Source organism: Puntigrus tetrazona, unplaced genomic scaffold (assembly GCF_018831695.1).
Source record: "Puntigrus tetrazona isolate hp1 unplaced genomic scaffold, ASM1883169v1 S000000002, whole genome shotgun sequence".
NCBI classification, from domain to species: domain Eukaryota; kingdom Metazoa; phylum Chordata; class Actinopteri; order Cypriniformes; family Cyprinidae; genus Puntigrus; species Puntigrus tetrazona.
Window position 1 is genome coordinate 86,090 of NW_025047682.1, and position 62,170 is coordinate 148,259.

General features: G+C 38.8%; 2 protein-coding genes and 7 pseudogenes across 2 annotated transcripts; 8 read left to right on the forward strand and 1 right to left on the reverse strand.

Moving 5' to 3' along the window:
• Positions 1 to 4,077: 4,077 nt before the first annotated feature.
• Positions 4,078 to 12,347, forward strand: LOC122331763 (annotated as a pseudogene).
• A 5,440-nt stretch (positions 12,348 to 17,787) lies between these two features.
• On the forward strand, positions 17,788 to 18,747 carry LOC122331764 (annotated as a pseudogene).
• A 4,878-nt stretch (positions 18,748 to 23,625) lies between these two features.
• On the forward strand, positions 23,626 to 24,603 carry LOC122331818 (olfactory receptor 6N1-like). The gene has a single exon (XM_043229342.1). It carries the CDS (start codon positions 23,626 to 23,628, stop codon positions 24,601 to 24,603), a length of 978 nt encoding a protein of 325 aa, XP_043085277.1.
• Positions 24,604 to 29,276: 4,673 nt separating this feature from the next.
• Positions 29,277 to 30,224, forward strand: LOC122331765 (annotated as a pseudogene).
• Positions 30,225 to 34,652: 4,428 nt separating this feature from the next.
• LOC122331766 lies at positions 34,653 to 38,056 on the forward strand (annotated as a pseudogene).
• Positions 38,057 to 39,007: 951 nt separating this feature from the next.
• Positions 39,008 to 39,981, forward strand: LOC122331817 (annotated as a pseudogene).
• A 1,492-nt stretch (positions 39,982 to 41,473) lies between these two features.
• LOC122331767 lies at positions 41,474 to 42,906 on the forward strand (annotated as a pseudogene).
• Positions 42,907 to 44,952: 2,046 nt separating this feature from the next.
• Positions 44,953 to 48,138, forward strand: LOC122331769 (annotated as a pseudogene).
• LOC122331841 (ubiquitin-like protein 3) lies at positions 48,040 to 53,002 on the reverse strand. The gene is made up of 4 exons (XM_043229377.1): positions 52,847 to 53,002; positions 51,281 to 51,367; positions 50,060 to 50,137; positions 48,040 to 48,904 (listed from the first exon to the last, which is right to left on the reverse strand). The coding sequence occupies exons 1-4, from the start codon at positions 52,977 to 52,979 to the stop codon at positions 48,855 to 48,857; spliced, it is 348 nt and encodes a 115-aa protein (XP_043085312.1). The 5' UTR covers positions 52,980 to 53,002; the 3' UTR covers positions 48,040 to 48,854.
• Positions 53,003 to 62,170: the final 9,168 nt, after the last annotated feature.

Genomic DNA, 62,170 nt, shown 5'->3' on the forward strand with positions numbered 1-62,170 from the left:
CTGCTGTAGTAAAATAATTTCATCAAGCTGGGATTACCTAAGTCCATTTATTATAATTGGGAATTTTTAATGAGGATATAATTCCATCTAATTAAAATGGTGAATTACTGCAAATACTAAAATAAAAAATTTACTATGCCTAAAATGTTTATTTTCTGTGTGAACTAATATCTCATCAGCTTGAAGTTGTCACAATTGAAACACAAGCTAGTGTATTTCATATTCTATGTTATTTGTTTTTATCTTAATTGAAATATTTTACATTTAGAAAACATGAATGGCTGAAATGGTTTATATGGCACTGGTAACATATGAGCAGATACAGAAACAGAAAATATCATATCTATTAGTATGCATTGCATATCATCAAGAGATTAATAAGATTAATTAGATCTTTTTCTGTGTGTGGTTGTGTGTGTCTGTGCTGTATCTTCAGACACTTTCTCACGTTGTTGTAGATACTCAATCACAGCTGCTAGGAGATAACGACTACGTATCAGTCATATATTAAAATATAACAAAAGGCAGGTTTTCAGTCATGTGTATTTCTGATGAGAGGAACATCCTCAGACAGTTATTGTTGTGCTATTTTAAAGTGCTCTAGTTGAAATTTCAACTATAAAGTCAAAGGACAATTACATTAAACAATTTTATTAAGAAGTACATGAAACTCTTTTTTCATACAGTAAAGCTATATTTCTTCAGACTTTTCATCATCCTGCAGCTAGACTATGCATCTGCATCTTTGTGCCATTTTCCTTCATAGGGCTGTTTGCTATATTGCATGTGAATATAGAATCTAGTTGACTTCATCTTTTTATCTCCATCCTAACTGTATTTTAAAATGTTTGTATGTGAGGAAGTGACTGATTAAAATAGCAGAGTAAATTTCCACTTTACACCTTATAATCACTGGATTTGATCCTGGAACCAAAAGCTCCTCGGATTCTCATCTTAATAACCTCATGCTCATCTTGTGCTGCGGCATCCAATCTGTGTGTGTGTGCTGACTGACAGACATTTTAAACCAAGTGTATATAATCAATCTAGCAATCTGCTGTGACTGACATAATATATTCTATAGCTGCTTTGACCATGATCTCAGTGCTGCTGGCTGAGATTAAAACTATTTCATGCACTACTCTCCTTATCTCCCAAGTATGTTTCTTTTATCATCTTGGTGATGTTACGATTTGTGGCTCACGGCCATTAATGGCAATAGATGGAGCTCATTTGCTATCAGGCTTCCGTTGAATACAACATTGTAATAAATTCACGAACATGTCTGTATTTTAACTCATGGCTCTCTGGTTTTGCTCAATATAAGTTTATATAGCATCATTGGTAGACAGTGTTCCATGTGTATATCTGTCATTAAATATGTGTTCTGTGATCATCCTTCCCCCTTATCAGAGCTGCTTGTATTGATCCTGAATTCATATTTTTAACCTGTAATTATAAGTATGTGGTTGTTGTGTGGACAGTTTTCCTTTGTTGTATATTATATATGCTGTCTATTACAGTGTGACCGCTCTCCAACAACTCAAGCAAAAACAAATTGATCCTTTATGCTCCAGTCACACCTCATTGTCTTGTATTTAGTTTTTGTCACTCAAAGCTGGTCTCTGTTACTAACCTCGAATAGGAGTTGTGCTCAATTTAACCAGCAGGAAATGCAGTTTTGATTGTAGCCTCTCCCTAATTTACTCTGTCGCCCACTATTTACTGCCCAGAACTAAAGAGATCAGAGCAGATAGCAGTGTGTTTTGCACAAAAATAGTACACATAATTTTAAAGGTAATTTCAATTCTTTGTGTGTCCAATTCTGGATTTGTGTTTATGTGCCTTTTCTATGTGTCTGTGATGCTCCTGCTCATTTGAAACTACAGAAGCCAGAAGCATAGACAGAGAGTTCAATTTAAACAAGAAAATAGAGAACAATATTTAAGAGCTCTGCATATTTTACATTAACTGAATTGGCAAATGTGAAATGTTAAACAAAAAGTCCTTCATACATTGACAAAACCTACCTGTGAAATATAACTGTTTCATAGATGTGCTGTATGTATTTAATAATATCTGTATGTAGAATTTGAATCATACTGTGTGTATGAAACTATAACTAATATTAATCATATAAGGTAAAATTAAAGCCTGTTGTCCCTCAGGCAAACAACAGCATCAGTTACTGATTCTATTAAAACATTTGTGCACACTGGGATCTTAAGCATGTCTCACTCAGCTAATAATGGATCATTAAGAGGACCATCAGCATGTACGGTGAAAGCTGTTAATAGCTCTATCTGTCGGTGCAAAATATAAATAATAGCTAAAATATAATCTACGAACTACATGGAAATTACTTTTAAGGTAAGAGTGGGGCAGCCGTTTGAAACTTAAATGTTCTTACAAAACTATAGTGACATTTGCTACTAGTTATATTTTAAGCTACCGAATAGACATACCTGTACAAAACATGATCTAATATTTCTTTATATCACACAATGGTATTTTGTTCAAGATTCTTTCTATTATCATTATCATAACCTAACTGGTTTGTAGTGCAAACCAGCTGTTATTCTTCTTGTTGCTTTATAGTGGATAATGAATCACAAGTCCTAACATGCACTGAAAATCTTACTTCTGTTACCAAGGAACATGGGTGCTATGTGAAATATCACATAAGTAGCCATGACTGTGCTTTATGTTCCAGCTGCCAGGCATAAGATCATTAGGCCAAATGAATGCCATGGGTAATCATAAAGCCATGATAATATACAGCTTTATTTTGATTACAGTCCGAGTAAACATGCAAGGCAGACCAGTTAAACTGATCTGTTGTAATCACGCTTACAACTTCTTCTATATCTTATGCATGCAAATATAAAGCGCCTCCCACACTGCTCTTAATGCACAGCACTCAGGTACAAACTTAAACTTTACCAAAAAAATGGTAAACTATGCATTTTCCTTCATTCAACTGTCTGCCTTCAGTTTTAAAAGGCATTTGTTACTCTATTATGGTCTGTTCCATTGGGCAAGCCAAGTTCAACAGATTGACCATGATTGATTTATAATGAAGCCAATTCTATGATGTTGCTTCAAACAAAGAATAGAATTAGTATAAAATTTAATAAGTCAAACTGAAAGTATTAATACATTACATTGTGTATAATAAAGCAATTCAACATAAAATACTATATATTTGATCCCCATTGCACCAGCAGTTACTGAATTCTATTAAAACATTTGTGTAATCAGGATCTAAAACACCTAAAGGGAACATTGTTAGCTCAGCATATACCTGAACATTAAGAAGTCATGTGTATGTTAATAATAGTATATACCATTACTAATTATAAGTTTTGTAAGCCATAATCTCATTCACTCTAGAATCTACTATTTTTGAGTATTGCTCATTTTAACAATCATTATATTCATGATTTAGATGACTTTGGTTGAAGTTAAAGTGCCATTACACTAAAGTATTACACAAGGCCAGACAAATCTCCTCTTTTATCACTTGTGAGACAATTACCCTATCTCCCTCATGTCCAATTAAATAATAAGTTAAGAGGCATTGCAAAATTGTCAGATATTTTTGTCAGATGTATATTTTTAACTCATACACTATACTTGAGAGACTTTCTAAATTTATCAGTCAAGGCTGCTAGGAAACCATGAGCGTATCTGTCACTAGTAAAATATAAATGTCAGGACTTCCTTGCATTTATCTGGATGGGAGGAACATCTCAGACAGTTTATGCTTTCAAGTACTCTGACTGGAAGTAGAGAGGAAGAAAAGAAAGAAAAGGACAAATTATAGTATAACAGCTTTTTTTTTCCATCCCATCAGATGAAACCTTCACTGTATTTCTGATAAAACTATATTTAAGCCTTTCAGAGTTTTCATCACCTTGCAGTTACAGACTCTGTCTGCATCTTTCTTCCATTTTCTTTCATAGGGACTTTTGCCTATGTGTATATGAGTACATTGAGAATCTCAATTGAAACTATATCATCTGTACTAAATGTGTTTAAATATTGAAAATGTAAATGAAGAATTATACTGTCAGAATGGGGTAACCTCAGTCACTGGATTTGATCACTTATGAACCAAAGCTCCTGAGTCCTCGTCTGCTCTTCTGTATATATTGCTTGAAATGGCATCAATCTGTTTATCACATCTTCTGACTGACAACATTTACAAACCTATGCCATATATTAATCTATCATCTGTGTTATTGACATAATGTTTCTCTTCTATATAGCACAACCCATGATCTCAGTGTGCTAGCTGCAGAGATAAAACTGTTTTCATACTACTCTTGTGTATCTCAAGAACAGTACTTCCTATCATCTTGGTGATTTCACAGGGTGCATGGCTCCTGACATTAGCTAATGAACCCGACTCATCACAATCAGGCTTCCATTGAGATACAGCATTGTTAACAAATTCACTGGCAATTCTGCTCATTTCTCTGACCTGTTTAGCTGGTTTGCTATTCTAGGTTATGTAATTATCAATAATGAATGATGTCCCATACTATCCCAGCCTGTCATTAGATATGTTTCATAGATATGCTTCTCTATGAGTCAGAGCTTCCTCAGTCAGTCCACAGACCATATTTTTCATACCTGTTATAATAAGTCTGTATGTGGCAATGTGTGGTTAATTTCCTTTATAATGTGTACCTATATTTGTCCACAACATAGTGTGACTAAACTCTCCAACTCAACTCAAGCAAAAAGCAAATGATCAACACTTGCTTGAGTCACCTCGTGTTCTGCTCAGTTTTTATGCAAAGCTGGTCTCTGGAATGCTAACTCGAATGGGTGTTGTGCTAAATTTAGTAGGCAAAATGCAATTCTGATTTCAACTGTCTGTTTCTCCATTCAATAAGCCCTGCTGTTTGTGCACCAGAACTAAGAGATCCAGTTACGTTTTGTAAATGTTTTTGAACAAAAAATAGTACCAAATAATTTGAAGTCAATTTCAAAAGCTGTATCATCTTAATTCTGAATGTATTGATTATTTTTTCATAAGTCACTTTTATATTTTGTTCATGTTCTAAAATATAATACAAACATATAGATATGCTAATGTTGAATTAATGTTATTTTCAAATGAAATTAAAAATTAGGAAAAATATTTGGTTATTTTATATTTTAAATTTTTCAAGTATTAGTAGAAATTGATTGTATGTTAAGTCTTTGTATGTAGTCATGTGAATAAAGATTTAAAAAAAATTAATTATAATATATATAATACACTTTAAATATTAATCATGTTTAAACCAAAAGTGTCCCTCAAATTCAACCAACTAATATTGTATCTTTATTTATCTGTATAATGGTACATTTTTATTAAATAATATCACCCATATTTTTCTAATAACAGCATAACTAGCAAAAATACTATATAATTACATCTGTAATTACTTTTATAGTGTTAATGATCCCAATGACCAGTGTTGACACCTTAACTCAACTTATATACTCCATTGTTCATACCATAGTATACCACAAACCTGTCACCTAAGCTTGTTTTTGCAAGGCAGAAAGTGTTTACAAACACAATATAATTACAATACGTACATTGCACTTATAATTTTCATGCAAGTATATAGTAGTTAAGACCTACCTAATATATAAATTGCAATTGCACGCCTCTAAAATATTATCACACCTCAATAACATTGAAGCAAGTTACTATTAAAGTTCTTAAGCATCTCAAGCCTCCATTACTAATTTAAAAACATTATTTTAAAGCTGGTTACATAGCTTACACCACTGATGATATATATGTAAATGCAGTCTAATGCACAGTTATTGGACCAAATGAAACTGAGAGATTAAGGTAGCCAAGTGAGCAGCGATCCATGGGAAGGATAAAGGTGGTAGGGGACAATACTAGATGAAACATATGGTGAGCAACAATGCTGAGGGGCAGGCATGTGGAGCAAGTGAGGCTCAGTATATCCTTAAGGCCGTAATAGAACATTGGGCTGTTTGCCCGGGGGCCAGGGGGCAAATACTCCAGGTCAGATAGTCTGCACTTCAGGGCAAGTGTCACCACACCAATGAAGGCCACCTCAATTCAGATCACACCTCCAGGGCAGTTAACTTTACAGGTTTACCACCTGGTCTCTAAAAAGAAAGTGGTGGGAACCTTGGGCACATAACTAGTCGGAGGTCTCAGAGATAAATGTGTGAGAGCTGAGTGGGATACAAAGGCAAAGATTCCCCATTCACTGGGGAGTGCATGCAGAAGTCCCTGTCACTCGTGGAAGTGACATAATCAGGGATGAAATGTTATGGTCTTCAGGTAGAATTACCTTAGAGAATGGATTAGACCTCTCAACATCGATGATGAGGATCTGCATGCCTGTCCTCGGCCCGGGCCACAGACAACCTCAATTTCGATGTGGCGACATTCCAGGACTGAGCTTATGCATAGCGGTAGGTGGGCGAAGGTCTCGGGTGAAGCTCCACCACCACTGCCAGGGCATAGGAGTTGGATTCGGCCAGCAATGTGACATAGTGTTGAACAACTTTCTGTAGATGAAGTGCTTTGTCCCCAAACGTTCGCTCAGCCACGGCTAGTCATTCACGGATGGGAAGTCCAGTGGGTTCGTATGCAAAGGTGTCATGCCTGAGAGCGGAATTGGACAAATTCTGTGCATATTCCCACTCAAAAAGAAAATGAACTCCTCCGTGGGTGTAGTGAAACAGCATGAGCAGAGGAAGTGGAAGCGGTCCTGATTCAGTGCTGCATACAGCCACTGGACTGAGAGATGGTAGCTGATTTGAGCTAATGTTTGTTGGGCTCTGGAGAGCGTTTGACCACACTCAAGAAGTAGATTAGGCCCCCTGTAGACTTCAATGTTGTTAGGCCAGTCCGTAAGCCATGAAGAGAGCGTGTTCAGACAGCAGACCTGCTGTGATCTCTGGGGCGTTGGGGACAGTTTGGGGAGGCGGGATAGGATTTACGGAGCCTTGGAAGCGGTCCAACCACAGAGGATGTAGGTGTTCACTCCAAGGTTGGATAGATCATGGCGCAAATCTGGCGATGTGTGACCAGGATAGGCAAAGGAAGAGGCAGAGAGCTGAAAGAGGCCAGCCTGATGATTGATGAGGAGCGTTTGTGGATTTGTCTGAAGGGCACAATTGGCGGATGAATGCGACGTCAGTATGTATCCAGTATAGTGTCTGGGCTGCAACGTCAAAGGCTGCTGGATTGGAACCCTGAGAATTACTGAAGCTCCTTGGTGACTAGGGTTGTGTGATCAGAGAGTAGGCCACCAGAACAGATGCCGAGACTAACTGCTTGGGTGGCCTGGCCGCCGGGATGCCCAGGCGAGGGTGTGAAAGGGTCTTAGTTTCTGTGGTCTCTCATTTCTCTCTGATTGCCAGAGAGGGCTTCCTGCCTCCAGGAATTTACTTAGGGCAAGCTATAGTAGGTGACTGCAATTAGATCATGTAAAAATCATCCACATTGAGCAGGTGAGGATTAAGTCTCTTGGCAGATCACAGATATTCCAGGTTTTTATGGTCCATCAGAACTGTGAAAGGATCACGCTGACCCCTCCAGAGTCAGTGCTGCCATCAGACCAGTTTCAGGACAGCAGTTCATAGTTCCCACATTATAGTTCCATTCCAGTAAGGATAGTGCCAGAAGGCCAGTATGGCATCTGGGCTCAGACAAGGCTGCTGGATTAGAACCCGAAATTACTGAAGCTCTTTATTATGACTAGGGTTGTTGACCAATCAATGTGACCTGACTTTCCTCTCGGTATATAAGCATTAATCATTCAGTGTTTACACAGCCTCCACCATCTTTCTATTTCTCAGAGCTAAGAGGCGGCAAGGGTGGTCAACTAAAACCTTTGGCACTTGTCCCCCTCGATATATGCCTTTATGGTCTCAGACTCGAGCTGCTTGACAACGGAGCAGCTACCAGCCTCAAAATGTACAATCTATTCAGTCAATATGAGGTCACTGGGAGCCTTGGGTGCTGAATGCCTTACGCCAGTTCAGAGTACTCTCAGCTGAGAGAGTCTCCTCCTTGAGACAGCCTTTGCTTAGAGGGGTGATGGTGTGGGCATGACTTTTTAGCTAGCAGTAATTCATGTGCTTTCCTTATTTAGCATCAGAAACTTCCATATGAGGAATCACTGAGGGTCGTGTGTGCATAATCAGAAGGTACAGTCAAGTTTTATGGTATAGAACTGAAGAGTAGGAGCTATGAAAGTATGGAGCTACTTACATGAAAACCTCAGTTCCTCTGTCACTTCCCTTTCATTACCCTCACAAATCCAAATGAGATCAAACTATTCCGATCCAGCACAGAAAAACAAGCCTCTACATTAGCCTGTTCCCGTACCACTTTGAGATGAGAATTCTTTCAACCTATTAGTTGTGCATGACCTCTGTACTCTTTGCTTACATCGATATGCTCTCTATACAATATTTGGCCCTTCTGTATTCAAGAGATGGACAAAGATTAATGGCACTTCACAGCACTGCCCTGCCAAGCAGCATAAGATAGCATAGACCTCATGTTGTGGAATTGGAACAGAGAGAACACAGTCTTCTGGGAAATAGTATCTACTCCATTCTATGATCTCAGATTGGCATAATATTATTGATATGTTCTAGCAACAAAATATCTGTCCATGTCATGGAATATTGAAACTGGTATTTTTTATCATCATTACAATATTATTAAGTGATCTATAAACGCACTAGGCTGTACTACAAAATAATTGTACAATTTATTAATATGTGCATGAATTCTTTTCTAGTTATTTCCTTATAGCTGAAGTTACGCCCATGTTGCAAAACATGGTAGATAGATATAATAGGCCCATACACCCAGATATATTATATAGCTCTCGGAGCCTGCTGGCATTCCAGCAACATTTTACTTACTTTCCAAACACAATATGTTAGAAGAAATAATAATTGATTAGTAATTTATATAACTGGAAAGACTCTCTGAATGTTTAATATCTCAGCAGCCCAGTTTGCTGTGAACAATGAGTGTAACTCTTGTAGAGACAATGAAAAAATATAAAAAGGTATAACATCATACACAAGTCTCTTGAACAAGAATGAGAGGAAGCATCTTTGATAGGTTAATATATACCAAATTCTAATCTACTTCAGTTTAGGATTCAAATATTTATAAGTTTGAGAGTATAAAAGAAAAATATATGACAGTATATTTGATTTTCTTTATACTTCTTTATTTCCAGAATGAGTTGAAACTCTTTTTGTACTTCAAAGCAAAAATATTTCTAAATTTCATACAGTTTTTGCTAACCATCTGGCTGTTATAGATAATTTGTTTGTATACTTTATACATTTCTTTCTTTCATAAGGGTTTTATCTCAGCATATGTGAGTAAGACATTAGCAGGCTCTAAGTGATTTATATCTCTTTCATCTTGTATCAACTGAATCATTTCAAATATTTGTATCTTTATTTCCTAGGGTTATTGATTAGAAAATGGCAAATGAAACAGTACACTTGACCAATGTAGACAGGTGCGCTTTATAATGATTGGATAAGGATCACCTGCAGAACCAAAAAGCTCCTTAGATTCCTGTCTTATTAGTCATGCCTGCTTATATTGTTTGGGAACTGCGAACAATCTGTGTACCATCTTGTCTAACAGACCTTTACACAAACCAATGTCTTATATATATTAATCTGTAATTCAGCTGCTGCTGACACTAATGTTCTCTTCTACTATGCAGTACAAACGCGATCCTAATTCTGCTTTGGCTGAGAATTAAAACAGTTCTCATACTACCTTGCATCTCAAGAACATACTTCTATCATCTTGGTGATATTATGGAGTGCATGGTCTTGATAATAATGTGCAAATAGACTGACTGGCTGGCAATTAGATTTCCTTTGAGATACCACAGCATTGCAACAAATTCACGAATATTCTGTTCATTTCTTTCTAGTTAAGGGCTTTGCCTTCACTGTTATGGGTTATGTATGATATCGTATAGTATAGTGTCCCCTACTGTCAGCCTGTCATCTATAATGCCATTCTGTAATTATCCCGTGCATGACTGTAAGAGCTTCAGCACATGTATGTGCTGAATCAGCATTTTTTCACAGTTACTGTTGATAAGCTCTGGGGCTGCTTGTCTGGACAGTTTCTTTTATTCTGTGTGCACTCATGCTGTCCCCTGCACGTGAGTGTGTGTAACTAAACTCCAGTAACTCAAACAAAAAGACAGACTAGATCAGCACGTGGCTTGGAGTCTACCTCATTGCTCCTGTCTAGTTTTTTTTCTTACCAAAGCTGGTCTCATTTTCCTACCTCGAGTTATAGTTGATCTAATTTTTGACCAGAGCCAAAATACAACTCTTACTAGCCCTCTCTAATTTCTCCTCTGTAAATGCGGCCTACATGTTTACTGCACTTAGAAACCAAAGAGATCAGAGACCGTTATGCAGATGTATTGTTATACAAAAAATATTCCACCAAACCATGTAAAAGTCATTCTCTGGCTATAGCTGTATAATTTGTACAATTCTAATTTTTATAGATAAACTACTTGTTTTGATAATATGTTTTGATGGTCCTGCCTATTTTAGAAAACTTCCAAACCAAAGTATAGACATTTGTTTGTTTCAAGGACTCAAAATCAATAAAAGTATGAAAAATATTTGGATTTCTGTTGTTTTTAAGCTGATATATGGCGAGAAATCTTAAAATGGATAATAAAATGTCTTTCTATGCTTTGACAAATAGCCTACTACCTGTCTAAATAGAACTGTATTTAATCATCATATACTGTCATGAATCATACTGTGTATGAGAAAAGCATTGTAAGATTATTAGATTATCATAATAAACTCCTTAGAGATTCTAAGGATTAGTTCACATAAAAATTAAAGTTCTGTCATCATTTCTACCCTAAATTGTTCCAAGCCTGTATGAATTTCTAGAATAATATTTTGAAAAAGTTTGTAATCTAGTGTAAGGCTGTTTTGGGACACCATTGATTCCTATTGTATTTTTTTCCCCTTTACTTGGAATCAGAGAGGATATTTTTTCAAGGGATATATCAAAAGAAATGTAATTTGAGCCTGCGACATTTTTTGGAGACTATATGTAACTGGCATGTAGATTGAGGCCAATGACCCTTATAAAGAAGAACAGTAGTCCAATCAAGAACAGATTAGTGCATGAATCACTATTTGAGGTCCTTGCTGAGGAGGAGGTGTTTACCTTGGCTACTGATCTGAGATTAAAAAGCCACTTTTAAAACTGTGTTCATGTGCTTATCAAATTGGAGAGAAGAGGGTCAAAAATGACTCAAGAATTCTTTGCATAGTGTGTAGGTCAGTGGTTTTCAACCTGAGCTATGCTTGCCCCAGTGGCCGTAACTGTAATGCAGAGGGGCCGCCAGTTATTATCAATAGAAATAATAATATTGCTAATAATACATAAAAGTAACAGTAATAATTAAATATCATAATTAATTAAATAATAAAAAATAATAATAAACTGTTACTATACTGTTCACCAGGTCGATTTGATTGGTTTAAAAACAACTCGCTGGAGATTAGGCTATTTAACATATTTTTGCTGCATACATGCCAACAGATGTAAACATGGATAAATGGTTGACAACGGGATCGCTGAAAAGAGAGAAAATACTTCATCTACAAGTAAGCAGGACACAGAAAAGACTCAAAAATAAACCTAAAAGAAGAAAATATAGCAGCGAGTACTGCGCGTAGGTTTCACATGTGTGGGAGCTGGAGAAACGAGCAGCCACTGCGACTCTGTGTTGTATGCTCAGAAGTCCTGTCAAATGAAGCTTTCAAAACCAGAACAATTACTAAGGAGAAAGCACTTGGAAACAAAACATAGTGAATATGCGTCCAAGCCAATTGAATTTTTGAGAACAAACTTCAAGAATATCAAAGCAAGAAAAACTATTGAATCTGCGTTCTCTGAAACGACAACAGTAGAGAGCCGCTTTACTTAAATTTGTACTTGTAGTTAATATACATTGCAATTAAAAAATGAAAAAGGTCAGGGAGCGGGATCACGGTCTCAGTTTCCTTTGGGTCTTTTTTTTTGCTTTTTCTTTATTTCGCTCAATGGTTTCTCTCCCTTAAATGCGTTCGCTCTATATCTGCTCTCGATTTGCGCTTCTCTCGAGCTTCTCACCTCAGAGCTGACTCTAGTCTTGATTTGTCCAGTGTTCCAGTTCTCTGATGTTTTGACTGCTCGTCTCAACCCTGGTCTCTGCCAGTTCCTTCTGACTGATGGCTCGATGACGGGTCTACGCAAGGCCGACCTCTGAATGGATTAGGTTTTCCTGCTGTTTACTTAAGAATTGTTAACCCAGAGTGTCTCAGGCTTGGGTGACCTATTATGCACATTTTCTGGTTATTCAACATTACCCGTTTATTCAATAAAAGACAGTTAAAAGTCATGCTCTGAGTACTCAGTTACTAACCCGACACAAATAACAGGTTCATTTAAATTTTTGCAGTGGGCAGCGGAAACATATGTGCTGTTGTGTGGGCTGTAAAAAAAGGTTGGGAACCACTGGTGTAGGTTATTGTTTAGAATGCCTAGCTTTGAGTTGGTAGTAGCAGCAGGGCCTAGTAGAAACAGGACTGAGATTAAAACAGTTTCATACTACTCTTGTATCTCAAGGACATACTTCTATCATCTTGGTGATTTCACAGAGTGCATAGCTCTGACGTTAATGGCAATAGATCGACTTATTATGTTAATCCTGAACCATATTTTTCATACCTATAATACATCTGTGGCCAGTGTGTGGACAGATTCCTTTTTATTATGTATACCTATGTTGTCCTGGCATATAGTGTGACTAAACTCTCCAACAATTTAAACAAAAAGCAAATGATCAACACTTGCTTGAGTCACCTCATTGTTCTGCTCAGTTTTTATGCACCAAAGCTGGTCTCTGGAATGCTAACTCGAGATAGGTGTTAGTTAAATTTAACAGAGCGAAATGCAATTCTGATTTTAGCTTCTCTAGTTTCTCCATTAATAAACCCTGCTGTTTACTGCACCAGAACTAAAGAGATCAGAACACGTCTAGCAAATGTTTTTTTGCACAAAAAAAGTAGCAAATAATTTGAAGTCAATTTCTGAAGGCTGTATCATCTTAATTTTGATTGTGTTGATTGTTTTGATAATGCTTTTACGCTTTTGTTCATGTTATAAAATATAAGACAAACATATAGATATGCTAATGTTGAATTAATTGTTTTCAAATTAAGTAAAAGGAATTAGGGAAAAAATTGAGTTTTGCTTCATTTTAAAATGACAGTATTGGCAGAAATTTGAAATGCTGAAGAAAATATTTTCTATTAATTTGAAAATAGCCTAAATGTTGAACAGTACTGTTTGTAGATTTATTGTATATTAAATCTTTTGTATGAAAAGCTCATACATGAATAAGCATTAATCATATTAAAATAATACTATATATAATATTTTAAATATTAATCATAATTAAACCAAAAATTAAGTCTACTGTCCCTTAGTTCCAACCATCATATTGTATCAGTACTCTTATTATTTTACCTGTATAATGGTACATTTTTTTATTAGTACCCATATTTTTATAATGACAACATAGCCTGAGTAAATTATTCAGTCCCAATGCAATACAATGGTACAATGCACTTTTTGTGTACATACATGTTCTTACATTGTCCTTACATTTTTAAAAATACCTATATATAATTACATCTGTAATTACTTTTTTATTTGACAAATACAATACGAACACAGTAAGTACAGTGTACTTATGTTCTAATGCAAGTACATAGTAGTTAAGGCCACCTAATATATAAATGCAATTATTATCACACATAAATACATTGAACATTGTTCTTAAAAGTTCTTATACATCTCAAGCCTTCATTGCTAATTCCAAAATCATTATTTTAAATCTGGTTATATAAACTTACACCATTGATAATGCTGTTAATAATGCAGTTATTGGAGAGAGCAGGCGAGAGATTAATTATAGCTGTATGACTGAAGGGTATGTGTGTCAACAATCTGAGAGGAGAATCTATGGATGTGCAGTGTGATGTTTATAAACAACAGACGACAGCCCAAACAATGGGGCAGCACAACTGGAGAATAGGCTGATTGGAGGTGTTCAAGACTCAACAGCAAACAGCAATGGCTCCAGGAGCAAAAAGTTTGGTACAGAGAGTTGTCATTGAAGTACCAGAGCTGGCAGATCAAAGTTGATGAGCCAGCGATCAGGAAGGAATACAGGAATTAGACCAGGAACCAATACTAGACAAAACATGTAATTGAGCAGCAATGCTGAGAGCGAGCATGTCAGAGCAAGTGAAACTCAATGCATAACCTTCCTACTGGCACCATAAGCCAGAATAGTGGACCCATCAAGTTGCCAGTTTTGTATGAAGCAATCATTGGAGGTGGAGCACAATGACTCATTTTGTCATGTGGAACGTTTTAGAAAAGCTAGAAAAAAGAAAACACAATAATGTCTGAAGAGGGCGGGATGAAAGCCCATTGTCAGACACAGCTCAAACTACTAGCCTGAACTTCGAGATAACAGAGGTCCCAGTGTTCACCAAGGGGAGACAACTGGGAAAAAGTGCACGGATCCATGGGAAATGGCGCTGCAAGCGGGCAACACACCAGTCTCCTGCAATAACCTGATGTGGAGTAAGGCTTCACTTCAAGGGGGCCAGGCTCACCTTGAGGGTGGTACACCAAGGTGATGGTGTCCACCACCCAATGAAGCCATTTCTTTTTGGAGTCAGCATTCCCCTTCTGCTGTCCCCCAAAGCAGATAAAAAGCTGCTCATATTTTCTGAATCTCCAGGCGCATTCCAAGTAAATGCGTAAAGTGTGAATGGGACACAGAAACACATTGGTCGGGTCTGCCATCTCCGGGGCAGTGCTTGCAGGATTTTACCACCTGATCTCAAAAAGGATGGGATGGGAACCTTGGGCACATAACTGGTCCAGGGTCTCAAGATAATGTGAGAGTTACTTGGACCAAAGGCAAGATTTGTTGACTGAGAATGCATGCAACGTCCCCCATCCTCTTGATGGAAGTGAGCACAATCAGGAGTGAAATATTGTAGTCTTGAGTCGAGTAACTGGAACCGCTAGACCTCCTCAACGTCGATGATGAAGGTCTGTAGGGCCTGTCCTCAGCAGGTCCCCTGGGCAGCTCCCAGATCACCAGCAGGTTTGATAGAGAAGCATGAAATGTGGGCAAAATAATTTGTCAGGCAGATGCAAACTAAATGATTATTTGTCTAATAATTTTGAATGGGGCGACATACTAGGGGCTGAGATTATGCCATGGTAGGTGGAGATGAGATGAAGGTCTCAGGTGGAAAACCACACCCACTGCCCCAGGGCATAGCCTGAGTTCGGCTGGCAATGTTGATTGGCTTGGTGGACCTAGTGGTAGACAACTTTCTGTAGATGAGTGTGCGCTCTGTCCCAAAATTGTTTGCTCAGCTGCAGCCAGTCAATCACGGATGGGAGATCAGTGGGTTCAGTGTACCTGAAAGGTGTCATACCTGTGGCAGGTTTTTAGACAGAAATCTGTGCGTTTTCCTCCCAAAACAGAAATTGGCTCCACTTGTGAGGTTGGCGATGACAGCATGAGCAGACGAAGCAAAAGCGGTCCTCATTCCAATTTTCTGTCTGACCACTGGACTGAGGATGGTAGCCCGATTTGAGGCTGATGTTTACATTGAGGCTCTGAAAGAAGTTTGACCACACTCGAGAAGTGAATTAGCCCCCCTATCGGACACAATGTCATTGGGCAGTCCGTAGAGCCTGATAACATGTTCATACAGCAATTTGGCAGTCTCTAGGGCGTTGGACATCAGCGATGAGTTTGCAGGCCTTGAAGAAGCGGGACATTAGCGGGATGAGTTTGCAGGCCTTGAAGAAGCGGTCAACCACAGAGAGGATGGTAGTGTTCCTCCAAGAGTTCGATAGGTCCGTAACAAAATCCAGCGCAATGTGGGACCAGGGATGGCAAGGAAGAGGCAGAGGCTGAAAGAGGCCAGCTGGTAGTTGATGAGGCGTTTTGGTAGTTTGGCACAAGGCACACAATATGGCGCTCTGGGCTCCAGACAAGGCTGCTGGATTGGAACCCTGAGAATTACTGAAGCTGACTGACTATGTTGTGACTAGGGTTGTGGCCAATCCAGTACGGCCCTGACTTTCCTCTCGTCCCATTGCAACTCCCTCCTGTTCAATGACGTAGCCAAGGAAAAGATGTGCTGGTGGGATGGAACTCACACTTTTCCACTTTGGTCAAACGATGGTGTTGAATGAGCGTGAGAGAATGGCTCTAATGTGGTCAACGTGGTGCTCAAGAGGTGGATAGCCCTCGCATGGCAAAGGAGCACACCTAGCTTTGACCAGAAGAAGCAGTGCCAGATTAAAAAGACAGACCAGCAGAACCCAAAAGTTTTTAAGACTGTCAGAACGTAGTCCTACTCTAGATAGAGAGTCATACCTGTCAACTCTCCTGTTTTTCCAGGGATTCTCCTGTATTTTTTATGTGGTACATCGTCCACCCTATCGACTTCCAGATTTGACAGTCGGCAGAAGTGAGACAAAAGTGTTTATTAAGTTTGAAATAAGGAAATGTATCTTACAAAACACATGGATTCACTACAGGATGTCTTTATTCACCCGAGCAATGTGAGGGACGCCTTCTAACCAGTTAAAATGTAACAGCCACTGTGGAAGGCTTGAAAGATCAAAACATTGTTTAATATAACATTGACTGGATTGGCTGGAATTATGACATATTGTAATGCTAGGTTGGTGCATTTAGAGAACAATGAGGGTGGGCGTCAGGGGAGCAAGTTATTGAAACATTGCACGCTCAAAGGGAAGTCTGCACAAATCAAAAACGTATTTTAAATGCTAAAAAAATTATTTTTGTGTGCTCAAAATACTTTCTTCTTTGCGATACAAACATTTTATCCACAGAGCTCAATTTGTGCATGTTCAAAGCACACTTTGGTGCTCAAAATATGACCTTTTTTGTGGTAGAGATATAATTCCATGCTCATTTTTAAGCTGTGGTAACTGTAATGACCTTTGTAAGAACTAAAATTGTTTGACAAAGTGATTCTGATTGATTATAGAATTCAGCATTATTTGCTATGGCCCACAGCAGATGAAAAATGTCATATTTAGAGTGACAAAATTAGAGGTTAAATTATTATTTTAGAGAAAATAAGTGCTTTTGCATTTCTATAATTAGAAAGGCATTCTGTTTTTGTCTTAACCACGGTTGCTATGAAACCATGATGTATCTTTCGCACAACTAGCGTATAAAAGGTCTATAAACATCACACAAAGTCTTTTGAACAGGATGAGAGAAACATCTTCAATATGTAATTCCAATCTACTTTGTTTTCAATTAAAATATTTTTAAAACAAAAACAAAAGAGGATTGATTTACATAGCATTTGTATTTTATTTGCAGTATTCTTAATAATGACTGAAACTCTTTTTGTACTACTGTTAAAACTATACTTTAATCTTTACAGTGTTCATCATCTGGCTGTTACAGACATTGTTTGCATCTTTCTGCCATTTTCCTTCATAGGAGCTTTTTCTGTGCATATGTGAGTACATTGAGACTCTAAGTGACTTTATCTTTCCATCTGTATTAATTGTATTTTTTTAAGTTTATGTATCTTTATGTTAAGCAGTAAGTGACTAAAATGGTTAATGAAAATTATACCGTGAAAAATGTAGACAGCTTTATATTTACTGGATTTGATCACCTGCAGAACCAAAAGCTCCTTGGATTCCTCGTCTTATTAGCCTACATGCTCATATTGCTTGGGAACGCCATCAATCTGTGTATCATCTTATCTAATAGAAATTTACATAAACCTATGTTCATATATTAATCTGTAATCTTGCTGTTGTTGACATAATGTTCTCTTCTACCTGCAGCACAACCATGATCTCAGTGCTGCTGGCTGAGATTAAAAATGTTTCATACTACTCTTGTATCTCAAGGATGTTCTTCTATCATCTTGGTGATATTACAGAGTGCATGGCTCTGACATTAATGGCAATAGATCGACTTATTGCAATTAGACTTCTTTGAGATACCACAGCATTGTAACAAATTCACGAATATTTCTGTTCATTTTTCTAACATGGCTTTTGGTTTCGCTGTTATGGGTTATGTGATATCAATAGTAGATAGTGTCCCCTACTGTCAGCCTGTCATCAAGTATGCATTCTGTAATTATCCTGCCATGATCAGAGCTTCTTGTGTTAATAATTCTGAACCATATTTTTTCACAGTTACAATGATAAGTTTGGGGCCATTGTTTGGACAGTTTCCTTTTATTCTGTGTACCTATGCTGTCCTTGCACGTAGTGTAACTAAACTCTCCAATAACTCAAACAAAAAGCAAATGATCAGCACGTGCTTGAGTCACCTCATTGTCCTGTTCAGTTTTTTTGTACCAAAGATGATCTCTATTTTCCTAACACGATTAATAGTTGGGCTAAATTTGACAGAGCGAAATACAATTTTCATTGTGCCCTCTCTAATTTCTCCTCTAGTAAACCCTACTGTTTACTGCACCAGGACTAAAGAGATCAGGAACCGGTTAAAAGACGTATTGTTACTCAAAAAAATATTACCAAATCATGTAAAGTAATTGTCAGTAGCTCCATAATTTTATTCTGATTTTTATTCTGTTACTGGTTTTGATCAAGTTTTGTAAAAACTAAATGTAAAACATGTCTTTCTATGCTTTGACGAATAGCCTACCTGTTAAACAAGAACTGTTTTTAGAGTATTTAATCAATGTATGTCTTGAATCATACTGTGTATGAAAAGCATTAATAATATTATCATAATAAAAATTAAATTTAAGGAATACTTCACCCAAAAAGGAAAATTCTGTCAACATTTACTCACCCCTAAGTTGTTCCAAACCTGTATGAATTTCTGAGGATGATATTTTGAAAAAAAGTCTGTTTTAGTTCACCATTGACTCCCCATTGTAGTTTTTTCCTACTTGGAGGTTTAGTCAACTTAACATTAAGTAACTTAAATTGACTATACTAAAAAAATAGGCAGTGAGGTAAATGTTATTCCAAGGTGAAACAAATTCTTTTTTTTTTTTTTTTTTTTTACAATGTACAACCAAGCGCCTAGGACATTAACTAGGTTTTGGCCTGTCACCTAGGGGCTACTGCTTGCTCTGCATTAGCTAGCAGAAGGAATTGTCTCAACAGACCCTTGATAGCAATACCTGTTCAAGTCAATATCACTAAGAATACAAAGGCACAGTAGGGGCCCAAAGTAAAACCAGGGCCTGACCAACTCAAAGAAAGGGCACAAAGCAGCAGCACATAACCCCTACAATACCGAATTCTAGAAAGACCACAAAATGTTTGATGTGCGTCCGCACTCACAGCATGTATTTTAGAAAGTGCACAGAAAACTTGTCTGCAAACTTTACATAACATGGACTATCGTTAGAGGCCTAGAGACCCCATGTTAGTCGCTCAGTTTATGAGAGGGGTGTGCTCATAGGTGATCCTCTATGGTGAGGGGACCACTGCTGAACTCGACCAACAAGGACAGCAACCTAACAGGAGAGAAGGCACTTTTTATTTATAAAGCACAAATTTAAACACAACTGTAGTTGATCCAAAGTGCTTTATAATATACAAAAATCTAAATAAGATAGAAAATAATAACAGACAATAGAAAATTAAATAAAATAAAACAAATTTGAAAATATTTCATTCAAATGCTAAAGAGTATAAATAAGTCTTCAAACTAGATTTAGAAACATCCACAAAAGTAAAAACTCTAATGTTCACAGTGAGACTGTTCCACAGCTCCAGGGCAACTACTAAAAACACTTTATAACTAAAGAACAGATAACAAAACTGATTGCCTGATCTTAGTGACATAGAGGTTGAAAATGGTCTGAGATCACAGAAATAAGCCGATGCAGAATTGTGCAATGCCTTGTATGCAAAAAGGATCTTAAAATCAAATCTAAATTTTATAGGAGCCAGTGCAATGTGTCAGGTCTTTGGACTTTTTGTTGTTGTTTTGATTGTCCTACATGCTCTGTATGCCCTACTTTTCATTTTAGTTAATTGTCTTAGTGTGTTCACCCATGTCTAGTTAATTTAGTTATTTCCTGTGTGTATTTAAGTTCAAGCGTGTTGTCGTTTATATGTGTGGTTATTTTTTGTCTGCCTGCCTGCCTATTTGTAACGATATTGTTTATTTTGTTTTTGGAAAATGTATGTTTGTAGCATTCTCGTCTAGCACTCCTTCTCGCCAACCACACCCTGACAGAACGCCGGACCTGTAAAAGTTTAATAGCGGCATGTTTTCACCTTTTGTTTTTCATTTTTTCCCCTTATGTTTTCTCCATTCGTCAACCCTAATTTCCTCATAGCTCTCTTGGGGGCTACATGGAGGAGTTCATCGAACGACTCGCGATACCCAGACAGCTTTCTCTGCTCAATCTACTTTTATGGAACTCAACCCCATCACATGAGTGAGGCTGTCTGGGGACGCCCTCGAGAGAGCCTAGCCACTTATATTGAGCGAGTGCTGGTGTCGTGCAATTCGTCAGTGACCGTCCAAATCGAAGACAACGTCACCAGCCCCACTCCCGATCCAGAGCCCAGCCCATCACTTCACTGCGACCTACAGCCTGTGCCCATCGATGACGAGGGGTCCAAGTCTGCCGCGACCACAGAGCCATCGCCAGAGAGAGCGACAGAGCCGTGGGGCGCCACGAGATCCGAGTCGACTTCGTCAGACCAGGTGCGCGAGCCAGCAACAGAGCACGCCACGGTGGAGAATGCCTGGTACAGCTAGACCATGGAGTAGAGCTCCGCCCACTGCACCACAGCTAAGGATGAACTGATTATCCACCTAGGGCTGCTGGATTTACAGGAAGAGCTGGAGGACTGGGATCTGGAGTTCAACCTGGCACCACCCCTGTATCCTGAATGCCCGCTGGTTCCATCCAGCCGTCCTGAGTCCCTGCCTCAAGGGCGCCCCCTAGAGACTGTTCCCCAAGAGCCCTCCAGTGCCCACACCACAAGCACTCCTCCAGTGCCCATGCAGCCAGCACCGCCTCCAGTGTCTACGCTCCAAGTTTTCCCACCCTCCCAACCTTACCATCCGCGTCGCCGATGTTTCCCACCAGCCCCTGCGCTCATCCTCAGCTCATCATCTGGTACTCTCTGAAGAGTCTGCCGGTCACCATCACCGTCTTGTGTGAAGGATCCCTCGCCTCATCATTCGGCCTCCGAGTCCTGGACTCCACCTCTGCTTGTAGATCCATCAGCTCCCCCTTGGCTCCTAGCTCCCTCCTCTCCACCTGTCTGTCGTCGACCATCCGTCACCTCAGGATTCCTCTGCTCCAGCTTAGCCTCGTCTCTCCATCCCTCCGGCTCCACCTCAGTCCTCTGTCGCTCTGGCTTCGTGGCATCCTTCTCATCCCGTCACCATATCGGTCGCCTAGGTCCTCCAGCACCTTGGTGTCACCCTGGCCCTTCGGCTCTCCACCTCTGCCACAGTCTCCTCCACCACCTGTTCCACCACCATCAGTTGGCCCCATGGATTCGACGACCATTTCTCCTCCATGGCTCCTCTCTCCATCGGCTCCACCGTGGACCATCATGGCTGGGTTCTGGGTCCTCTGGATCTCCTCCTGCTCCGGACTCCTTCTGTGTTTTCCTGGCTCCTCCCTCCAACTGCACCTCCCTGGACTCCATTTGCCTACCCCCTCCTGGGGCCCGCCCACCACCAGAGCATCCTCCCAAGATCCGTTATCCCCATTCTAAGTTTTGTGTTTTTGTTACTTTAGGTGCGAGGACGTAGCTTCCGGGAGGAGGGAGTAATGTCACATTTTTGAACTCTTTGTTGTTGTTTTGATTGTCCCACGTGCTCTGTATGCCCTACTTTTAATTTCAGTTAATTGTCTTAGTGTGTTCACCTGTGTCTAGTTAATTTTGTGATTTCCTGTGTGTATTTAAGTCCAGCGTGTTTGTAATCAGTTTGTCCGACATCGTTGTTCATATGTGTGGTTATTTTCTGTCTGCCTGCCCGCCTGCCTATTTGTAACAATATTGTTTATTTCGTTTTGGAAGATTAAAAGATTTTTGTTTGTAGCATTCTCGTCTAACGCTCTTTCTCTCGCAAACCACACCCTGACACAATGAGGCAAGGACAGGCCTAATAACTCAGACTGAGGCAGTCCCTACAACGCAAACTGGGAACGAGAGGTGGATAGCCAGCCCTTGCAACGAAGGAGCAGAAGGCAGTGCCAGATTAAAAAAGATTTTTTAGACTGTCAACTACTAGTAGCAGAATGTAGTCCTACTCTAGATAGAGAGCCATACCTGTCTGTTGTTTCGACTGTTCTTGTTTTGAATTGGTAAACTGTTGGAAAAAGTATGAATATCAACTTATCTTGGCACTGTATTTTTTAAAGCAGGGAGTGTTGTGATTGGTTGTAAAATTCAGCCAATCAAAATTTAGCAGCCATGTCTCTGATTGGCTGGAATTATGGCATATTGTAATGCTAGGTTGGTGCATTTAGAGAACAATGAGGGTGAGTGTCAGGGGAGAAAGCTAGTGAAACATTGCGTGCACAAAAGGGAAGTCTGCGCACACCAAAAAAATTATTTTAAAAGCAAAATTGATTTTTCTGTGCTCAAAATACTTTCCTCTTTGCGATACTAACATTTTATGCGCAAAGCTCAATTTGTGCATGCTCAAAGCACACTTTTGGCGCTCAAAATATGACCTTTTTTGTTCAAAATTGTGGCAGAGATATAATTCCATGCTCATTTTTAAGCCGTTGTAGGCTGTAAAGACCTTGGAAAAAAACTGAAATTGTTTCACAAAGTGATTCTGTTTAATTATAGAATTCAGCATTATTTGCTATGGGCCCACAGCAGATGAAAAATGTCAAATTTAGAGTGACAAAATTAGATTAGATATTACTTAAAATATGTAAAATTAGATATTACTTTTGGTAAAATAATTGCTTATGCATTTCTATAATTAGAAAGGTTTTCTGTTTTTGTCTTAACCACGGTTGCTATGAAACCATGATGTATCTTTCACACAACGAAAGTATAAAAGGTGTAACATCACACAAGTTTTTTGAACAGTATGAGAGAAACATCTTCAATGTTTTTTTATATGCAATTCCAATCTACTTTGTTTTAAATTAGAATATTTTTTAAAACAAAAAAAGAGGGGATTGATTTACCTAACATTTGTATTTTACTTACAGTATTCTTAATAATGACTAAAACTCTTTTTGTACTACTGTTAAAACTATACTTTAATCTTTACAGTTTTCATCATCTGGCTGTTACAGACATTGTTTGCATCTTTCTGCCATTTTCCTTCATAGGAGCTTTTTTTCTGTGCATATGTGAGTACATTGAGACTCTAAGTGACTTTATCTTTTCATCTGTATTAACTTTATTTTTTTAAATGTTTATGTACTTTTATGTTAAGCAGTGAGTGACTAAAAATGGCTATTGAAAATTATACTGTAAAAAAGGTAGACTTTATAATCACTGGATTTGATCACCTGCAGAACCAAAAGCTCCTCGGATTCCTCGTCTTATTAGCCTACATGCTTATATTGCTTGGGAACGGCATCAATTTGTGTATCATCTCGTCTAACAGACATTTACACAAACCTATGTACATATTAATCTGTAATCTTGCTGTTGTTGACATAATGTTCTCTTCTACCTGCAGCACAACCATGATCTCAGTGCTGCTGGCTGAGATAAAAAATGTTTCATACTACTCTTGTATCTCAAGGATGTTCTTCTATCATCTTGGTGATATTACAGAGTGCATGGCTCTGACATTAATGGCAATAGATCGACTTATTGCAATTAGACTTCCTTTGAGATACCACAGCATTATAACAAATTCAAGACTTTTTCTGTTCATTTTTCTAACATGGCTTTTTGGTTTCGCTGTTATGGCTTATATGATATCAATAGTAGACAGTGTCCCATACTGTCAGCCTTTCATTAGATATGTGTTTTGTAATTATGCTTCTTTGATCAGAGCTGCTTGTGTTGATCCTGAACCATATTTTTTCATAAGTACAATAATAGGTGTGGGGCCAATATGTGGGCAGTTTCCTTTTATTCTGTGTACCTATGCTGTGCTGGCATATAGTGTGACCAAACTTTCCAATAACTCAAACAAAAAGCAAATGATCAGCACGTGCTTGAGTCACCTCATTGTCCTGTTCAGTTTTTTTGTACCAAAGATGATCTCTATTTTCCTAACACGATTAATAGTTGGGCTAAATTTGACAGAGCGAAATACAATTTTCATTGTACCCTCTCTAATTTCTCCTCTAATAAACCCTGCTGTTTACTGCACCAGAACTAAAGAGATCAGGAACCAATTAAAAGATGTATTTTTGCGCAAAAAAATAGTACCAAATAATTTAAGATCATTTTCAATAGCTTTATCATCTTAATTCTGATTGTTATTATGTTACTCAATTTGATATGTTTTGTGAAGCTCCTGCTCATGTTAGAAACTACAAGCCAAAGCATAGACATGCTAATGCTGATTTGTTTGTTTACAAATAAAGTCAAATAAAATGTTTGGATCTCTGCTTAGTTTTCACAGTGACAATTATAATGTCAGAAATCTGAAATGTAAAACAAGAAAGTCTTTCTTTGAATTGACAAATAGCCTGCCTGTTTTTAGATGCATTGTGTAAAGTTTTTGTATGCCAAGCTTGAATCATACTGTGTATGCAAAGCATTAATAACAATAATTATCATAATAAACATTATTTGTGCACTGTAATCTTACAAACTTCTCTGTTTGGTAATAAGGATTTATTAAGAGGACCCTTGTGTAATGTAAAAGCATTGTGGCTCTGTCCCAGTCAGTATTGGGGAGCTACTAAAAAGGTAACTAGCTAAGCTAGTTACAGTTAGCTTCAGCTAAGCTACTCTGCAGCCTACATTGAAATTATTTAAAGGTAAGCCCAAAACCAAAAGTTCAATACTTGTATACAAGTTTATTTTATTACGCACACTTAAGTAAAGTGCAAGTATATTTTAATATACTTTATTTTACAAGTATACAAATATCAGTGTACCAGTAGTCAGGGCCAGAGTGGAATACATTTTCAGCTCAGGAGTTTCATGCATTTGTTGTTTTCTGTATTATGTTTCTATTTTCACAGCATGACTGTAAGCTTGAGCAAATTTGGGACTGAAGTACCCATTTAAAAATATATATGTAACATACATACACACTGAAAGTGGCGTTTTTCAGCAATGACCTGCTGTGTAAAAGGAAGCAGACAAGACGACTGTAATATCACACAGAGCAAATTTGTTAACCAATGTCATGTTCCATTTACAAATGTTATGTGACAAATGTAAGCTTTACCTGTCGCGATAACTCACGGCGATGGATTTTGGTGAGAGTGATTCAGTGTCCGTGGATTCAGAACCATGATACATCAGACGTGTGCAGTTTAAACTGTCTAATCATTAATGGCAGGGAAAGCCTCTCATACTCAAGACTGAGCACTTTATATTGCATTAAAGTATGCTCATATGACACCTTGTGTGAGCGTAAAAAAAAACTTTTGCGACATTTAAGAGTTTTTGCAGATTTTGATGTGTTTCCATTAGGCGTATGTATCAAATTCGGTTTTAATTTGAAGGATAATGGAAACATGGCTAATGATGAGCACAGCATTTTCCAAAAGTGACAGGCAGAAGAAGTTGGTGGCATGCATTTTCTTCTATTTATGGCTGCGTCACCTAAACATTCTTTGGCATAAAGATTACTGCTGTGTGTCTACACTAGCACAAGTGTTATCATATTGATGTCATCATTTTGCAGATTCAAGTTCAACTTAAAAGGGAACCAGGATGTTTAAACAAATAAAAAATATGTAGTATATGTAAATCATGTTATCCATCAAGTTTATACACATTTAGCTTTTTGATGTCCATGTTGACCGTGTAGCATACAAAAACTATTCTTTTAAGATGCCTCTCTTTATAAAAGAAAGGTCAACAGAGGTCAAAATATTATTAAGGGAGACATAATAATTATTCAGCAGAGATTGTGGATGCATCAGTGCGATACTCTGTCTTAGTATCAGCTGCATTACTGGTCTTAGACGAGACTGATCCAAACATTATAAAGCACCATAAAGTTTTCGTGCCCTATATTTCAAGCAAAGTAAAGTATTATATAGATATAATACACTATGCATCAATATCTCTTCCTTTCATGCTTGGAAATGTTTATGTGGAGCGTAGCTCACTGTGACTAGAATTTTCCATGCACAGGATGTGCATTTGTGTATGCTTTTACAATATGATGATTAGTATTTAAATTTTCTACAAATATTCAATTTTGATATTTTTTATTTATCTGTGTTTAAAATGTTTTAATTATGGCTACTAGGAAGCTTTGATGCACAGACTATAGCATATAATATTATATCTCTATAATAATTATAAAATAAAGGTAAACATATTATTATTATTATTACGTGATACTATTTATTTACCATCTAGGGAATGTATTTTGTGTGATCTGCTATAACAGTTGACCTTTGACCTTTTTTTGCATCACTCATGTTTGATAATTCTCTCAGGGTTGGTTCCCATCAGTACAATCTTCAGGATATGTCTTGTCTCCAGAGAGCAAATTAAAAACATGTAGCAAATATGTTGACACTCTTCAGAGAAACAAGAGTGACTGTGTTAATAGCATTGTGTTACATGAGGGGCCCTGTTTTAACGATCTAAACACACAATCTAAAGTGCAAGGTGCAGGTGCAATCAGGGCATGTCCAAATGGCAGAATTTGTTGGCAGAAAAGCTGAACACTTTTCAAGATCCTCTGCCTCCTCCATCTTTTAATACTTTGACCGAGCAGGTTCTTCATTTGGCCGAACAATCTGAAAATACGTAACTTTAAAAAATACACTGACTTGTTAAATATACTATAAGTGATGTTTTATTGAAATAATGTTAAGTGGCCAAACTTTCAGTCATCTGCATTGGATGCAGGCTTTCAAATAGCTCTGACTGATGAGTCAGTCTATATATACATATATGTGTGTATATACATACACAAACACACACACACATTTTCTACTAACATGGTCTTTAAATAACAAAAAATACTGCGGCATTGACTTTAGACTTTAGACCAGGTTTGAGTTGGTCTATGGCGCAGTCTATTTTCAGTTCCTCAAAATAGCAAAGAAATCTTTCTCACAACAGATATAATAATCAAACTGTATTAAAAAGAAAGATAGATAAAGAATACTCATAGATAAATTATGTAAGAATACAAACTACTAACTCCAAAAATCTTAGCAGGCATTTACAAAAGCTTTTGCTTATGGTTAAATTTTGTGTTTAATGTACCAATATTTGTGAAAATGTTAAAATAAAGTTGCTCCGCTCATCTGATGGCTTCACTATGTTAATAAAACAGTTAATTAAAATACACAAGGGCCTTCTTAATTATCCATTAATAGAGAGATTATGTTCCCTATAGTATTTTTTAGAACTCTCATTACACAAATTTTAATAGAATCAGTATCACTTTTGGGACTGAGGACCGGCAGATCAACATTTTTACGCTTAATACCATCATTAGTAATATTCATTATTCAGATACAAATGCAAAAATATACTACAATAAGTTTTGTTTAACCTTCTGTCACATAATGATTTTTTAACCATTCAGGATGTAGTGTTACATTGTCAACAATCTAGTTTGCATATTACTACGCACACTGGTTTATGTAAACATCTGATAGTTAAGAATAGCATATGTACTAGCCAGGGCCACTCTCTTTTAGAATGACAAAAAGGTTTAAAAGTTATATTTTTAGGCTGGTCTGCCTCGGCTATCTAAAAGCACTTGTTGATGTTATAATAACTCACAATTTATATTTTACACGTTTAAGCATTTTTAAGCAATGCCGTTTCTGAGCACTGTCTGAGTTATTTTGCCACATTATACACCTTGAGCGCTTAAATACACACTTGTATTTGTCAAAAAGCCCATCTTCACAAGTATACTCGTAAAGACAGTTTAAGTGAAAGCAAACAGCTGAGAAAGCAAGCATATATACTGGATCCTTTATTCTGGAACATTTCTGACTTTGGCAGCTTTTGACAAAAGTTAAAAAATCTGCTGAAGCTGGTTAGCGTGAACTTTTTAGGTTTTCTGATTTTTGTATTCAGTTTATACAACAAAAGGTTGAGAAAACTCTCCTACAAAAAAAGCTGAGAAAACTCAAAAATCTGGTTCCTTTGACTTTTAAGTTTTTCAGGATTAATGTAAATAATAATTTAATCATTTAAAAAAAAAATTAGAAATATTGTAGAAATTACACAAAGCTCTCAATGAAATTGACTTCATGTCTGCTTTTTGTTCTTTTGTCAGAGATGGTGGAACAGTAGCTATTACCAAGTAATGTAAAATACATTGCTTAGTAATAGCTACTGTTCCACCACCTTCTGTTTTCAGATGCCTGTTTAATAATGAGCCCTTCAGTGTCTACGCAAACATACAGAAGCATCCTACTGCTGATTAATAATGACATCAAGTTGTAATTGTTGTAATTCTGAAACTATTTATATTTGCAAAATGAACATTTCTTTATAGATGTTCTATGACATTTTGAACCAACTCTCTATAGCTTCACGCTGCTAGGAAACCACGAGATACAAGCTCTCATGCAATAAAATATAAAAGGCAGAACATCAGTTGTGCATCTGATTGACTAAATGAACATCTCAGAATCTCTTGTATGCTATTTTAAATACTTGCTAATTAGAAATTCTAGCTTTTTCATAGATTCAAGGAGGAAAGAATAAGTTTAGAAAATGTTTTGCATATTATTTATATTTATTCTTTATAATGACTGAAACGCTTTTGTATTCCTTCTTAAACTATACTTCAATTTTCTGAGTTTTCATCACCTTGTCATTACAGACACTGTCTGCATCTTTCTTCCATCTTCCTTCACAGGAGCTTTTTCTGTGCATATACGAGTACATCAAGGCTTTGATTGATTTTGACTTGTTACCTGTACATAGTGTATTTTAATGTACTTGTGCTTGTTTGTTTAGCAGTGGACTGAAAATGGCATTTGAAAATTATACTGTAAACAATGTAGACAGCTTTATAATCACTGGATTTGATCACTTGCGAACCAAAAGCTCCTCGGATTCTCATCTTAATAACCTACATGCTTATATTGCTTGGGAACGGCATCAATCTGTTTATCATCTTGACTGACCGACATTTACACAAACCTATGTACATATTAATCTGTAATCTAGCTGTTGTTGACATAATGTTCTCTTCTACCTGCAGCACAACCATGATCTCAGTGCTGCTGGCTGAGATTAAAAATGTTTCATACTACTCTTTGTATCTCAAGGATGTTCTTCTATCATCTTGGTGACTTCACAATATGCATGGCTCTGACATTAATGGCAATAGATCGACTCATTGCAATCAGGCTTCCTTTGAGATACCACAGCATTGTAACAAATTCACGAACATTTCTGTTCATTTTTCTGACTTGGCTCATTACTATCGGCTTTAATGATTGTTTTAACATCTGTGGTAGACAATGTCCCATACTGTCAGCCTGTCATCAAATATGTGTTCTGTGATTATCCTTCTATGATCAGAGCTGCTTGTGTTAATCCTGAACCTTATTTTTCTTGCCTGCAATGATCAATCTGTGGTGGTTCTGTGGACTCTTCCTTTGTTATGTGTACCTATGCTGTCCTGGCCTATAGTGTGACCAAACTCTCCAACAAATCCAGCAAAAAGCAAATGATCAACACTTGCTTGAGTCACCTCATTGTTCTGCTCAGTTTTTATGCACCAAAGCTGGTCTCTAACATGCTAACCCGAATAGGAGTTGTTCTAACTTTAACAGAGAGAAATGCAATATTGATTATTGCTTCTCTAATTCCTCCCTTAATAAATCCTGCTGTTTATTGCACCAGGACTAAAGAGATCAGAAAACGATTGTCAGATGTATTTTTGCACAAAAAGTTGTACCAAATCATTTAAAGGTTTTATCATAATGGATTATTGTGTTCATCATTCTTTCAACAAATTATGACAATGTTTTGTTTAATAATATTCGATTATTCTCTTGATCTTGTTAGAGACTGTTTATTTTGTTTTTAAAATGAAAAAAAAATAAGGGTGTCAATATTGTACAAAGCCTACCAAACACTGTTTGTTCACAAGTGTTGAAATCATTTACCTAATATTTCCAAATGCTGAACAATTGATTTAGTTCAGTCAATATTTACTTTGTGTGGTCTTTTATTGATCTTTATAATTAATGATGAGTGTTAAAAGTTACCGATAACCTGGTTTGACAGATTTTGATTGTCATTGTGAACATTAATGGATAATGACACTTTTTGCATCACTCATGTTTGATAATTCTCTCAGGTTGGTTCCCATCTGTACAATCTTCAGGATATGTCTTGTCTCCAGAGAGCAAATTAAAAACATGTAGCAAATATGTTGACACTCTTCAGAGCAACAAGAGTGACTGTGTTAATAGCACTATGTCACATGAAAACCCTTGACATGTCTTCCCCAACGAGAACCTTTTTCACAACAGATATAATAAGCAAACTGTATTAAAAAGAAATATAAAATTAAGCAAAAATTAAATAGATAAAGTATGTAAGAATATACTATTTCCAGAAATCTAGGGAGGCATGTACAAATGGCTGGTTATGGTTTAATGATTTGCATGTTTTTGTGTTTAATATACTGTACAAACATACAAAAATTATGTTAAAATGAACAATGCTGTATATTAAAATTGCTGGAATACTGAAAATATTCAATACTGAAACTAAATGAGTTGCTCCTGCTCATATGATTGCTTCACTATCTTAATAAAATAGGCCATGATGCTTCTTAATATACATGGGCCTCTTAATTATCCACTAATAGTATAGTAGAGATAATGTTCCCTGTAGTGCTTGAGATCCCATTACACAAATGTTTTAATAGAATCAGTATCTAATGTTACTTTTGGGACTAACACCACCACTATTCATAATATTCATGCTTTAAATACAAAGGCAGAAATACACTATATATCAGTTTTGTTTCACCTTCTGACATAATGATTTTTAATCATTCAGGATGTAGTGTTAGTTTAAAGTTAGATTTTTAGGGTGGTCTAAAATCGATTTTAGGCCTCAGATGTCTAAAAGTGCTTGTCAATAATAAAATGACTGAGGATTAGGGTAAGCGATATACAGACATATTGAACTGGCAGAGATTTCTATTGATTAACTATTGTTTCTATCATGTTTACATGCTCACCATGATGTTGCTGTAAGCACGTGGTCATGAAAATGTATCATTTACATGTTTTAAGCTTTGCCCCTAAAACTCAAGTGTCCCCTTTCCAGTCATTTTAAGAAGAAAAGGCCAATGAAAATTGGCAAGAGCATTTGTATCTTCTTTCTTCAGTGCTCCCCATGTGTGGGCGTGCATGCTGCGGTGTATTTATGCCCTCAAAACGCCACCATCTGGAGTGAATCGCCCAAAGCTGGTAGGCTGTTGTCGCTCGCTGCCAAAGCTTACAGTGCTGTGGAGCCAGGCCTCCCCGCCCCTGCACCCATGGCTATCCTGCAAGTCCACAGAGCCAAGGCACTCCAAGCAGCCGCATGAGGGTAGTTCTGATCTGAAGTTAATGCAGGAACTGTGCCCAGTGACTGACTTTTGCTCTGACGCACGGAAGTCGCAGCGCGTCCCCTCAGTCAGGTGATGTCCTTTATGGTGGCCATCTCTGAATAAACCTGGCGCAGATGGTAACCGTTCCGTTGTTCCATCTTGTCATCATTGGCTAGCACTGCCCAATCCATCTCGCTGGCTGATCCAGACAGTTTGATTTTCGCCAGGTGTCCACCCAGGCTATCGACCTCTCGCCAACGACTCCTGTTACCCGGATGGCTTTCAAAGCGGAACGCGCTCATAGACTAAAGACATCTCCAATCAGGCGCAGCTGTCTGGGGCGGTCTCGAGAGCATCGCGCTTACGTTCAGTGTGGGTTCCTGTCCGAAGTCGAGCGCGACCATGGACCCATCGTGCGCTCTGTACCCGTGCCAGCGCCACGTGTGCTCCCTCCAGTGCCCTGCGCGCCTGCACGCGCTCATAGCGTGCCCGCGCCGCGTGCGCTCCTCCAGTGCCTGCGCCTGCGTGCGCTTCCAGTTTACCACCTCTCCTACCCTTGTCATACACCGTTGATAGATCCCAGCAGCCCTGCGCGCTCATCCTCAGCTCACCAGCAGCCAGTGCTCGCCACGGGTCTGCGGTCTCCCATCACCGTCGTGGGTGGAGGATCCCTCGCCTCACCGTCCCCGCCTCCGAGTCCCGGACTCCACCTCGGCTCAGAGTAGACTACATACGTCTCTCCCTAGGCTACTAGCTCCCTCCTCTTCACACCGTGGTCCGTCAGTCCACCAGCTCCATTAAGGCTCCATCATCCCTCCGGCTCTGTCAGGCTCCTCCGGCTCCACCTCAGTCCTCTGTCGCTCTGGCTCCCATAGCGTCCTTCCCGTCCCCCTGTCTCTCCGCATTGGTTGCCGAAGCCTGCGGTGTGCGCCTAGGACCTCCAGCACCTCGGCGTCACCCTGGCTCTTCGGCTTTCACTGCTCAGTCTCCCTCCACCACCTGCTCCGCCGCCATCGATTCGGCCCCATGGAGTCGATGGCCACTCCTCCTCCATGGCTCCTCCTCCGTTGGCTCCACCGTGGACCACCATGGCTGGGCTCTGGATCTCCTCCTGCTCCGGACTCCTCTTGTCTCCTCCTGGCTCTTCCCTCCGTCTGTTCCTACCTGGACTATCTGCCTACCCCCTCCTGGGACCGTCCTCCACAGAACCTCCTCCCAAGATCCGGTATCCCCAATTCCTATTTGTTTTGTTTTTGATGTTACACCTTCCGGGTTCAATAATATCACATTCTCTGGACTTTGTTATTGTTTTTAATCCATTGTGCCATGTGTTCCATGTATGACCTACACTAGTTAATTGTCTTAGAGTTTTCAACTGTGTGTAGTTAATATTTAGTGTTTACCTGGTGTATTTAAGTCCTGTAATTTTCAGTTCTGTTGGTCCTATCTCATCTATGTAAAGTGTGATTTTCGTCCTATCTGCTGCTGCCTGTATTTATATTGTTTGTTTTTCATCTCTGAGTAGATTAAAACATTTTAGTTCCCTTTATGCTGCTGTGTGCTCTCCTGCTAACCACCAGCGTGACAGGCATGCATCAGGGCACTCTCCAGGTCAGCATTACCACAGAATGTCTCAGTCTCTTTTTAGCCTGTGGTCTAACCCAGCATTACAACGAGCAGGGTGCCTGCAGGACAGTGTATATGCTGTATGTAATGAGGCACCAGCTTCAGGCTCTCCTGGATGGGACGTCGACTGCAGTGGCACATCAATGAGTGGCAGAAGTACTGAACGACAGAGATATTTTTTACCATCTTTAACAGTTAAATACACATTTGTATGATTCAAGTTTTTACCACACACATTATTTTTGTCCCATCTGTTTATGCTGAGACAACACTCGTTCAACTAAATGAAAAAGTCAGAAAAATGTACACCTTGCAATGTCAAGGTTTTTTTTACTTTGGGCGGATGGAAGGTGTGGGTAAGGCCAGGAGTGGTGTTATAATGTGAAATTAGGTAAATGTATTTTATTCATTGTGATGGCACTAAATGCAATTAATAATAATCATTAACTAAATACAATGATATCAACGTATCAGTTCCAAGATATCATCGATATTTATGAACCTACAAGCATTTGTAAACCTTTTAAACATGCTTTTAACAGCTTAACAACAGTTTAAGTTAATAACATATAAAACATAGGATGTGTAGACCCTATATGAGAACACATAAAACATTTATGGGGTTTATTTTTCATAGATTAGAGCACTTGTCAAACACAGGTTTATGCATTATGTATCACCAGCTATTAAAATGTTATGCATTATGATGTTCTGAACAAACAAGTTTCTTACGGCTGCTAAGTAACTGTGACGTAACTGTCGCATCATATAAAATATAAAAGGCAGGACATCAGGCAAACATCTGTTAGATGAGAAAAAATTTTTCTGGATGAGAAAAACATTTTTATTTTCCATGAAAACACATTTTTGGGTTCTAAGGAGGAATGCCTAAGAAGAAAGAAAGAAAGAAAAATGCACATATTTACATTTATTCTTTAAAATGATTGAAACTCTTTTTCTATTTTTTGATAAAATATACTTCAACTTTTACAGTTTTCGACACCTAGCCATTAATGACACTGTCTGCATATTTTTGCCATTTTCCTTCACAGGGCTTTTTCTCTGCATATATGAGTACATAAGAATCTAATTGATTTTGACTTGTTACCTGTATACAGTGCATTTTAATGCACTTGCGTCTCATTTAGCAGTGGACTGAAAATGGCAAACTACACTGTAAGCAATGTAGACAACTTTATAATCACTGGATTTGATCACCTGCAGAACAAAAGCTCTCTCGGTTCTCGTCTTAATAACCTACATGCTTATATTGCTTGGGAGCAGCATCAATCTGTGTATCATCTCGTCTAACAGACATTTACATAAACCTATGTACATAGTTAATCTGTAATCTAGCTGTTGTTGACATAATGTTCTCTCTTCTACCTGCAGCTTTAACCATGATCTCCAGTGCTGCTGGCTGAGATAAAAATGTTTCCATACTACTCTTGTATCTCAAGGATGTTCTTCTATCATCTTGGTGATTTCACAGAGTGCATGGCTCTGACATTAATGGCAATAGATCGACTTATTGCAATCAGGCTTCCTTGAGATACCACAGCATTGTAACAAATTCACGAACATTTCTGTTCATTTTTTCTGACATGGCTCATTACTATCACTTTAATGGGTGTTTTGACATCTGTGGTAGACAATGTCCCATACTGTCAGCCTGTCATCAAATATGTGTTCTGTGATTATCCTTCTATGATCAGAGCTGCTTGTGTTAATCCTGAACCTTATTTTCTTTCTTGCCTGCAATGATCAATCTGTGGTGGTTCTGCGGTCAGTTTCCTTTTATTATGTGTACATATGCTGTCCTGGCCTATAGTGTGACCAAACTGTCCAACAATGCAAGCAAAGGCAAATGATCAACACTTGCAGAGTCTCACCTCATTGTCTTGTTAGCTTATTATGCACAAAAATGGTCCATACATTATTAACCGAATAGGAGTTGTTCTAACTTTAACAGAGAGAAATGCAATTTTGATTGTCGCTTCTCTAATTCCGCCCTTAGTAAACCCACTGTTTATTGCACCAGGACTAAAGAGATCAGAAACGATTAGCAGATATATTTTTGCGCATAAAAGTTTCACCAAATAATGTAAAAGGTTTTATCATAATAGTTTATTTTATTAAATCTCATGATTACGTTTTGTTGCATTCATTCATGTATTTTCTTGCACTCTTGCTCATTTTAGAAATCAAGCTTATGCATAGATGTGTTAATATTTTGAGGTGTACATGCTTTGATGCATATAACACAAATGCACATAAAAATATATCTACACATAAATACTATTAATCCATCTACCAATCCATCTAACATTTCTCTCCATATAAGGTAACTCTGAGTCTCCATTTAAGGTACTATTTGAAAACTCATTTCTAACAAAAAAGGTAGCCATACTGTGGCCCAGTTTGCCAAAAACCTTACTACAAATGAACATACCATTTTAAAAGCTAGAATCTCTAAAACATAAGCAAAGATGATGCATTTCAATATATTTTTAAACACCTGATTAGTTTATAAACTGCAGCTTATAGCTCTACATTTTTACACCATTTTCATGTTTTCTTACTTAACAGACATTAATGTTTGTGTTTTTGCTCATCAAGAAACTCATTAGAGGTTTTCATGTCATGGGTTTTCACGTAAGCATGTGCAGAATCCCTGTCACCGTTGTTTGTCTGAAAAGTGTCAACATATTTGCTACATGCCATAATTTGTTCTCTGGAGACACTAGACAGACCCTGAAGACTTTACAGATGGAAACCACTGGGTGATGTAGATTTTATGTAGATATTGACATTCAAACCAAGTTCTCTTAGAGGTGTCTGTGACCTTTAACCTTCTTTGTGAATTATTAAGAACAAAATATAACTGTGGCTTAAGTCTGGATTTTAATGTAATTTAAACTGAATTAAAGATGTGGTACAAAAAAATACAACTAAATGTAACAGGTTTTTTTGTTTTGGTGAAATTGAGGTATTTTACGCCACCCAGTGGACATTTTACATTAATGCAGTCAAACATTGATATGACTAAATGATTAAATTTGTGCAAAAATGTATTTATTTATTTATTGTTTGTTTGTTACATTTACAGGTTACAGGTTTTATTATTCTTAACATGTCAGGCTCTAAAAATATAAAATCCCCAAAAATAAAAGACATTTTATTAATAATAAAAACACATTAATAAAAACAACATTTCATACTTAATATTATTATTAATTGACATTAATATTATTATTATTATTATTATCATTATTGTATTAAATTAAAATTCAATGGCTAATTAACTCAAAAAGGAAAATACTATGAATCAATCTTTGTTTATTTGACCTTTTGACCTATTTTCATGAGTCTGAACAACAACAACATGCATACTTCTTTTTATACCAGAGGTTGCAGGTGTGTTCGCTTAGACTAATAAGTTTATCTGCCAAAAATAAATACATTTAATGTCTATTTAGTACTAAGGTATCAGTCATAACTATGGAATATAAATAATAAACTTAGACAGCTGATAAGAAGGATATCGGACAAATAAATTAAAATAACACTTGTGTCTGAAAAATAGACCACAGGTACTGCTGTATTTAGCATAGAGCAGAGGCAAAACACTGATGCTGTGGAAATACCATCAATTTGCTGACTTGTCTCAAGGAGTGTATTAGGGGTGTTAATAAAAAGGACACAAACAATGTCTTGTTTTTCCCAACAGAGTCAATAATCTTATTCATTTATATCATCATTGTATTAGTGGCTTGGAACCTCAGAGCATTTGAGGCCGAAGGGGGTTTATAATTCAATAAATATACTATATGATGCTTTGGACTACTGATTAAAGTTTAACAGACTTCAAATATCATATACCGTTTCAGCAGATTGATCACAGTACATTAAGAAAATTGGTCTGTATCATAAGTCTTGCAAAATTATGTTTAAATATGCATTGTCTAATTAAATATGCAGTCATTTACACACATTCCAGAATAGAAAATCTGAACAATAGATAAAGCAACGTTATATTTTTTCCTAAATCAGAAATGTGTTTTTGAATAATGTTATATAAATCAGGTGAATTATATGAACAAATACATATTGTATATATAAAACTAAAAGTCTGTAAAGTCTGTTAAGTAAAGAAAAAAAATTATATTTAAAATCTACAGATGCAAATAAAACACTATTCTGAAAAAATGTTATAGAAGCAAAATAGCTTCAAATATAGCCTCTTTTATATATCACTATATATAAGTCACTATATATATTACTACCTCATTTGAGCCCATTTTTGTTTTACTGTTCAGGAAATATAGTAATATTACATGCTTAGCATGCATAAATGTTAGTCTTAGTCTAAAATAATTTAATGTATTTAGCTATTATTTTAATATTTGATACAGTTTCATGCATTTTTGAAAGGGAGATCACTGATGGAGCGTTAGAGACCAAGGGTTTCCAAGTAACATCCCGTAAACATCGTCACTGTTGTTTGTCAGAAGAGTGTCAACATATTTGCTACATGCTCTTAATTTGCTTTCTAGAGACACTAGACAGGCCCTGAAGGTTATAGACTGATGGGAAACAGACCTGAGAGAAATTTACACTGAGAATCCAGCAGATGGTGACAACACCAATTAATGTAGATGCTGACACTCAAAACAATCAAAACCCCATGAGATCTGATGACAGGCAGGAAAAGTTTGTTATGACACCAAACTTTAAAACAGAAGATTTACTGATATTTACTAATTACTTATATACTTCACATCACGTTATAGTTCAGCTTTATAAAACATGTTAAAGCAATGACATTTTAGTTAGATTCTATTGATAATTCACAACACTAAGCACGGTGTGCAGTGATTAAAATCAATAAAAACATTTCTGGACAGCCTATATACTCACAGAGGCAACAAGTGAAAAATATTATTAGCTGAAAATAATATAATTGAAAAAATATCTTGCGTTTTTTTATTTTTCGTGTGACTGACTGAAACGAACTTGAAGTGGTATGAGGCCTGTTTTGAGGTTTTTTCCACCCGTTTAAGTTTATGTGCTATGAGTGACATTTAGTCCCTAAAGCCACCTTGACCCTGTCATCATTTGAAAAAAAAAAGCCCGATCACACTGTACATAACAGCAAACACTATATAAGTGATGCGCAATAATGTATTTCTCTTAATTTAGAGTCAACATAACAGGTGCATCTTCACAGTCGTATAGCTGTTTATTGATAATGAATTATTATCATGCTGTGTATTTTATTTTTATATTGTATTTTATGCCATTTTACTTTCTTGAAAGATTCTTTAATGCTTTTGAAATACCGCATTTTCACACGGTTGCCATTTTAATAATATTTAATACTATATGTAACAGTTTACAAATAATATTATTATATTGTACTATCTTTAACATTTTGTTCAAAATACATAAAACTTTAGGCAGTCGTCTTAATCATCTGTGACCTATAATCCTATAATCTCTGCAGATCTGGCAACATGTTACCGAAAAACTGGACTACTATCACCGAGTTTATCATTGTGGCTTCCCTGGACTCCATCCAGACTACCTGCGGCCTGGTCTCTGCCATTTTCTTCATCGTCTACACGACCACAGTGGCGGAAACACCGTCTTCCTGGTACTGTTTATCACCTCGGAGAGCCTCAGGAAGCCCATGTACATCATCCTCGCGAGCCTGGCGATGTCTGACATGTGTTTCTCACTGTTGCCTTACCTAAAGTCATATCCAGGTACTGGTTCAATGCGGGAGCGAGCCCTTTCCACGCTTGCTTCTTCCAAATGGAGCTAATTCACTATTTCGGGACATTAAACTACCGCTTAATAATGATGATCATGGCCTCGATCGCTGCGTGGCTATTTGTTTTTCCCTGCGATACCAGACTGTTATGACTAACGCATCATGTACCACGCTAAACATAGCGGCAGGTAACTGCCTTCATCGCTCACAATAGCCACCCTATACACTCAACAGCTTCCTTACTGCGGCCCTCAACTGATCGTTCAATGCTACTGTGACCACATCTCTATTACCAGCCTAGCCTGTGCTGAAAACAGCAAGCAGGTGTTGGTGGCCCTGTGCGTGGCCCTGCTCGTGCTCCTTCTCCCTCTGGCCTTCATCATTTACTCTTACTGTCACATCATAGCGTCTTTGATGAGGCTGTCCAGCTCTCAGAGCCGCTGGAAAAGCTTCGCCACCTGCAGCACGCAGCTGTCCATCATCGCTCTGTTTCTGGCGCCTCGCTGTGCCGTGTATATAGCCAATTTCCTGCAAATCCAAATCAGCAGAGATTTCAGGATACTGCTCATATTGCTTTACAGCCTCGTTCCGCCGCTGATAAACCCCTTCATCTACTGTTTACGTACTCAGGAGATCAGAACGATCGTGAGCCGGTGGGTGAGCAGGCAAAAGGCCTTTCGAGAGATATCTAGAATTAACGTGATCACTCTGTAAAATATTACGTTATGTGTGGAGTTGTGATAGAAACAAACATGCACTGTATGGGAAGCAACTGAATAAAGTCTTGTGATTTGTAACTGTGTTTTTATGTTTCGTTTAAATATGTATTGTGAAGTGTTCGGTGAATTCTGGTGGTTTCAATAGAAGAAAAAAAAACTACCGAAACATCTGTTTTGTATTAACAACAGCATTTATAAAGTTAGCTCCTTCTTTTTTGGATTATGCGGTAAAACAGAATGTAAACAGAAAAGATGTTATTGATAAAGTTATATATTTGTAATATAAAAATATTTAGGATTTAAGTATTTGAAGTGCATATAAATGCAGTACTGTCCATCCATTTGGATTTTAGACTTAACGTTGGTGTATATTTGTCAGAATATAGAAACGAAACACCCAGTCAAGAATTAAGATTTCTGCACTCCAAAAGTATGTATTTTAAACATTTATTTTATTTTATTTTCAAAATGCATTTATGGCACAAATTGACATTTAAGTAGATAAATCTTGGCCTAAATGCAACAGAGCCATAATATATATGAAAACAGCTGTTGTCTGTGGATACTCTGTGCATCAAATTACAATTAAGTGAAATTAATAAACTACAGTCTCACTCTTTAAACTGCATTTATCAGGATTGACAAATAATTATATATATATATATATATATATATATATATATATATATATATATATATATATATATATATATATATATATATATAATAATTAAACAATGCATTAGTGGTCACAAAACATGCAGTTAAACAAGAGAATATATAATATATTTATAATTAAATATATGGCAAAAACAGCAACCAATTCTTACTATTAACTAGTTTCTTATTAATAACATATTGGCTGTTTATTAGTGCTTATAAGGCACATATATTTTGCATGACCATATTCTATATCCCTAATCCTATCCAATACCTAAATCTAACAACTACCTTACTAACTAACTATTATTAGCAAATTATTAGTTTGTTGAGGCAATTATATTAGTTTGTTGATGGTTGGTTAACAGCGAGAACTGGTCCTTAACGCACAGTGTGACTGAATATCATGAGAATATTTTGGAATAGGGAACACTTTTTCACTATTAACAATGACTGTTTCCTCAATGAATTCCTAATTTGGTGCTTATTAATAGTTAGTAAGGTATTTGTTAAGTTTAGGCATTGGGTATGATTGGGTATGCAGAATAAGGCATTAGTTAGTATCTTATAAATGGCAAAAATTCTAGTAATATGCATGATAATAAGCAACTAGTTAAGAGACCCTGAAATAAAAAATGTAAAGTAGTATGCTTTTCTGTCATGGAAAATTTAAAAAACAGATGTCACAGCTGTCATTTACTTGTATTCATTTATTTTCCCTCATTTTAGCACCACCTGCTGGTGACCTCTGCAGATGCTGATATAATTAGTACAAAATATTTTAATAAAATAAAATAAAAAGCTAATCCGTCTGTGTGATGCGCGTCATGCAAACCTGTAAACCCCAAAGGTCAGCTCAGTTTCACAGCACAAAAAATCCTCTATGACGTGTTAGACCCTACTTGCTTTAACACTGATTCTACAGCTATAAAATAATGAAAACATTGAGACCAGCACAGAGACGCTGAGCCAGGAATACACTGTAGCAGATGTCACATAACTTGATAGAGGAATAATCAAGGTAATTTGCTGAAATACAAGTCAAAATGATATCTAGATTCTTTTTGTAAATATGTATAATTAATTTACTAATTTGTATTTACATTATTATCACTTTATGAAATTACATATTGAATCATTTATGTGAATTCATAATTTAGCAATTAAATGTTATTAAAATCATGTAATATTAATTGAATGTATAATTCAATCATTTATCTGAAGCCAGATATTTTTCTTCTCTAAGCAGTTATTTCCTGTATGTATGTTAGTATGTTGCAGGCGTTTGACAAAGCGTGGCTTCTGTTGTAACTGAGTTCTTCATCGTGGGTTTCCCTGGTCTCAGCCCAAAACACTACAGCCTGATAGGAGCTCTTTTATTCATCATCTACATCGCTGTGATCAGCGGGAACTCTCTCGTTGTGGTCCTGTTTGTGATTGAGCACAGCCTCCATAAGCCCATGTATATTATCATTCTGTGTTTGTCCTTGTCTGATATTGGTTTCTGTACAGTCGCTCTGCCAAAAGTTATTTTCGCTATTGGTTTAATGACGGTTATATTGGCTTCTCACGTTTGTCTGTTTCAGAGGCAGCTCATTCACTATTTTGGTACCTTGAACTCTCTTATTATGATGATCATGGCACTAGATCGGTGCCAGCGATCTGTTACCCGCTAAGATACCCCGTATTAATGACTAATCGCACTATGAGGCTTCTGATAGGGTTTTCCTGGGTTACTGCGATGATTGCTCCGACCATTAGTTTAATGCAGACAGTGAAGCTACCGTTCTGTGGGCCAAACATGATCCTTAATTGTTTCTGTGATTCTCTATCTATAAACCAGCTGGCCTGTGCTGATGCCACCCTCACAAATCTAAATGCATATGCTTTGGCAATGTTTGTGCTTCTCGTGCCATTCACTTTCATCTTATTTTCCTACTTAAGTATCCTGGTCTCTGTGCTTGATTAGCAAATGCACAGGGCCGAATCAAAACTTCTCTACCTGTGCCACTCAGCTGACTATCATTACCATCTATTATGTGCCCGTTTTGTGGTTCTAACCAGTTCTAACCTCCCAAACTCTCAGATGGACAGCAGTCAGAGGATCGGACTGGTCATGTTCTACAGTCTGCTTCCACCTATAGTGAACCCCTTCATCTACTGCATCAGGATCAAAGAAATCAGACAGTTCTTTATCAAATGGTGTGTCCACAAAAACAAGACTACAATTCTAAAACAAAAGTTAACTATCCCAAAGTGAAATTATCTACCAGAGCTCATATATCTTATTTTATGAAACTTACATGTACTATGTGCCGTTTTATGGCCTTTAACAGTTATATAAATAACATATTTTATATTTTAATATAATAATGCTTTTAAATAGAATTTAAGCAACATTTATCCAGATACTAAACAAACAAAAAAATATTTTTATATTTTTCCAAAATACACAGTAGACTGAGTGCATCCTACAGTGGGTAATTGGCCCTTGATGTTAATTTAAAAAGTAATGCTTAGAATAACTAAGCCTTAACTACTATGCACTTGCACAAAATAATAAAAGTATATAATTACAAATTGAATTACAGAAATTAATTACAGATATAACTACATATGGGTCTTTTTAAAAAAACATAAGTACCATGTAAAAACATGTATGTACACAATAAGTGCATTGTACCAAATGATTCATTTAAATGTAAGTACATAGAAGTTAAGGTCACCTGATATAAAGTGGGACCATTGTTTTTATATATTTGTAAATATAATGGTTGTAGGTTAAGTATAAATAAAACATATATCCCCAACCCCCCCAAAAGTGCCCACTCTAGATTTCTATTCAGAAAAGCTTGAAGTAAATGATGTTTGTTATTATTTTAATTTCAGGTATACATTTTGCATCATGCATTAGGAGTGTAGCTTTTTGTTTGTTTCGTTATTTAGCATTAGACCACTGCTACTAATATTTGTATTACTTTATTTATGCATCTAAGGCTTTACTTATAGAACGTTTAGCCTGTTTTTGTACTTTTTCTCAGAGACTAAAACAACACATGCCTATTAAATGTATGTCATAATTAACACATTCTTTGGTGAAATATCACCTATCAAACTATATTTTAAAGAATATAGTACTTTATATTATTAATCTTTTTAACTGATCTACATGATCTACTGAGCGGAGAAAATGTATTCTCGCCGCGTGCAGTTTCAAGAAAAAGGTAGCAGCAGCGTTCTGTGTAAGGCTTGGTGTGCTCTTCAGGTTACCATGGTTTCCGCCAAAATATCCTACAGTTTCTTTCTACGTGACCCTTGCTTCTTAACAAGTAAGACTCCTCCAGTGTCAGACGTATACATATTTTTGGACATTTATTGCCTTTTTTAGACATGCACCTATATCACACATCATGTTAACATTAGCCTGTTAAACAAAATATATAGGTTTCTTATTTTAGACTTTGTGAGGAGATTTGACAGAAATCACGATGTATCATTGTATCCACAAAACGGTGCAAAAAGCTTACAATAAAACTCGTTAAGACCCATTCATGGCTAAAAGGAACTCTGTTTGCTAAGTTCTTTAGGTAACTTAGAAGCCCCAATACTTAGGACATAGGCTACTGTGACTTTACAAATAAGTGTGTGTGTGCGTGTGTGTGTGTGTGTGTGTGTGTGTGTGTGTGTGTGTGTGTGTGTGTGTGTGTGTGTGTGTGTGTGTGTGTGCATCAAAAATGACACCAGATTTTGAATTATGTTGGAGTAAAAAAACAGCACAGACTTATAAAATGAAATAGCTCATGTATCTGTGTTGTACAAATACATGCAATAGCTAAGCTAAAAGAGCCAAACTCCATGCTATAGTTATCTTCTGGCTAAACATGTCCCAAACCCCAAAGGTCAGCCCAGTTTCACAGCACCACATGGTTCAGGATCTTCTGTGATGTGTTAGACCCTATAGGCTTTAATACTGCTTCTACAGCTATAAAATAATGAAACCTTAAGCAGAATACTGACATCAGAGCTGAGAGACGTGGCACATTGAGACAATACTATTTTAGCGGATGTCACATAACTTAACAGAGGAATAATAAGGTAATTTTTCCAAAATACAAGCCAATAGCAGATTTTTTGCAATAGCATAATTTTGCATAATTTAAAACACTATTTAATGGTTAATAGGGGATTTACTTAAGTACTGTTTAGTATTATGTATTCTTATTAGTAATATCTTATCATTTAAGATGTTTAATTATGTTATGATATATACACTGCATGTTTAATCTAATTTTCGCTTCAAGTAAATATGTGCATATTTTTGGGCAAACCAAATCAGTCAAAGAAATTTTTCAAGGGTGAGTAACTTTCAGTGTAACATACAGCATTACTTCTTTCGCAAGTAGTTATTTCCTGTATGTGTTAGTATGTTGCAGGCGAACAGAAAGCGGCTTCTGTTGTAACTGAGTTCTTCATCGTGGGTTTCCCTGGACTCCAGCCCAAACACTACAGCCTGATAGGAGCTCTTTTATTCATCATCTACATCGCTGTGATCAGCGGAAACTCTCTCGTTGTGGTCCTGTTTGTGATTGAACGCAGCCTCCATAAGCCCATGTATATTATCATTCTGTGTTTGTCCTTGTCTGATATTGGTTTCTGTACAGTCGCTCTGCCAAAAGTTATTTCTAAGCTATTGGTTTAATGACGGATATATTGGCTTTCTACGTTTGTCTGTTTCAGAGGCAGCTCATTCACTATTTTGGTACCTTGAACTCTCTTATTATGATGATCATGGCACTAGATCGGTACTTGGCGATCTGTTACCCGCTAAGATACCCTGTTTTAATGACTAATCGCACTATGAGGCTTCTGATAGGGTTTTCCTGGGTTACTGCGATGATTGCTCCGACCATTAGTTTAATGCAGACAGTGAAGCTACCGTTCTGTGGGCCAAACATGATCCTTAATTGTTTCTGTGATTCTCTATCTATGAACCAGCTGGCCTGTGCTGATGCTACCAGCGCAAGTCTCATTGGATATGCTGTAGCAATGTTTGTGCTTCTTGTGCCATTGTCTTTTATTATATTTTCCTATTTAAGTATCCTGGTGTCTGTGCTTCGATTAGCAAATGCACAGGGCCGAATTAAAGCCTTTTCTACCTGTGCCACTCAGCTGACTATCATTACCATCTATTATGTGCCCCGTTTTGTGGTTTACACCACTTCTAACCTCCCAAACTCTCAGATGAACAGCAGTCAGAGGATCGGACTGGTCATGTTCTACAGTCTGCTTCCACCTATAGTGAACCCCTTCATCTACTGCATCAGGATCAAAGAAATCAGACAGTTCTTTATCAAATGGTGTGTCCACAAAAACAGGATTGTCAACAGGTCATTAACTATTTCTAAATGAGATGACTCGCCTGTTAGACGCTCTTATGCACCTTATTCCATGCAAATGACATGTTATTTTTATGCAGTTATGTGCTGCTGTCATGCATTTACAATATTTGTTAATATTATAGTCATTCGCGTGTGCATAATAATAATAATAATAATAATAATAATAATAATATGTATTAGAAAAATCGGGAAGGCCATTTATTAGTCATTGAAAAGACAAATAGACAATAAATATAAAACAAACAAAAAAAGAGGAATGAAATATGGCTATATGGAAAGTTTGCATGTCCTGTTGTTTGGTTATACTGCATGTACAGTAAAACTATTTTTAAATACTTGTTATTTGTGAAGTTTATGACCTCAATAATTAAACACTAGATGAAATAGTTCTAAAATTAAAAAATAATTCGTGAACAGGCTGCTGTTATTATGTTTATTTAGTTGCTTACCGGTGTTTAGTTGCTTACCATCGGTGTTTCTAACACACGTGGTGGCTTTTTTCGCCGAAAGTAATCAGAATGATCAAAATCTTATCAAACTGGTAAATTTCGCACAATGACCACTTAATGAACACGTAAGTTAACGTTAACTGGTGTGCCAGAGTTCTGCTGAGAAGAAACAAAAACTTACCGTGTCGAAGGCCATGCTGTGTAGTCGTTACTACGTGTTTCCTGCTTTTACCTGATTTTAGCTCTATTTTCATTTAAGTATATTAATTTTTTTCTCATCTTAATTTATGTACAAAAATTGACACAATAATAAATAATTAATATTACTTGATTTAATCAATATTAACAATAACAAATACTAATGACTATTCCATGAAACACTTAAACACTATGTGATTTGCGTAAATAGGAGATGAGTGTAATTATAATTTTACCCACAAGGTGGCGCAGGAAGATCACAGAAGTATGTGACGTTCATGAACGTTTTTGCAAAGGCCTCATTGGAAAGAACACTGATGACTAGTACCTTTTTGGTCAAGTGTCCTAAATAGAATATAAATATAAAATAAAAATATATAAATATAGAATAGTTCTAAAGTCAACACCTTACAAATGTAGCCCTTTTAAAGTCATTATAAACAATCTGAAGGACAACATATCAAGCAATAACCATTTCACTTCAATACTCTGGATTCTTTATTCAGTTTATAGATGTATTTCCATTTGTAGTTTAGAGAATGAGAAGCATTAGTTTATTTACAATTATCTTTTTAAAAACTTCAGCTCTGTACAGATTTGAACCTGATAAGGACCAATATTTTTCAGACCTAGTGCGGTGTTAAAAGCAGAAAGCAAAGACCACATAAAAGGAAGTCAAAAATAAAACATCAAATTATGAACATTTGATTAAAAAAGAAGAGACAGACAGAGAGAGAGAGAGAAAACAATAATTTCTTCAGCCATTAGAGGATTTGCTGCTGTTAAAGTACATGAAATTGTCAGCGTCTCACTGCTCCAAATGCTAATGTGCTAACTGTTTTTAGACTATCATACACTAGACACCAATATATATCAACAATCTATAGTTATGTTCTCTATAAGATTCATATTAAATATACTCTACACATATGTAACCTTCGAATACAATTCCCATTTGGAAAAAATATTAAAAAGGAAGGAGGAAAAAAAAAAATTACACAGATTTAGAAACGAAACAGCTCATGTTTCCTGTGTTGTGCAAACAAATTTTAGATCTAACAAGGAAGGGGAAATAGAAACTGAACCAAACTTCATTCCACAGATATCTTCTGGCTCCAAACGCAAGCATTAATTTACACCACTACACTTTGAAAATAAAGGGATAAATCTTATCACCCTTCCTGAAAGAGAGCAGCTCAGATCTATCTAAAGAGGGCAAACGCAACACTGGTTGACTGTCAAAACACACAGTCGCAAATGTTACTGTTACTCGTTTACGTGTATTTTAGACTTTCCATTTTAGTCAATCCCACCAACTTCTGGAAATCTACCTCCTGCAAAGTCCGACTGTGTTTGAAACACTTCCGGCGTACGGGAACTCGACAGAGCAGGACGCTGGAGCTCCAGGACCTCACCGGGACGTTTAAAACCCATGGAAACGTATAAGAAACATTTCTAAAACGTTCATCAGGCACATCAATACTTGTTCTCCTGCGCTGAAATCAGACTGCGTGTGGCGATTAGCATTTGACAGGAAACGGTCCGGGAGGGCGACTGTAGCGGAGATTAATCCCACCGGGGAAGCGTGTGCTCTTATTTCAGATGCCTTTTCACCTCCGCACCGGATCCGAGCCATCGCATCGATGAATGTGAAAAGTTCGTCAGACCCTGTGTAAATTAATTTTCCCCTTCACACATCTCCCTCCTGAGAGGAAGAATCAAGGGCCTCGGCTGAGGCGAACGAGTCTCTTTTTCCTCACTGAATCATTCATGTTACTATGTGCAATAAAAAACAGAGAAACGAGGGCCTCCTCCGTGTGCAAACTGGCAGAGGGGGAGGAGTGTGTGTGTGTGAGTGTGTGTTTGAATGAGTTCATAAATGCGCGTGAAAGGTGTTAGAAAGGGCGGAAATGTGTGTGTGTGTGTGTGTGTGTGTGAAGGAGGGATGCATTCTATTATCTGATTTTTTGACATCTTTTGGCTTAAATACGGACTGTGCGAAGCCGAAATCTTCTCGGGTGATTTTTTTTTTTCCTTTCCAGGAGAAGTGAAGCTCTTGTTCTGGTCAGGTGCTCGTGGGAGTCGGGTGTGATTAATTGTGTTTAAGCAGCATGGACGAAGGGTGACAGGACACACTCGTTCTGAGGGATGATGGGATGTATTTACAGGATCACACAACAGTTGCTCTCCAGTCTTTTCCGGTTCCTCTGACCTGTAGCAAACACACAAGACTTTAATACTATTGCACAAAAACAAACAGTGGTTCTGTTCCAAAACCATTTTAAGGCATCACAGAAATTGTGCTCTTAAAGAGGTAGGCAACATAATTATGTTTCTTTCTAAGGTGCATATTTCATTCTGTATGCATTTAAGCAAATCTCATTAGATATAAAACAGCATTGTAAAGGGCTCTTTTAGAAAACAATTATGTACTGTAATTTTATGCTTGCTACAGAACTGACACAGAAGAAGTATGTAAAACACATATGATGGCCTATTTCAGTGACTTAAAAGGCAGCATAGAAGCTCACAGAGCCATGGTCTTGGTACTGATAAGAGAGCAAGTCCTAGCAATGATTCTGTCAAAGCGCAAAGTGCTTCAGCATACATAAATAATGATATAAAAACATTTTTATTTGAAATAGAAACTCAAACAGAACTCAGAATATTATCTTATACACAAAGCTTGATAAAAAATATGATTTATATATATATATATATATATATATATATATATATATATATATATATATATATATATATATGTAAAGCTCCCAGACTGTATTGTAATTATAATTTAATTAAATTTTTTTGCACACTGAAATATTATTATTTTAAGTTTATACATAGATAATACTTAAATAAAATCAAACTTAAATATATATATATATATATATATATATATATATATATATATATATATATATATAATAGGAATTTTTAACAGAATTAACCAAAAATTATTAGAAACGATTACCTATTAACGATTATTCTAGTAACTACCTAGTAACTATTCTGTCCTTCATATCCAAAATTAAAAACTAAAAATAGACATTATACATACTATACATGAAACCAAAAATAAATTTTCATGAAAATGTTCAGTTTAGCATTAGTATAAAAATGTTGCAACCTTATAACCTTTTATAGTTTAGCAAGTATTAAATATATCTTTTCGCCCCAAGAAATTTATATTTTGGTCAAATGCTACTTTAAAAATTCTGAAAGCTGAAATATTGCTGGAGGGTGAGAATGATCCACATATAAACTGAACATTTTTGAACAAAGTGAAGGCTGCAGTCAGACAGGGAGCGTGTGAAACAGTGAAAGAGGAGTGTACAGAAAAGAGAGAGGGCAGAATGGTTACCTTGGGAATTTGGCTCGGGCAGCGTCTCTCTGGCAACTAAATGCATCACTGTGGTTTTTCCGAGAGGCAGTTTTAAAGCTGCAAGACATAAGAAAAAAAGAGCATTGGACCGAATTGAGAGACTAATGCAGCTGTACATCTATGACACCAAAGTCACTTTCAAAGGGATGAAATCATAGGACAGAGGACCAGAATAACATTTAAACATTAGGCCTGTGTCTTTTTGAGAGCCGTCACCGACTTCTGCCGCCTTCTGCCCCACAGACGCACTCGGTCTTCATGCCTTGGTGCTCTGAAGATCAAGTAGGTGTCAGCGTGCATTATCAAAGTGACACTTTTTTGGCAAAACCTGCCTGGGTTCCATCATGTCATCAGGCGAACAGTTCAGGAATTGGAGCTGGTTGTGAGGTTTCACTCGCTCACAGTTATTGAGCCATGGGAAAAATTTAGCCCACACTAAATAGTCATGTTTTTCAAAGATCACATATAAAAGGCTCTGTCAAATTCATAGAGAATCTAGGACTTAACAAGGATTTATTTGTGTAATAAGACAGACAGATAGATAGATAGATAGATAGATAGATAGATAGATAGATAGATAGATAGATAGATAGATAGATAGATAGATAGATAGATAGATAGATAGATAGATAGATAGACAGATAGATAGATAGATACTCGTATACTTTCTTATACACGCGTTCGTTCACAAACCCACTCTATCTTTAATTGTTGCTTGAGGGATGGCAAAACAAATAAAAAAGTGCTTCCTGTTCACGCCCAAAGAATTTCCTCTCCTCCCTGTTTTCTGTCCCTGATGACAGGTCTGCCGGCCAGTGCTTTCCTACATTCATAGACTGCTTGCTGACACATTCTGGGAATATATTTTCAGTCAGTCAAGTCTATTCACAACTTTTAGGTGTACTGGGACTGGGAGCTGAATTTTTGGGTGTCCTTATAATCAGCTGAACAATGATAGAACTGAACCGCACTGCACCCTGGCCCGAAATAAACTAAGACAAAGCCTAAATAAATATCTGTGCCGTTATGAGTCCACTGGGACACGGCTGATTTACCTGGCAGGAAAAAAAGCTAAGCAACGTTCTATCTCAGACCATGATCCTGGACTGAGAGGAATGATTTAGTGAAAAATGAAAAGAAGCGAAGCATGTGCGGTGTGATTTGAACAATGGTAATAAGGAGTGTGGGAAGGCGGCTCACCTCCTAGCGTCACATTGCCGTGTAGGAATCGGCCCTGATAGATGAGGCGCAGGATGTTCGGACTGCTCACTTGTTCCTCTTCCCAGTCTGATAAAGACAGAATAAAATAGAAAAATGTATGTTTACACATTTTGTGATAACATTGTCATCACAAAATGAAAAACACAAAGAAACAATTCCATAAAAATTGTAATAAAGAGACCTAAAAAAACAGAAGATAGTCATTCGAGTTAGAAATGACATGAGGGTGAGGAAATATTTTTCTTTTGGGGTGAACTGTCCCTAGAAACATACTTTTCCACCAGTCTGCACTTTTCCATGTTACTGCTTCCCATGTTTTTCACTCTTTTCTCTCTTCATTCATTTATTCATAAGACTCCACCCCATCTCTTTCTCGCTCTTGACTCAATCAGTCACAAGACTCAAGTGAAGGTCATTCTGTGTCCTCATGAGGTCAAGCTCCACTGTGCTCGTCTGGTATGAATAAAACTCTGATTCAATCCCGGACCACCCCGATGGAGTTGACGAACTGTACAACAAAGAAGGCCTTTCTTTTTCATCTATATTTTCTTTGACATAATTCAACTCTGATGACTTTCATAAGAGCTATTCAAAGCAAGAAATTTAAATCAAATTAAAAATTCTACTTAAATAAACCTGAATTTCTTCAGAGGACAAATAAGGACAAAAGACAGCAATAAAAAAAAACCAAAAAAAAAAGTAATTTGTTTTGCTTGTGTCCAAATCCTGAAATGACATCAAAACAGATTTCAAATGAAAGAAAGAAAGAAAGAAAGAAAGAAAGAAAGAAAGAAAAAGAAAACATTTATTCATTAATGATGCAAAAAAAGCCATTCTAATCATTTTTTAAATAATAACCTAATAATAAATAATAATATCTCTTTTTTTATATCACGATTTTAAAAAAATAAAATTTTAATTAATCTATAAAATCTGAAAAATCAGCACTTTGTAGTGTATAATATATATATATATATCTCAAAACAACAAGGTATTACCATCACTGCACCGTGGTATGTTTGAGAGGTCAATTAAATGGAAAAATGCTAAACTTGAGCTTGTGGCTGCATACCTAAAAGCACTTGCCGTTTCAGATGGGCTGCCAAAGCACAGTGCAGAAACAGATGAAAGAGGAGTCTGTACATTATCTGCTCTTCCCTTAAAATGTACAATAACCTACAGATTCAGCTAGAACTGTATTTGTGGAATATTTGAACCGCATTTCACAGACCTCAGTCTCATGCGGAGAGACGACCAGACAGATGTATAAACAGACAAACTCAGGCGCTCTGTTTTTACCCTTCAGTACTGTCATTGACTTTAGGTCAGCGTACAGTGAGTGAATCTAGCTCTGCGCAGGATTACCACTCGGTCAGACTCAGATTTGTCTGCAGCGCAGATTATCTGAACACAGAAAAAGGTTGTAAAGAGGAATCTACTCAATGCTAGGAAACAATAGCCTGAAAATCCTCCACACGAGCCAATGGTTTCAGTCTATTGATGGGACGCATTCAAAAAATGTGTTAGGTGTGAATCATCACGCACCCATTGGCCAGTTGTCATACACGTGCTTGGCGATGTCGGCCGCTGAGTCGTTTGGCGAGAACAGGAACTCTTTTGTTTTTCCACTCACCAAGATGAGCCTCAGGTTGATCTGAAACACAAACAATAGAGCCATTAGAAGCTCGGTCAGAATCCACCCCACACTTCCTCTCAACATCGACACGAGACAACACTCGCAGCCTGTTTTAAACTTTAGTGAGACATATTTGCGAGATTCAGACCAAAATAGAGCCTGAATTGAATAATAATTTGTTAAAACAATGTGAAATTGCTGTTATACTACTGGAAAGCTGTGCAGACATATAAGAGAAAGATCTGGGCTTTTTTACAGAATTTGATACAGCTTTGCAATCTTCATGATGAAGTCTTAACCACCGTTAAGAATGTAGATTTAACAACTTATTGTGTTTAAATGAATTCCAGTAATCAAAATAAATGCAAGAAAACCGTAGCTTACATTGAGAATTAAATAAAAATAAAAATAGCCTAAAATAATAAAACAAACATAATGTAAAATCATGTTGAAAAAAAAATCCTATTTAACAGCACAGATTTGACAAAAGTAATACTATTGTGATTTTTTTACATACCAATAATAATCATGAGTCAAGTTTCAAATCAAATTTGCACCCATAATACAATTACATAAGGAAACTATTTTTAATAACGTGACCTTCCAGCAGTTATTTTAAAGGAGAACGATTTGTTATTAAAAACAAGTTGCTATTTTTCTAAAATAAATAAATAATGTTATATAACATTAACATGATCCTGTTTATAATTAAAAATATATATCTATATTGTATGGATATATACATTTCTGCAACACAGAAGTATGTTGGTAAAAAATAAACTTAATTAACATGGTGTAAGTTAGTCTAAAATAAAAAGTTTTGATGGTAGTGATGGAATCACTCTAAGCATAGCTGAGCCAAATTCATCTCGACCCTCGAAAAATGCTTTCATACATTTTTCATGTCCTTGCAGTGTCCTTCCTTCGGCGTCATTCGATCAGCAACATTACGCCGTTTGTACAAGTACAAGCGATATAAATTGCAAAAACGTCCATTATCATATTCATTCACATCGCAGTGTTGCCCATTTAAAATCAAAAGGGTAGGAGGACTCAAGCTGAGAGACAGGGCCCGCGGCAATGCATGTCCAATGCACGTGTGTTACTAGAGTCTCTGACATCAGAGGATCCAGCATTAAGCTCCTCCCTCTATACGCACGCACACACTGCCAGCTGCAGTGATGTAACAGAGTGAAAACCGCCAGATGGAAACAAAGATCCTCCTAAGCACTTTATAGAATCAGATTAGAGCCAGAAGCAAGCCTGCTCGCTCAAACCCCTCATCCAGAGATCACAACACACACACAATCTTAAGACTCCATCTAAGCACAGAGTATCAGTCAACAAACAGCCGCACACAAGCATGCACTTGCCCAAATAACGGTTGGATGAACACGCAGACATACACATGCAAATCTAATTTAGGCTCGGATTAGTATGTGGCTATTTTATGAAAGCCGCCGCACAGGAAGGAAATACCAGAGAAAATCTACTTATCACAGTATTTCTGAGCACATTTTGCCAATTCCTCCTTTTCCAGAGTTTGAACAGACACGGGCTCTTTTATATACTCCGAAAATAATATATTCAGAAAACGGACAACGAATGCAAAGTGTAACAGAAAAACTATTTCCTCAAATTAGTTTGGGCCTGTAAGATTGCTTATAAAGAAATTAATCGTTTTTATTAGGACTATGATATTATAAGACTGGAATATGTTGCAATACATTATTATATATTGACAGTTATATTAAATTCCATGATATTTCACATTATAATTAATTTTATCATTTGTATATGCAGCCTTTCACATTATTGGCATTGATTAACAGACCAAAATTTGTTAATTCATCAACTGCTGAAACGTTTTAAATATTATTAACATATTTCACAGACATACTATATTAAATAAGTGGTTGATTAATTGCAGCAAATTTGCAATATATTTGTAGGCGCATGATGAAGAAAATGCAGACAGAATTGCAGAATCCAGTCATTTACTGAATAACATGGAATGTTACAGAAATTGACAAATTTTGGATGGATACAATGAGAAATATTACTTAATATAATGATAATACTAGTATTAATTATACAATCATTATCAAAACATTATTTTAAAAGGTATATACTAGACAAATTATTTGCCAGAATTTATTTAGCATAAATATAACATATACTTTTATAGAAAACCTTTAATAAACAGCTATTTAATATTGTAAGTTTCATGATTTCAATTAATTTGGCAATAATGCAATTTTATTCGACCTTTAAAACAAACTCAAGATAAATAAAAATAAAAAAAATCCAGAATCCAGAAAAAAAGGAATTTGAAACAAAACTGAATTTGGGAAAAAATAAAACCGATTTCATATGGCCCTATATATGCTAATTATTTCAATTCTATTATATAATACTAATAGCTAATTAAATTAGAGATAACTAAATGAAAACCTTTGCATTTCAAAACTGTTGTGAGCATTGTGACAAAAAAAATGTCTGACTTTGCATATTTATTAATTAAAAACATAAGCTCTGAACCAGCTGTACTTTTCAGATGACACTGCCAAGCCAATTCTCTGGACACGATCCAATACAACCCTGAATTATTTTTTCCAGTTTTTTTTCTTTTCTTTTTTTTGTTAAAATACATTGCATGTTAAAATAAATTGGATTGTCTTTTCATATCTCCCTATCCATGGTTACGGTTAGGTTTACTCAAATGCCTGTGTGTCATTCTCTTGCACAGACTCCTTGAACGAGCTGGCAATCAGCAGCTAGCGGTTCATCAAAAACATCAGGATGGCAGTTCTAACGCATGGCAGAACACCTCCTAGTTTCCATAGAGATGGTAACCGTGGCAGTGCTCCTCTGTGAGAGCGCTGACCTGAATCACCTGCAGGCAGAGCCTTTCTTCATCTGTCTCTTCCTCTCTCCCCACAGCTCATCTTTCATTATGTCACTCCATCTTTGTGTAACAACGGCATATCATCTTCACCCGGTGAATGCCTAGCAGACGCTGATTTATACGATATTTCCAGACAGCGCACATAAGAGGAGGAAAAGCTCTAACAGCAGAAATATGTGTTATGCTGAGGAAACATTCCATCTCCTCGGTGAGCAGACGAAATCTCACTGTGACGTAATACGGTATGCAGAGATGCCTCAGAGGAACTTCGACAACAACAACCTCAGCACAAAACATCCGCTGGGGAATGATTTCATAGGCGAGGGTGACGTTGGCGCTGGTTATACCCAGTGGCAGGTGCTTCCCTTTCTGCAGTTGCTGTGCCAAACATTATTACACCATCTTTGCTACTGCATCCCTACAAAACATTTTTTTTTCACCAATCCCAGCCAAGGAATCCCGGATCCCCACAACCAACCCTTCAGGGGGGCCGTTTGATGTAATCACCCCCAGTGCTCTCCTGTACACACAAGCGCTTTCCTAAGGACACAGACAACTCGTGAGCGATGGGATCTCCAGTGTTATGGAAAGATTTGCTTATGTGAAGACTGGATTCACGGAAACACATAAAGCACAACAAAGGCTCTGCCATGTAGAAATGTGACTAAAAATATCATAATCATACTTGCATAATTTTTTTAGTGTTTAAGGCACTGACAATGAAAAAATCATGACTTTATATAATACAATATTCATATAATATGAATTTTAAACAATTAAATGAAAGAAATACAAACAAACTAGCACTTATCATATACTCTCTCTATATATAAAATAAAATTGTGTGCAGGAATTAAAATAAATATGTATAAATTGGTGGCAACTTATTACTGCAATTTACAGAAAATCACTTTAAATAAAATATAGAAAAACACAGATTTAAAAAAAGACCTCAAGCATTTAAAGTGCATGAAATAACATTTTAATAGGCTAATTTCACTTTAATAACAATAAATAGACTCTCTCTCTCTCTCTCTCTCTCTCTCTATATATATATATTGTGATGGCTGCGTCGAGGATCGATCAGCGTTGCCTAGGAACAAATGCGGAACACCTGCACCAGCCACTCAGCAGCGCGGATCGCCACACCTGGAGCTCTCATCAGGCGCGGGCCGGAATCGCTTGACCAGCAGCCGGCTTCAGTGAGCCACGAGACTCCGAGCGCAAGCCCAACCTGTGTCTCTCCACTTTGTCTCTCCCAGAAGCTTCCTACTTGTGGCCAGACCTGCCCAAGGCTACTTCCCCTGCACTACCTGCACGATGAGACTCCCTCCACATTTACTAAGCTGAGAAGCTGCAGGGACGACTCACGGCGCTGCACTCACAGATTCACCGCTACACACCACCCCGGACTCACGCGCACTCCTGTACGAGACTCACCGCTCCTGCCTTCTGTGTATTATACAATAAATACCACCCTCGGAGAGTTTTCCTGCACCTGTTTCTCTTGTGCTTCCTCTGCCTCGCCACAAGTGAGTGGAGAATCTGAGCAGTTTTTAAAGCATGAGAAGAGCGGAAGAAATAAACAGAGAGAAAAAGGAGAAGCGTTCTCGCACCGCCTCTATTAAGAGTTCCCCTATCTCAACTTCTCTCTTTGTTTTTCCCCCAGGCAGCAACTCGCTTCCCGGCGAAAATGGAGAATTCCTCCGCGCCTCTCAGAAGGTTCCATTCGCCAACAGCAGATCGTCGAGCATTTGGCTTCCGCCAGAAGCAGAGACCAGGCAGCGGAGCTACCGCTGCTCTCCGGCGCCGCCACTCAACCACGCGCCCGTGCGTGCCTGATCCCCGGATGCAAGCCCACCACAGCTGCTACCCAAAATGGCCGCCAGCGATAGCCCTGAAATATCTGGCGAGGATGTTCCGGGGCGTCGCCAACCGCAGAGATGGGACCGGAGAGTGGAAGGCCATGTGGCGTTGGCCCGCTTCGCATCAGGAGAGAAACCCAGCGCGCCTATGGCCCCAGCATGCCCGGCCGACCTGGCGAATGTATCTGATGACCTAAGAGGGAAATCTTCCCGAGCAAGTGGGATTCCTCACCGGTCTGCGCAGCCCAAGCCAGCTTCCCAAGAGTGGTCTTACCAGTCTATGGCCCGGCAAGGACCAGGCCGCCCGGAGCACTGCGCTAAGCGCAACACTTGCTCCTGGATGGGACACCAACCCCGCCATCATTGTGGAAAGGGTGGTGATGAACCACGGCTCCTCACGAACTCTCCACAGATTATCGCAGGCGGTGCGGTATGAGAAACCCCAAGAGCGTCCTTAAGGTTGAATTTGGCGTTCGAGCTGGCGGAAGCTTACGCACAAGCGGCTCGAGAGAGGCCGGGAGCCAGGCGCCATCTTTTCCGGGAGGTGTCCCAGGGCGGCGCGCGCCGGAGCGCTGGCGGCCGATGGAAGGCGGCGGTCCGGCCGTGAGGCGTGAGCCCGATACCCAGCGAAGGCTTGCTCCTCTGGAGGCGTGGCTGGCAGGCTGCAGTCTCCACGGGAGGCTTCGCGCGCTGCGAATCCCTGCTCGGCCTGGAATGGGCCGGAAGTTCAGAAAGCCCTCGCGGCTCTGGCAGTACCATCAGCCTGGTTCCAGTCCGCGCCTCCTACCCCGCGCTTACCGGAACGCGCGCGAAGCGGCTACCACCTGACCTGCGTCCACGGGGACGCCAGAAAGTCTCCACCAAATCTCATCACGTGGCCCGACGACAGGAGGAAGCTGGCCCCTGGAGGTGGGCCTCATTCTGAAAAGGCCTGCGGTACCAATCATCCTCGGGCGGGACTGGCGGGTTTGAGGAGCGCTACACACCTGTGACACAGCCTGTCAGCCCCTCAAAGCCCTACGCCCGGAGGGAAGAGGCGAGGGAAAAGAAACCGCCGCCCCTGCCGTTCTCCTAGCAGCCGGTTGGCGGAAGAGATGGTGGAGTCCCCCTCCGAATACTACTAATGTATTCTTGAGTGTATTCCAGCCAGAGTAGTCGGAGGAGGGAACTCGTTCGGCGAGGCCTCTGTGTGGGGAGGATGGCCGGCTCAAGGGTGCTGGAACCAGGTACATTTCATGGATGGAGAAAAGCGGCCAGCATTGGCCCCCATCCTCTTCCCCATTTATTATGGAAGGCGGCCTACTCTGTTGTATGCCATTGTGGCCGGGAGAGGCGGCTCCTGGTGGGTGCCGAGGAAAAGTGGGCACCGTCTGCAGAGCTTCGCCCGCCCACCACGCTGGCCCCGAGACAGCCTCTCCAGGGCCGCCAACACTATCAAGAGGATCCGGGACCGTTTCCACTGTACGAGGCTTCGTGGAGATCATGCGACTGTTCTGCCAGGCCTGCCCCGGGTGCCAGAAGGCCTCGCATGACCACTCCCCTAGTCCACTTATCCACGCTGCCCATGTCGAGGTGCCCTTGCGGCGCCAGCCGGGATGGGTCCTGAGTGAGGCCGCTGCCGAGTCTGCCTACGGCCTGGAGCACGTCCCTGGTGATCGTGAACTCGCCACCCAGTGCCCCCGAGCCATCCCACTCCGCAGAAGCCACACACATGAAGGCGTCGTCATGTGAGCTCTTCACCTGTCCGCAAGTATAGAGATACCCGGAGATATACCCAGGCCAGACCAAGGCTTTACGTTCATGTCCCGAGTGATGGCAGGCCTCTGCCGGCTGCTGCGGATCCAGCAGCTGCGCACCTCAGTGTACCACCCCCAGCCAGACCCGGACTTGTGGAAGCGGTTCAAGCAGACACTGAAGCAGATGTTGAGAAGTTGTTATGCTCCGAGGACCAGCAGGACTGGGACCGAATCTGCTCCCCTAAATCTCTTAGGAATGCGAGAGGTACCTGAGGCCTCCACCGGCTTCCACCCCATTAGAATTGCTGTTGAAGCCGACAGCGCCCGAGGCCTGCTGGGCGTGGCAAAAGAAGCGCAGAACAACGGCAGCAGCGAGGATGCCCAGAGGGCCGGTCATTGCGAACACGTCAAGCCATACCGGGACCCGAATTGAGCGGGGTGATGCCCTGAAATGCGAGGGCACATGGCGCGGGCCAACAGCAGCAACAACAGCGACACTGCAACGCCTGCTGGCGGGAATTCCAGGTGGCGGTGACGGTCATGGTACTGAGTCCCCACCAATGCGGAAATTCCTGGCCACCTGCCGGTCGCCCATACCATCCTCGGAAAAAATTCGGCGGTTGCTGCGGGTCAGCCAAGCAGGACGTCAGCGCACCGAACCGTGCCACCATTAACTTGTTAAAGAAGTAGGTGGGGACTAGGAAGTTTGGCACATCCACTTTCGCCATTCAAGAGGCCGATGCGTGAAACACCAGCGCCTTGCTCGTCCCCGCTGGAAAGCGGAACTCCAACATTTGTAGTCAGTCCAGTTCTCCGGATGTATTCTGCGTCCCACGCCGGAGCAGACCTAAGCCTCCTCCATGCAAGATCCGGACCCTCGGCGTCATGCGTCCGGCCGCGGCCTACCGGATCCCTGAGGCTGCGTTAGAAGGAGCTGGTGAGAGAGGTAAACCAAATACTGAAGTTGGGGTAGTTGAACCATCAGCCCAAAATGCCAGTGGTCCCAACCCCCGCTCGTCCTGGTTCCCAAGAAGCCCGGTGACACCCTCCCTTCTGCAATGAGCTACGGCGACTCAACCAGGTCTCCGAGTCCGCGGATGCCCACATCTTACGTGTAGGCGAACTGCTGGAGCGTCTTGGAAGGGCCCATTATCTCTCACTTTCCGATCTCACCAAAGGATGCACGCAATTCGGCTGTCCAGAGGAAGCCAGAAGCCAGCGGCTTTCTCCACCGGCCAGGCCGCCTTGCACGGTCCCTTCCGCCGGTCCCTACAGGGCACCAGCAGCCACCTTCCAGACTAATGGACATCTTGCTCGACCCCACCAACCGATGCGCATAGGCTATCTCGTGACATAGCGCAGTTCACTCGGGAGACCTGGGAGAGACCATCTGGAGGCGCCTGCGAGGAGATTGCCCGGAGATCTTGACGGGCTGGACTCACGCCAGCCCCAAGAAATGTCACCTGGCGCTCTTGAGCGAAGTACACCTGGGTTGCGGAAGTTAAGGCGAGGACCCAGATCTGCGGCCACAGGAGGAAGTAAAGTCACGCGGTCCAGGAGGCCGAGGCCTGTCCAAAACCCGATCTACGCCTTCTTGGGGTTGGCGGGGTACTTCTCGTTCTTCATCCCCGACTTCTCCATCCACCAGCCGCCCCTCTGCACAGGCACAGTGAGGAAGAGGCAGCCTGAGCAGATTCTGTGGAACCCGAAAGCGCGGAAGAAGCGTTCAGAGGATTGAGGCCGCACTCACCTCGGGCCTATGTCCGCAAGGCCCCGGACCCGGCTGCGCTCACTGCACACAGGCGGATGGCGCAATCTGGGTCTGGGGCTTTGTGCTGTCCCAGATCCAGGAGGGTGAGGGCATCCGGTCTTATATATCGGTAGAGAAGCTTTATTGCCTGAGAAAGAACACTCGCGGCGGAGGTGAGGAAGCCCTGGCAGTCAAGTGGGCAGTCCTGGAACCCCTGCGGTACACTACCTCCTGGGCGGCGGTTCACCTGCGCCACGACCACGCGCCTCAGTGGATGGCCGGGAGCCAAGAACCACGAGAAACATGGGGTGACCAGCTAGTTCCTCGCGCTCCAGGACTTCCGCTGACGTTACAACACGCGCCGGGACAGTGCATGCGCGCAAGCCATGACCATTCTCCAGCCCGGATGGTGACTTTTGCAGGTCTGTCAAAAGTCCTCCCCACCACCCCAAATTTCCCGTTATTACGCTCTGCTTTATCCACGGAGGACCAGAGACAGCGCTTGGGAAGTGTGGCCGGCGTCCGGATCAAATCAAGCATTACCTGGGAACCGTTACGAGCCACCTACACCCAGCCTCCAGCAGCCGGATTACGCGCACCTGGAAGCTCCATCAGCGCCCGGGCCAGATAAACGATGGCAGGCGGCCCGGCTTCAAGTGAGCCCACGAGACTCCGAGCGCCAAGCCAACCTGTTGTCTCTTTCTTTGTCTCCCAGAAGCTACAGCGTAGCGGGAGCCTGCCACCTGACTACTTCCCCTACTACACTCCCACAGTGGACTCCCTCCATTACTAGCAGGAAACACAGGGCAGCTCACACGCTGCACTCACAGTTCACCGCTACACACCACCCCCGGACTCACTTTGCCTCCTACTTGCAGACTCGCTCACCTTCTATGTGTATCTAATAAATACACCTCGAAGTTTCACCTGTTTCTCTTTTGGCATTAAACCTCTGCCTACTTACAATATATATA

Coding starts and splice junctions, on each gene's coding strand:
- LOC122331818 (XM_043229342.1), top strand. CDS start 23,626: ATGGCTATTGAAAATTATACTGTAAAAAAGGTAGACTTTATAATCACT.
- LOC122331841 (XM_043229377.1), bottom strand. CDS start 52,979: ATGGCTCTATTGTTTGTGTTTCAGATCAACCTGAGGCTCATCTTGGTG. Junction 50,138..51,280: donor CGGCAATGTGACGCTAGGAG/GTGAGCCGCCTT, acceptor TATGTCTTGCAG/CTTTAAAACTGCCTCTCGGA. Junction 48,905..50,059: donor GCCCGAGCCAAATTCCCAAG/GTAACCATTCTG, acceptor TGTTTGCTACAG/GTCAGAGGAACCGGAAAAGA.